The 72,089-nt window shown below is 36.0% G+C and overlaps 2 protein-coding genes across 2 annotated transcripts; one reads left to right on the top strand and one right to left on the bottom strand.

Moving 5' to 3' along the window:
• Positions 1 to 16,702: 16,702 nt before the first annotated feature.
• Positions 16,703 to 22,824, top strand: Itm2a (integral membrane protein 2A). Its single transcript, XM_042668254.1, has 6 exons — positions 16,703 to 16,959; positions 20,304 to 20,435; positions 20,712 to 20,909; positions 21,137 to 21,247; positions 21,772 to 21,922; positions 22,068 to 22,824. Exons 1-6 carry the CDS (start codon positions 16,849 to 16,851, stop codon positions 22,154 to 22,156), a joined length of 792 nt encoding a protein of 263 aa, XP_042524188.1. The 5' UTR covers positions 16,703 to 16,848; the 3' UTR covers positions 22,157 to 22,824.
• An 11,204-nt stretch (positions 22,825 to 34,028) lies between these two features.
• Positions 34,029 to 35,540, bottom strand: LOC122097685 (dynein axonemal assembly factor 11-like). The gene is given in 3 exon segments (XM_042668291.1): positions 34,029 to 34,339; positions 34,341 to 35,015; positions 35,290 to 35,540. Coding segments are annotated over 3 exon segments (1,107 nt in total). The 5' UTR covers positions 35,532 to 35,540; the 3' UTR covers positions 34,029 to 34,149.
• Between the last annotated feature and the right edge of the window lie 36,549 nt (positions 35,541 to 72,089).

The raw sequence follows: 72,089 nt of genomic DNA, 5'->3' as shown, positions 1-72,089 counted from the left end.
GTAATTTTCACTTTGTAACAGAGATAATGTTTCCAAAATTTTCTTAAAACGGATTTGACTCATGACAAAAAATTGAACATCTAACTTCAAAATTACCTGGCTAAAAGATATTAACAATGTAATAACCAAGGATGCCTCATTTCCCAAATCAAAACAAAAACCAAGATCTTATAATGAGGTAGAATATTTGTAATCTGTTTAATATAGATCATATCAATTGTATTAGAATATCAAGAATGGTAGCAAAAGGAAAAATGCTCATGAAGCTTTAATAATTAATTTTAAAAAGCATGCTACTTATGTGGAATTATATATGTGAAGTAGAATATAAAGGCAACAGTTTTAGGACAACACTGATCCCTTTTACTTCTTTTCTTATTTAGCAAACTTGTGAAGTAAGAGTTTTCTTTTTCCTATTTTCCAAATGAGAAAACTGAGATGCTAACTTCAAGGTCATATATTCTTAAATTACAATACACTACATAATAAAAACCTGTGCATTCAAACACCGTTTTGTTTTCAGTTTGGGAACCTGGGATTCTGAGTTAGCTTCCCTTCTCTGCCACCAACTCCCTTCTCAAGAGTTTCTAGGATAAGAAAACCCAAATATACAAGAAATAGGGCAGTTGAAGATTATTGACCAACTGAAAATTGTTAAAGGAATTCAAAGTGAAAGCAATCACTTGAGGCTTTGTGACTTGAAAAGGCTTTTCAAAAACTAAATAAAACTGGAAGGGAACTAGCAAGCAGAGCACAAGACAAAGGGTGGGGCAGGGGGCAGAGGAAAAAGCAATAGGTTAAGTGTTCCCAGGACAGTGCAGACATGGAATCAAAAGCATCACAACCAAAATGGAGACTAAAAACTGTGTTTCAGGAATAGTCAATAAACCTGTTTGACTGGAAGGAAGGATATGGTGAGAGAAGAATGAAAGTTAAAGCCTGACTAAGAAAGTTGAAGGCCAGAGGATTTGAATTTTATAGCAAAGTTGTTACATTTTCTTTCTAGAAGCAATTGAGAGCCATTGAGGATATTTTCTTTTTTTTTTCTGGTTCTTTAAAGCAAGTTGTGTTTCTAAAGAGTGATGATAGTCAAAGATGGACAAGAACAAGTGGAAAGAACACTCAAGAGGTTTTCAAAATATACCAAGGTTGAGCTGATAGGAGGCTGAAGTGACCGTGGAAGTCATGGAATGGAAAGGAACAGATGCAAGAGATCTTGTCTGAGAGGACTTGGCAGAATATGGTGACTGATTGGATACGGGGGTGAGGAAGAGGGAAGGCATTGTTTGATTTCCTAACACTCCTTCCCACAACTCTATACAAAGGCTGAATGCTCTTGGCTGCTACTTTCAGTACAGATGATTACGAATTGATTTTTTCCACTGTATTTTCTTCTTCCCAAATACTTCATAATGCTTTCTGAAACCCTCTAGGTACAGCAAAAAGCAGTCAATGTGCCAATTAAAAGATTATTAGTTCTAGTTCCCTATTAATGCCTATCAACTTGTAGCTAAACTCCAGCATATGCACCAACTAGAGTTTAGTATCAAAAGAGAGAAAAGTAAGCTATATCAAAGGAACATAGATTCATGGTGTCATATCCTAGGAGTTTTTTAAAATTTTTAAATAATATTTTATTTTGTTGTAAAGGTGATGTACAGAGGGGGTTAAAGTTACATGAGTAAGGTAATGAATACATTTCTTGTCAGTGTTACCCACTCCCTCGTTTTCTTCCACTTTCCTTCCTCCATGACTGTCCTCCCCCACAATTTGTAAAGTTAATTTCCAACATAGTATCTTTTGACTTTTGTTGTTCACTCTTTGTTCTTTGTCTCAGCATTTTGTTATTTCCCTTTCCTTCCCCAAATCAAGTAAACCTATACACAAGACAAAATCAACATTGCAGCATTATTTACCATAACTAAGATATGGAGCCAACCCAGGTGCCTCTCAGTAGATGAATGGATTAAGAAAATATGGTATACATATACAATGTAGTTGTATGCTTCCATTAGAAAGAATGACATCACCCCATTCATAAGAAGATTAGAAAGACTTGGAAAAGATTATATTAAGTGAAGTAAGCCAAACTCAAAGAAACATAGGCTTAATGGTTTCCCTCATTGGTAATAATTACTATATGTATAGGATAGTCTTAGCAGAGGATCACTAGAGATCAATAGCTATGTATATATGACCATAAAAAGTCATGCTAATCAAAATGAACTCCGAGATAAGGAAACGAGGGTTTTTTGTTTGTTTTAATGTACTATGTGGTTAATTTTTTCATTTTTTCCTTTGGCTTATCCTCTGTTGTTACTGTTTTTTATTTTGATATCCTATGAGGGTTTCTAATCACAGTTTGCTTCCTGAGGTTTTCCCAGTATTCCTTGTTTGGAAAATCTCATTTCTCATAGCAATATTTTCCTCCAGATTTTTCTCCTATTCAGAGTGTCAGTGACCATCTGCAAGGTAACTTGAGGGTGACAATTTTCTGAGCAAACAGTTTATGACTTGTGATGCATGAGGTCCTAGTTTCTACTAGCAACATTACCACATAAGATGTCAGTTTTGCATCAAATGTTCTGAAACTTTTATAGTCTTTCCATTTAATGAACTGAGGCCCCTTGTCTCAAAGCCTTTAAAAATACGACCAAAGGGTATTGAAAAAGTATGACATAATGATTTATAAAACCTCCTTCATGACTTAGGTGTGAAACCCAAAGCGTGTACACCAAAACATTTATTTTTTTGTGAAAATTGCTGCTGTAATTCAATAATATGTAGATATATAACTTTACATTAAAATATATAAGTGAAGTGATCAAATACTGTCCTTTTAGCAAAACTTTGGAACACATCCTCAGGCCAAAGTGGACATGATTAAGATATGATCACCATACTACTAGAATGTATTAACCTAAACAAGGAAAGAGCAGCTTCTGGGTGGAACAAGGGAGCAAAAGTGTGTGGAACAGTGTAGGAAGGATGCATGGATGGTGAATGGAGGGCATTCAGCAGGAGATGTGGAGGGGCAAAAATGCCAGATGTTTTCTAGTCATCATTAAAGACAGAATAATATTAGGTGGCCACTAGATGATGATGGGAGCACCTGTGCTTATTGTGACCCAGGGTAAATCATTGCAATATGACACTGGATTAGCCAGAAAGCCAGACTGCAGATTCCAATGGCTTTTCCTCACACCTGTTCATTTCTTGTCTCCAGCCAGCCTCTGAGCAACTTTTTAGTTTGTGTGTGTGTGTGTGTATGTGTGTGTGTGTGTTTGTATGTGTGTGTTTGCACAGCTATGGGTGTCAGTCATGTTGAACCAAATGCTGTTTAAAACAAAAAATCCTTTCATACAGATTATAGACTCTACTGGTCCTGAACTCCAAGGGAATAAACAAAGTAAAAAAAATCAATAACAAACTGTACCAAGAAAAAGTTCCTGAAATGAGACAGTGGTAATGAAAAAAAATTATGGAGCATTGACACAGCCAATGATTATTTTTTTCTTTGATTGTAAATACTCTGTGGAAGAAGAAATAGTTTATTTATACTAACGGCTTAGCCAGAGGGAGATACTCAACCCAGGAGGAGGCAAAGTGCAATAGAAAGAGCCCTATGTTGAGGCAGAGGAAGTAGGTACTTCCAGTCTGCTTTCTCTGTAATTGGGAACTTCAAGCAAGATACTCCTATGCTAAAAAAAAAAAAACCAGAAAGGGGCCGAGTCAAGCTTGTAAGGAATCTGCCAGCTGTGTCATGTTATGATTCTATGAGGTTCCCTTCTTTCTGTGTTTATTTTTAATACATAAAATTCTTCAAACATAGCTATTTTAGTAGTGCTTTTTCTGAGGAGACACGGGTACACTTGTAGCAATAATCTTGTCTTTTTGTAGATGTTTAGAAGTTTCTGAGCCTTCAGTTAAGGGTTTGGGGACGGAGCAACTTGGAGCCTATAGAACTTCTTATTTAAACTTTTCAAATAAAACTTCTTTCCTCTAAGTCCAAAATATATACTCACATGCCCATTTGAAGGAAATAATATTAATAAATATCAGGCAATCAGCTAGGAAAGGGAGGGTGTTACAGAAACAAAGCAAAAGCATCTATTGTCCTCTGTGTGTGTGTGTTTTACTTGGAATGGAACCCAGGGCCTCTCACATGCTAGATAAGCATTCTATCGCTGAGTTACTCACTTACCATTCATATTTTCTAGTGAAATGTATATATTAGAAAGGTTTCAACAATTCCTCATTGCTAAGAAAACACCCATTTTGTAGGTGGTAGAGCCGAAAACTTGAGACCAGGTTTTGCTCTGCTGATTCTTGCCATAACAGCAGAGCAGTGTATAACAACTAAGAGACATAGAACCATCTTATAAACATCATATATATATATATATATATATATATATATACATATATATGTATGTACACACAGACACACAGACACACACACACACACACACACACACACACACACACACACACAGAACAAACATCAAGTAAAAGTCACTCAAAAAGCAGGAAGATCCACAACCAGAACTCTCTTCATTGCCAAAGACAATGCAAACAGGCATGAAGAGAGATCTGAGGTCCTGTTGGGGTCCTTGGTGATTGAAAGGAACTTTATGCACCCCTGAAGAAAATCTACTTCACATAATCTCCAGGCAGAAAATGCACAAAGGAGGAAATAAGCCAAGGAGAAACAATCTGAAAAAGAAAAAATAACCACATGATTATTCCTTAGGTTATGTCTGGAGAGAGAAGGGGAAAAAGGGAAATTGGGATTTTATTATAGCTTCAGGAAAATTATTCCCTCCCCAAGAAAATCCATCTCATTTTAGAATAATGTCAGTTAATAATCAGGCCGTGTTAGATTATGTGTGTAGTGGTCTGTGCAATGATAGACATCTAAATAGAGGGAAAACCACAATGTTTCTGATAAAGTAGTATTTTTAAATGAGTCACAGGAAGTGGTGCTGTGGCTCAAGTAATAGAGTGATTGCCTGGAGCTGAAGAGTGCAGGGGCAGCGCCCAAGCCCAGAGTTCAAGTCCCACGGCCGACAAGAAAAAAAGAGTCACAAAGCAAAGGTAGATTTATTTTTCCACTTGATACAGAGGCTTCAAGATCAGAAGGAAAATGACATTGTTATGGTTTAGTGTGGCAAAACTTAATGAACTTAGTTCCTTAGTTCCTCGGTCCTTCTATTAAACAATATTCTACCAAGAGGTTGCTATAATTTCTCTGATTTTTTTCAGATCAATTTAGTAGCAAAAATCTGGTGAAATAGTAGGTCAGGCTTTTTTTCAGCCCTGTGATATTTCTGTAGGTATTAATCCCACTACATGTGAGGATTGAGGTTTAGTCTCATTCCCCTATTTTTATCAGTGGTACTAACTCTATCAGTACACTACATTATTGACTTTTGATGTACTACAAGCTGTAACATAAAAGCCAAGCAACCAGTTCCCAGTACTTAACCCAGTTGATGTTCAGATTGACCAATTGAGAGTTAACAAAAACAGATACTCCTCACAAATAGACTGGAGACTTCTCGGATTCTGATCTCAACTGTACTGCTTTTTATTTTGCTTTTTAAACTTGTTTCTTTAGTGGTACTATGGTTTTGAATTCAAGGGTTTTTACTTGCTAAGTAGCTGCATTATCACAACCTCACCACCCCACATTTTTTTAACTTGGTTCTTTAAACAGATTTTGCACTTTTTTGCCTCTCAAGCCTCAAACCACAACCCTCTTACCTTTGTCTCACTCATACCAGGGATTCAGGAACATACCACTTAACCATTACATGTGGTTTATTTTGCTGAGATAAGGCCTTGTTAACATTTTTGTATGCTAGCCTTGAACTTCACTCCTCCTGATTTCTACCTCTGGAATTGTAGGGCAATCACATGTCTACCTTTACTGCTTTAATCTTCTAGCATTCTATTTATGGGTCCTGATTTTCACTGTTTATCCTGAACTATCCCAAAATCCACCGTCTTAATCCAGCAAGTTTGTTCATCAAAAGGAAGAGGCCGAAAATATCACAAGGAACTTCTACTTTGATCAAGAAATAAGATATCACAATGGTAGTCTACCGCTGATCTTATAATAATAGTTCTTACTCTGGCTATCAGTTAAGTACTACCTTGCATAAAGACATGAAATTCATCCTCAAATGACAATATCAGCTTATAAAGAAGCCCTTAAATCTGAGCTCTCTGTCACCTTGGCTCCTATTAGCAGGTTCCAGACATTCACTTCCAAATTTATTAAATTATAAAAAGATCCTCTTTTAATACTAATATAGTTAAATGTCTACTCAAAGTGATCTTCCCCACTTTGACAACATTCATTTTGAATAGGAGTGCTTTTTTTGCTAGACTAGATGACAGTCTTAGGGACTTGGTCCCCTTTTCATTCAACCTGTTTTCCCACTTCTCTTAGAAGCCAAGGAGAGATGCCACACAAAGGGTAATTAATTTGAGCCAGTCATAAATGCAACCTTTCTCCTAGGCTAAAGAACTAAATACAAGCAGAAGCTGTTATCAATGTTATTTGTAGAGTTGAAATGGTAGCAACAGTCTTGGTAGCTTCTAAACTTAAAAGCTAAATTGAAGATTTTGTGTTTTTAATCCTGGCTGTTATAAATAAAGCACAATTTCTGCTCAGAAGGAGGGGCGCCTCAGAAAACAAAACAAAGTAGAAAAAACTAGATAAAAAATTTGTACTGATAAAACCTTTTTTATAAAACAAGGAAATACTTTTTTAAAAATGATGTAATGCAGAATCCAGTAAGATTTCCCATAATTCAATTGTTGAACTCTGAAAGCGGAATGCTCAGTAGTTTGTGACTTCGTTAACTGTAAACCTGAAAATTTGTTTGGATTTTTTTCCCTGAGGCCAAGCACAACTATATTTCCTCATTCCTTTATGTGAGAACCTGTATTTATCATAGCAGTACTTACAAGCAAGGAAGTACTAATGACCTAAAAAATGAAGAACAAAAACAATTTTATCTCAATTGAAACAAGTGCTGCTATCACAATGAGAAATGTTCCTATACAAAATAAAGAGAATCAAAACTAAGAGGATTTCTAGATGTTTCTCTTCGTCAAAGAAGAGAAACATCTAGAAAATTTTTAATAATTTATAATATATAAAGTATATATATTGCATATATATAAATTTGTAATAATTTATTGATAAATGCAATGCTACATAGGATTTCATTGTAGATAATTACCTTCTTTCTTTCCTTCCTTCCTTGTGTTCCTTATTTATTTTCTTTCCTTCTTTCTTTTCTTACTTTCCTTACTTCTTCCATCCCTTTCTCTCCCTCCCTCCTTCCTTCCTTCCCTCCCTTCATTCCATTCCTTTTTGTTTGCAAGCAAGAATTCAAGAGACAATTTTTTGGCCATCATTCCCCTCTTTTGTATTTATAGGAAGCCAAGTTTTGTTCATTCCATGGAAACTATTTTTTCTCAGACTCAAAAGTATGAATGAATAGGCAAAGTGTATGTATGAATTCCATTTCCTGAACCAATGATTGATATATGAAAGAATGTATAATGCTCTTTAGGTCAAGGAAATAACCAGGAAAATTCTGCTATGAAAATGCTAGGTAAGATCCCAGAATCAATTCTTATAAGCATTAGTCTAGGTTATTTAAACACAGAGAGACAGGGAACACTGATGGAACCTTCCACATGTAATTGGTTTCTCTCTGGATAAATCCAGCAAAGCTGAAGTTGTCTCTTTATTGAAACCAAGGAACATGTGCTTGACCACTAGGCTATGTGAAGCTATGCTGTGTTGAAAAGTAACATGTCCTGATGACCACGTGTGAGATTTCTCTTAGGAAACTTTCTCATGGTGTGGTTTAGAAATTTTTATGGTGTTCGGATTGGTTTACATGAAATCCTTTAGTGAGACAGAGGTCTCAAATGGCAAGCACTAGAGGTCATATTTTCAGACTGCTACTGATGATACGTGATACTGGTGGTGAAAGGCAGGGGACACCTGTTATACCCAGAAACAGTGTGGTGTGGTGGACAGAATACCAAACTTGGAGCTAAGGGATCAGTGTTCCAGCCCACATTCTGTCATATCCAACTTGTATGACTGTCGGCAAGTCTGAACTCCTGGGAACCCCAAGATTTTGGTTTTAGTTTATTCTGTCAAATCAAGTTGATGAACTTTGCCCAAATGAATGTAGAATTTTTATACAATCAATAAAATGAGGCTTGCAAAATTAATCTGATTCTATACACATGCAAGTTATTGTGATTCAATTGCAGAAGACTTTAAAAATCTTTAGGAAATACAGTATGCTTATTATTTCTGCATTTTCTGCCAAACAGAGCTGAAAACATAAAATAAGTTGCTGGATTAAAGGAGTAAAATAGCTAAATGCTATTCAGTTTCATACTTATTTTCCTTTTACCTGTCAGAGAGAAATAATTATCAATAACTAATAATTTAGGTTCAAGGCAACAATTTTGTTTGGGCTATTTTTTATAACAGGCAAAGAATTCAATGGTATTGACTATGAAGGAAGATACTACTTAAAATAGTGCCACCATACAAATATACTTCATTCTTTCTGGACAAAAGTGAGTCCTAGAATCTCTGTAATCATTGCAAGCAAAGGGTATTTAATTTATATCTCAAAATGATTTTACCCACTTAGTGCTGGTGGCTCATACCTGTGATCTTAGCTACTCAGGAGGCTGAGATCTGATGATTGATTTCAAAGACAGGAAAATTTGGGAGACTCATTCCAATTAACCCCAGAAAACTGGAAGTGGTGCTGTGCCTCAAAATGGTAGAGTGCTAGCATTGAGCAAAAGCCCTCAGGGACAGCACCTAGTCCCTGAGTTCAAACCCCAGTACCAAAAAAAAATAGTTTTCTCATCTTTAACCAGACAAGCAAAAACAACAAACTTAACAGGCACCTCTCCACATAAAAAACATAGAAACAAAGATGAAATTAATGAGAACTAAGAACAATATCAATGTTTTTGTCTAGTTTAAAGTGTCAGATGTGATAGAACATTTGTTATATATCATACACCATCAATACACAAAATATAATAGATGGGACTAGAGGCTGCCAGTAGTATGACTACTATAGAATAGAATAGAATCAAGACAAACTGCTTATTAACAGGATAGGAGGAAGCGCACACACACACACACACACACACACACACACACACAAGACAGAGAGAGACAGAGAGACAGAGACAGAGACAGAGAGATATATGTTGATAATAAATTGAGTGCTTAGTTAATTTGATGTGCTGAAGTGTGGACTTTAAAGGTCCCTATGTATTGAAGGCATAATATCCAGAGTGTTGCCCTATTGGGAGACTGTGACCTCTAGGAATTGAGGGTCTAGTCAAAGCAATTTGAATCATCAGTATATACTCATGAAGAGTATATACTTTTCTCTCCTTCTCTTTCTCTGTCTGCTTCCCTGAGACCATGAGGTGAACAGTATTCCTCTATTATATTCTCATGCTGTAACATATCATGCTACTGAAGGCCTGAAACAACATGGCCAAGACAGCATGGACTGAAATTTCTGAAGCCTTAAACAAAATAAAACTCTTTTCTCCAGATTGGTTATCTTAGGTATTTTGTTGCAGTACTGGAAAGCTAACTAATAAAGCAGGGTAATTTTTTGTCTTTGTTGAATTTCTTATATAAATGTATGAATAATTTTATCTTACCTTAGGATTATTAGGAAGAATTCTAGTTGCATAAAGGGCACAAATTTGGGATTTTAACGTTTTCCTCACAGAGTTGCCTTTGGAAGATATTGCTGTGTGGATGGCAGTGTCATAACTCTTCTCATAGTCTCCATACATTCATCCATTGGTTGCTGAATGGATTGATTTAGGGAAGTGACATGTCTGAATATGGATACATCTTTCTTTACTATGTATATTTTAGTGTTCAGTAGCAATTCCTAGTATCAGTTGATAATTGATTTATTCTCTACGTCTTCATAAATACATGAGCAAATAAGAAACCAATGCCAGCCATTAACCTGTCTCAACCCAATAGGAATGCTCAAAGGATGCTGGGTACAGGTGACTCACACACATAATCCTGGCTAGTCAGGAGGCTGAAATCTGAGAATTGTGGTTCAAAGCCAGCCCAGGCAGAAAGTGTATGAAACTCTTGTCTCCAATTAAGTATCACAAAAACTGGAAGTGGAGCTGTGGCTCAAGTGGTAGCGTGCTAGCTTTGAGCATGAAAGCTCATGGACAAGAGCAACATCAAAAGAATGTTAAAAAGGGTATGAGTTTCCAGCAGGATGATCTACTGTTCAGCTGCTTTAAAAGGTTTACAGAAGAAAAGTAACCATTTCAAAATCCAAGTAAATAGAAGGTCTTCTTAAAGGAATAGAAGTTCTTCTTCAAGGAATGACATCGGGGAGTAAAAGGAAAAATTATCATTATTTTCAATGAGCATCAGCACTGTGTAATACCACTTTCTATTATAATATACATTACTCAAAGCCTATTTATTTAGTAGCATCGTTTAAATTATAAAGTCCAGTGCTAAATGTGAGGAAAGAAGTCACTTGTTCTCTGTTAACTGCAACATAAACTGAACAAAATATTTTCCAAAGCATGTGGATAATATTCTTCTGTAGAATTTATTAGAAACTTAAGCTTCTTAAACAAAAACTTAAAATTCTGAGATGATTTCCTTAAAGTCAGGAAGTATAGTTGTTGTGTTGGTGAAAACAGCGCAGAAACTCCACACTAAGGATTTCTGCACTGAAACCTGCCTTTTGTACTACATAGAAACATGACAACCACACTAATGTGCAAGCAAAACTATGGTTGACCTAAAGTCTGGGTGAAGTGAGTCTCAGGCAGTATTCCAAAAATGATCTGCCTTGATTTCTTACGAATATCAAGAAAAATGGAAGTATGTACAATCCACCTGACTGCAAAGTTAGAACATTCCTTTATTATGACTTTTCTTCTGGCTTCCATGTTCCAAAGTTGCCATCATATTTGAAATTAACGTCAGAGAAAATATTAGCAAAACAAAAAGAACAAAGCTGCATTTCAAGAATAAAGTAAATCGTGTGACAAAACAATTCAGGGATTTGTATTATTTAAAGCTAAATTAAGAACATATATCTTGAACCATCAACAAAACTAAATAGGATTAAAAGTGTATTTAACTTAATAATTAATGAATATGCAAGTGTTTGTGCTTTCTTAGGATCAGAACTTAACTCTGAAGTCACAAAGACATCTTACTATCATTTGATGCTATCCTCTGAGAAAAAACAAAAATATTCACCATTCACAAAAGCATTCCTAGTTTTGAATTTGTTACTTGTATTACTCAGGACTAGAACTTTTGTAAAATTTCATCCAATATGACACACAGATGCTGAGTTAAACCTATATTTTAAAATCTCCCCAAGAGTAGTCCACAATGAGATAAGATTTTTTTACACAAGTTAGTGAATATTCATTGAAATATTTTTACTTGTTCAGAAGGAGAATAAGTGATTTTTATAAATTAGAGAATAACTTCCCACTAACTTAAAACAAGTCAAATAATTGTAAAATTATGATGGAATACATTCTGATTTTAAGGAAATGACAGAGAAAATCTTAAATGAAGTAGAAAAACCAGTATGCACTTTAGAAAGCAAATTTCCTCCATTACCTTCAGGGGGAAGGTCTTGTTCTGCTCCCAGGGTTTAGCTAAACATGAATGAAAATTGAGCATCTAGAAAATGGCCTGGCTCTTTAAAGATCTAAACCAAACTCCTGGAATTGTACCCTGAAACGGATGGCTGGCCAGCTTTGCTTTTAGTTTTGCCTGAGCTTCTCTGCTGACAGAAGCAACTACAGAATACAGAAGAAATGTGCTTTAGGAGAAGTAGCTTAGAGTTGTGGGTAGGCCAGGAAACTTTATAAAGGCTTCCAAGTGGAGTTAGTTCCGAATAAATCCTAAGCAGGAATCCTTGTGAGCAAGTGATTTGCCCTTCATTGCCTTATAGAATGTGTTATTTTTTCTACTTTTAGGCCAGATCTTTCCTTGATTTTTTCATTTCTTTTTTTTTTTTAAAGCTAGCGCTCTTACCACTTGAGCCACAGTGCCACTTTCAGCTTTTTTCTTTTTCTTTTTTGCTTATGTGGTGCTGAGGAATCGAACCCAAGGCCTCATGCATATGCACAAGGCAAGCGCTCTACCGCTGAGCCACCTTCCCAGCCCCTTCATTTCTTTTTTTAAAATAAGTTTTTATTTTGATTGAGTGATTACATAAATTTCACAAATTTCACAGTATTGTAGGATAGTGATACTTAAAGTCATAAACACATTATAACCTTCACAAGGCAAATTGTCATTATCTTGGTCTATAAAGTTTGTGAATTCGATAACCTTTAACAATACAACTATTTCTGCAGCGTTGGGTGATACGTACATTTCTTTCCTTTTGCTTGGTGTTAGCTGTTCCCTCTTCCCCATTTCTTTTAGTGGTATTAAGGTATGTAATATTTAGGAATATAAGCACTGAAATCAGACAGGATAAATTAGAATTTAACCTTGGTTAGTTATCTGCTTCTCAAAAAATCAGTTTTCTTGTTACTGAAAAGAAATATATGATAATACTTCCCACAGTTGTGGTAGAGTGAGTAACCTAATCAATTCAAAGCATTTAGCATAAAACTCTAGCTTTTTGTATGTTCAATAAATGCTCAGTTTTCGTATCAAGGGCACCACCACATTTTTTAGTCTGATTCCTAGTAATTCAAAAAGAAAACTATTTTCCTAGTTTGGCTCCTTTTTAAGACATTGCAGCAGTAGACATTTTAATCTGTGACTCCTATACATTCAGCCCACCCCGGTGAGCCCAGTTCCTCAGGAGGAGGAGTTCAGGAGGAACACAATTTAAGGTCAGCCTGGACAAAATGTTAGAAAGTTACAATTTCAATTAAAAATCCAGGCATAGCCAAGGGTGCCACTGGCTCACAACTTCATTGTAGTTACTCACAAGACTGAGATCTTAAGGATCACTGTTTGTAGTTACTCACAAGACTGAGATCTGAAGGATCACTGTTTGCCATGGCAGAAAAGTCCATGAAACTCTGTCTCTAAATAACCAGCAAAAAGCCAGATTGGAGGTATTGGTCAAGAAGACAAGTGGCAGCTGAGCAATTAAGAGGCCCTGAGTTCAAAACTCTAGTACTGGGAATAAGGAGTGGGGGAGCCAGGCATGGTGGCATATATCTGTGCTCCCAGCTAAATGGGAAGCCAACAGGATTATGATCTGAGACCAATCCCAAGTGAGACTCTTCATGAAAAATAAAGTGCAAAAGAACTAGGGGCATGGCTCAAGGGATAGTGTATCTGCTTAGCGAGCATGAGTTCCTGAGTTCAACTCCCAGTACTGCTGAAGAAAAGAGTATGCTGCTAAACTTTGGAAGTTATTCCTTTATTTTCAGTATCTCGATAATGGATGTGGTCTGTCATCTCTCATTTGGAATATGTAAGGATCCTTTGTAACTGGTTTCTCAGTATTTCTGTCAGAATTAGAGTGCTGTGTGAAGTCATCGTGGATAAGCTAGGGATTTAAATATTGAATCATAACACTGACTGTAGATGAAGAATTGCAGCATTTCTGTCCTCTAATGTATAAGTATAAAGTCACTCTTCCCACTACCAATTCTGAAGAATTAAAATGATGTCTAAATTTGCTCATATTCTTAAAGTGATACACAGTGCAAGGCACATACTACATCCTCAGTTAATATTTCCTGAATGAATAAATGCTCTAATGATGGAAATGGAATATTATAGATGTTCCTACCAGCTTTAGATTTTTGTGATTGAATTTTCGGTTATTTCAGATGATGATTCAAAGAGAGTTGACATTGTTGTCTGGCATCCAATTGCATGCCATGTTCTATTCAGCTCAAATTGTGATAATTTAGTCATCATCTGGCATTCAAGAACAGGGAAGTCATTTATAAACTTGAATGGTGTGCATTCAAACATGGTTAACAATGTGAGCTGCGATTGGCATGGCAGCCAGATCCCCCATGGTTTCCAAAGACAAGAAAGTGAGAGAAATTGAGTCTAAGAAACAAGAAGTTGTTGCTGGGAAGGAAAAAAATGCAAGAAAAAGCTTGGTCCAGAACCATTTTAGTAGGTGGAAATGTGTTCTTTACTGTTTTAATTCCATGAACAATGAAATTTAAAAGACACAAAGAGAGTGTCATTCCAGAAACACATATTAACTCAGCATATTGTTGCTACTCTGTCATACATATAATACAGATATGTCCTGTGTGTGCATATATGTGTGTGTGTTTGAACTTGAATAGCGATATATAGAGAGAAATCTGTCAACTTGACACCATATCTGTATTGCATGACTCCAATAACAGCAAATATGCTTAGTGAGTGTTGGTGGCATTCTGAGACAGGGACAAGGTGTTAATAAATAGGAAAGAGTTTAATTCTTCAAAAAAAAATGGAGGTTAGATGTGTATGTGACTATTCTTAGGAGGTTGGTCTTTTCCAAGATCTATATTCAGACACAGAGGGATTTTTCAGTTTTAGAAGCTGAAACAAGTTAAAGGATAAAAATCAGGTCATTTCTATGAGCTTGAAACATAACTATGTTATAGACAAAAATGAGAAATCCTCATGTAAGCAGCCATTTCACCCTCCCATCATTTTCCTAATATTTGTCAAGGTATTTCCTCCTGCACTCTCACTCGTGATTGTTACAGCATAACATAGAAGAAGAAAGTAAAGCCTGAGGAGATGAGATGAATTGCTTAATATGGCATATCCAGCAACTGATCATATACTTCTTTGGTTTCCATCAGACTGGGTCTATTCTTCTGGGAAGAAAATGGAAATAATGAAAAAAGTTATGTTCCTCCTGCCTGACTACATTTCAGTATGATATTAATTATGTATTCCTATCTGACACAGCCCCCCTTGCTTGGAGGTGAACTAGCTCTTCAATTATCCATGTGATAGGGATTACAGATCCTAGCCATCCTGTGATAAAGATGATAGCAAACAGAAGAAGGGAACTAGAAGCTGAGATTTCTTTTGCTTAAATGAAAGGTTGCCTGACTCTAGTTAAATGATGATAACCAGACTTGAACCAGAATAAGTGGAAGAGCATACAATGCCAATGTTTCTAAGCAAACTCAAGCATCCTGCTTTATAAGGTTCTGACTCTGGGTAAAGCACAGGCTTCTCACTGTTCCCCTCCATCCACCTTCTCATCTGTGGCCTATCTGAGAAAATGAAGGTTGTCTTCACAAAGCTCCCACAGTAGAGACAGGAGAGGGCTTCAGAGTAAAAGAAACCTCAGTGGGGGAAAAAACCCAAATTGGAATTTCTTGGACAGAGGAATAGGAACTCAGCATATTCAAGTCTGTTTAGTTAAGTAAATGAGGAATCCTCTAGCAAAATCTGTCTTGTGTCCTGTTGGGGTTTTGTTTTATGTTGTTGTGTTCATACACAACAGACCCTTCTGTTTTCTACAGCTGGGCTATTTATAAACTCTGCACAACTAAATCCCAATCATTAACTTCCACAGCTTAAGTTTCACTAGTGGAGTTCTCTGGGAGAACTGAGTGAAGAAACAGTTGAATTACACTAGGTGCCCATGTAAATGTTCCAAATAAGATTTTTAACTTTTAATCCTTTTGATGTTCTTCCCCCTCCCCCCAGCTGCATTAATATGTGACAGTATTTTGTATCTCCCTCCTCTGTAAGCAAATAGGTGCTCGTGCACGTGTGCACACACGCACACGCGTACACACACACACACACACACACACACACACACACACACAGCATTTCTGCCTTTATTTTTTCACCTGAAGGTTTCACGGATGGTCCCTGAACAGAGACAGGCTCTGAGTTCATAGTTAACTCTGGCTGCTCTGAGCAGGGAGAATGAATAGATCTGAATTCTTTCACTGGTTCTGGATTCTTTCACTGGTTCATTAGGAATGTGTTTTCTATCCTCTGCTGTATCTCATCATGTCTTATCTACAAAATGGGATGAGCAGAAAAGACAGAAGCCTCATCTTTTAGATGGAACATTTTCTTTTAGGTTATGAAAGGAAAAGGTATCAAGGCAAAGTGCAATGAAAGAAAAAAAAATGTTGAGAGTGAACCAAGTAACTATAAACTACTTTCTAAGTGTTCTTTAAATGGTGGGTATTATTATAAAGATGTAGAACAGTCATGGGACTGTGCTTTCCAGGGCCTGGGTGGGTGCAAGAGCTGAGGAAGCTTGGATTGGTGCCAAGTTACAATCCTGGGCCCCTGCAGGGGGCCAAGCACAAGTTTGGGAAAACAGTGTCAGAGTCAGGGGCTATTGTGGTCTGAATAGAGACAGAAAGACACGACATGCAGGCTTCCTTCCTTCCTGGCTCTTATCTGAGGGTGCAGAGAGTGGGTGGGGAGCATGCCTGGGGTGCAGGTGAGACACGTCTAGCCTGAGCAGGCTTCGGGCTCCACCCCACCCCCTACCCCGCCCTTCTTCCCCACTGGCAACTCCCCAACCCCAGCCCCTCCACTCCAGCACTTGGGCCCCTCCAGCTCCTCCCTTGGCACCTCCCTGGGCCCGCCCACGGTCTCCCACCCAGCTTAGGACTGCGTCATAAGTATCCCCAGACCTGGGCTTGCAGCAGCCTTAGGCAGACAGGGAGAAAGTAGGTATTGCTTAGGCAAGCGGGATCCCTTTCTCTTCCAACCTGCAGCCCAGGGCGCTGATTCGAGCCGCGCCTTACCGCGCTGCCCGAAGATTCACCATGGTCAAAATCGCCTTCAACACTCCCACGGCGGTGCAAAAGGAGGAGGCACGGCAGGACGTGGAGGCCCTCGTGAGCCGCACCGTCCGAGCTCAGATTCTCACCGGCAAGGTAGCTGTCCCCACGCTGCCTGTGACAATCTAGAAGTGGGGTGGGCGAAGGGGAGGAAACGGACAGGTGGGAAGACAAAAATGGTAGCTGGCTCTTAGTCCCTGGGTCCTGAGCTAACAAGTCTGTCCCGTTCCTTGGGTTTGTCCAGGGGTCCCGGGTCTGTCTACCTGCAGCAGTCCATTCCCCTCTCTCTCCCCTCGAGCTGTGTGCCTTGTTCTGTCAGTTCTAGTCCAAGCCACTTATTTCAGAGGGATTTTTGAGGCGATCCCTTGGGACTTGATGTCATCCTCTCCTGGGGGAGTGGATTGAGGGCTGGGGATCAAGAGACACTCAACTCTGTCCCCAGCTCAAGGGAAACCCGTCACCTCCACAGGGGCGGAGCAGACAAGCAGGGTGAGCAAGAGCAAGCGATCACTGTTCTTTCCTTTTGACGTGGGGGAAATTATAATAATCTATGTATTTCTAGGATCACTGATTGATAGAGGCAAAGTGAAATCTATATTTTCCGTTTCTCCCAGAAACTATGATGTCAAGCTTTAGCTAAAGAAGCTGTCAAAATTTTGCTTGATTTGAATTGTGTGTGTCCTCTTACTGCAAGAGTTTTTTTTTTCTTTCTTCCTTTAAATGTTTTCAGAGAGGTATTTTCTTTATAAAAACACTCCTGTAAAAAATAAATGTTGGGATATTCTTTCATTTTTTTAGTTCTTTTTGAATAATATCCAACTTCCTCCATATAAGGATCTGAAGCAGGTCCAATGTCATAATTTAAACTACTAACTTTGCCAGGAACTGGAGAAGTTTTGCCCCAAAATGTTAGACTTTATTCATGTAGTCCAAATTCTGTTTCCTTTAAGAATTTGCCATGTTTGCAACGTTGGTAAGCAACTTTTCACTACTTTCTAAAATTTCAGTTTTGAAAGGCATTTGTATTTTCTTCTGGATTTATGAAATCTGCAGTGTTGGAGCTTGAAGACCTGTCCTAACTTGCCCTGTTGTCTTTATAAAATTGTAGCTATTGTGTTCAAAGTACAGATTGAAAAGTGCTTTGTAGGAAATGAGAATCCATGTAGTGATAGTTGATTTTGCACACAATTTGAAAGGCTAAGACACTTATTCAGAAATTTTGTCATGGAAAGTTTCAATATTTAATTCAGCAATAAAACTATTTTTTGTGTAGTATACAGTTTAAAACTCAAAAGTAACATATGCTTGTCTTGTTGAGGGTTTGATTAAATGTCAAAATGTTAAATATAGTATTATGCGCCTTATAACTTTGTAAAGGAAACATAGCCAGATTTTTTGCTGGGGGGCTGGGAGAGGAGGTCTAATTAGATGCCAGAGTTAAATATAGTACACAGCAATCTCTCCCACCCCCTTTTTGTCTCACCATCAAAAACTTTATGACTTGTAGATAATTTTCATTAATATGCAAGTAATATTTCTGCCAGGGCTGTGGTGTGATGAGGATAAACAAAAGTGAACATTTCCACTTTGATGATATTTCTTTGGTAGGCTTTGCATAAACTTGCACAGTATCCTGACCTGGCCACTACAGGACACTCAAAGTACTTGAAACAGTACATTGTGATCTACTGATCAGTTATACCAGGAGAGATTGAACACTATAGAAGAATATGTCAGAGGTTGTGTATCGAAACTTAGAGATATTATTCAGAGTAAAATGTTTGGAATTCTGACAAATTTAAAGAAAACAAAAGATATTTCATCTAAGTAGTATTATCTTATGAAGTTGAGATACTCATATTTAGATCTCGCTAAGTAATAAACTCTAAATTACGGGAAAAAGAAATGAAATTGCAGTGTAAAATTTTTCCTCTCTTGTCTCAATAGAAAGAAAAGAAATTCATTCCTCTGAGAATTTCCAATTAAGCATTTTCATGTGTTACAGCAATCTATTTCATTTTTCTATACCTAAATTTAGTTATCTCAAATATGATTTTTGAGCCTCCAGCTCTAGATTATAGAAATTCCCACATAGCCTTTATGTCTTTGTAGTGTTAATCTTATATTTTTAAAATAAAAATAAGTATTTCTGAAAATTATTGGCACTCCAAAAAGACTTCAAGGTGTATAGTGCGTGAATGGTGGGAATTAAGTAATTTTAGTTAAGAAAATGTGAATCTCAAATTTTGACCTTTCAATAAAACTATTATGAAAAAAATTATCAAATAATTTCTTGTGTTTTCTTTTTCTACACTAACTTCAAATGCATATATTGTTTATGAAATTAAAGTTACTTCAGTTTCATAATCATTGTAACAGTTTCATGAAAGAGCAGTTGAAGAAAAACTAAAACAACTCTATATGCACAGCAACCTTAATGTTTCCCTTGGATTATAAGCATACAGATTTGCTGGATTATTTATTCTGCCCTTGAGTGGTAAAGTTGCATATTGTGAAATACAAAATGAGACTGGTACACTGTACATTTACCTGCCCTAGGAAGGGTGTGGTTCATCAATTACTTTTTTGCTTTGCATATTTCTCATTCTAATTCTTATGCAAGTTATTGTTTTAACAAAACTTGCAAGTCACTGTTACCCACATAGCCTTTATGTCTAGCAAATGTTATTCTTTAAAATCTAGTATTTTACCCCAGATTTGGAAACTATTATTTCATTCATGCAATGCAAAACTTTAGAATATTAGGTAAGATTAGAAAGTATCATATTTGTTGATAAAATTAAGAATATTAGGATATTTATCTCTGCTGCTTGTATTTTAATATTTTAATTTATAAAATAAAAGGAAATTATGCATACCTGCCTTACAAAAACCTTTTTTAAAATCTAGTTTTGACAAAACAGCTTTTTGAAAATTTGTAAACCAAAATACTAATTCTCCTTTAACTTGGCAAACAAGTGGATTTACAAACAAAATAATATTTTAATCACTATTTCCATGTATTTCAAATGTATAGTCTAAAGATCAGCTGCCCTGGGTCTATAATTAAGAATATTGGATCATGCATTCAAGTTTTATTAGCAAAGTAGATGTCATATTGTCTTAAAAATTTAAAAAAAAACAGAGCTCAGCATTTCGTAAGTGGATTCTTATTTTAGTATGATTCTAGAAGTGAAAAATGCCAACTAACACAGTATCTCTATTTGAGTTTGGAAATACCAGAGGGAGGTTCATACAGTTGGAGATCTTTTACATCTATTAAATATCAGGAATCATCCTGAAGTAATTTTAACTTAGGACAACTTTGTATATACTTTCTGAAATATCTTGAGTATCACAGCAAGTAAATTGTACACAAAAACAACTGTCTGAAAGTGCTATCTGTGTTTTGCTTTTTGACTTTGCTTTTTCACAAATAGGAACTCCGAGTTGCCACTCAGGAAAAAGAGAGCTCCTCAGGAAGATGCATGCTTACCCTCTTAGGCCTTTCATTCATCTTGGCAGGACTAATTGTTGGCGGAGCCTGCATTTACAAGTACTTCATGCCCAAGGTAATAGCAATTATGATTCAGATACTTTAAATTACTAATTGCTAAACATTTTGTATCAATTTAAACATTTGTGTGAAGGTCAGCATAGAAATGAAGACTTAAGGGAAGTTTTATAATTAACTGTCAGTCCATAAAATTGATTACTATTCATGCTGATAACTATAATCAATAAGCCTCAGAGCCCACCATACAGTAAATTGATATGAGTGTACAACATGATTCAAATGTCATAGTTCTGAGCATGAGAAGATTTTTATTTCCCTTTTTATCTTTTAGAGCACTATTTACCGTGGAGAGATGTGCTTCTTTGATTCTGAGGACCCTGTTAATTCCCTTCGTGGAGGAGAGCCTTACTTTCTGCCTGTGACAGAGGAGGCTGATATTCGTGAGGATGACAACATTGCAATCATTGATGTACCTGTTCCCAGTTTCTCTGATAGTGACCCTGCAGCAATCATCCATGACTTTGAAAAGGTAAGTTTCTTATTCTTAGAAGCTATTTCAGAATGTTCTTTTGCCTAGTTCATTTACAAACCACAGATCCTTTCCTAAATTCACATCGTAGTTGTTGTTGTAGCAAAGCCTTTTCATTCTTTTCCTATTGAATTCATACTTAGTTCATTTTGGAATAAAAATGTTTTAATGGTACTTGAAAAAGTGATGCTGTCCATATTTTACCTAATATTTCCTCTTCCCAACAGGGAATGACTGCTTACCTGGACTTGCTTCTGGGGAACTGCTATCTGATGCCCCTCAATACCTCCATTGTTATGCCTCCAAAGAATCTGGTGGAGCTCTTTGGCAAACTGGCGGTATGTATTTAGGAAATCAAACTTTTCTAGAAGCGTTTCCAAGTAATATTTTTACTTCCCAAATCTACAAAATTAATGAATTGGGCCAAAACATTCCATTTCATTGAAATCATTTTTGAATAAAAATATATGCTATGGCTTAACATTGTTAAGAAAAATATGCTAGAAAGGCAAGCTTCTCATGTTCTCTCTCATAAATGGAATGTCAACCTGAACACAGAATAGTGATTAACAGACGTTGAGCAGGGTGTATGTGGGAAAATGTGCTGGATTTGATCAGGGCATGCTGTGTGCATATGTGCAAATATCATGCTGAATCCCATATATATTTATATATATACATATATATATATACATGCTAATAAAGTAACAAAATTATAATGTATGCTGCAAACCTAAAAATGCTCTAAAATGAAATCATTTTGATTGGTTTATTTTTTTTTAATTTAAAATGGATGTTATAAATGGAGATTCAAATATTGTGTTTAAGATTTCCTGATTTCAATACATTGTTCCATTTTCAGAGTGGCAAATATTTGCCTCACACTTACGTGGTTCGTGAAGACTTGGTTGCTGTGGAGGAAATTCGTGATGTTAGTAACCTTGGCATCTTTATTTACCAACTTTGCAACAACAGAAAGTCCTTCCGCCTTCGTCGCAGAGACCTCTTGTTGGGTAGGCAATGTTTTGCTTCATTCATCCTGTGTTATTGGGTCCAGGGAATACTATGAGAATAGAGGGCAGTAGAAAGGAGAGAGCAAGTCTAAATATCTTTTCACACACATGGAAAATTCAAAGCCATTTGTTTATTTCCTCACAGGTTTCAACAAACGTGCCATTGATAAGTGCTGGAAGATTAGACACTTCCCCAATGAATTCATTGTTGAGACCAAGATCTGTCAAGAGTGAAAAACAACAAAGTATCCTTAGTATTACAAAGTCAGAGATCTACAATATGACTTTGACATTCAAGTTAATAGGATACTCAAGATATTTACTCATGCATTTACTCTATTGCTTATACTGAAAAAGGAAAGAAAAAAGTACTAACCACTGCAAGCAATTGTCAAATTTTAGTTTTGTTGGCATTGCTTGCTGTTTGAAACCGAAATGAAATCATTATTACCTTTTTCTTTTGAATTTATAGGGTTTAGATTTCTGAAAACAGCGTGAATGTGTCAGCTAACATCTTGACGATCAATTTCATCTTGTTTTTATCCAAAGCAAGCTCTTCATATAATCATATATGAGAGCATGCTTTCAATTTAACATATTTAAAATTGTGTTTTGATGTTTTTGTGTAAAGCATGTCAGATCTCTTAACATTGTTTTATTTTGTTTCTCATTTTGTTCAGCTTTCCTGAAGTTAGAAATTACATCTTTGCATTTCTGTTAGGTGCTCTGTAATGAATCTGATTTATATGTGAACAATTTTTATGAGAAAAACATAATGATTCTTTCTCACTGATACCCATATTGTGAAATCCACAAAACTGTACAGGTGCTGAATGCTGTAAGGAGTTTTGGTTGTATGAATTCTACAACCCTATAATAAATTTTGACTGTATTCTACAATTGTTTTCTGTTTTAAATTGTAATACTTGAAGGATGCATGACGGATTCATTATTATGCATTTAACTTTGCATACCTACAACAAATCTAAAATTATGAGCTTAACTCTGCCTCCATTCCCACCTTCACATATTGATTATGTATTATTTCCTACTTTTGATATCTTATAAATTATTTTTTTATAATTATCCCATAATTTAATTTTCATGTCAATTCAACTACACAAATACACATTGAGAACCTTCAGCCCACATCAATTTAAAGCTTTTTGGTATTTTGCCTTTTTTCATAAAAAAATAAGCAATCATATATAGTTATAAAAGGCCACCTAAAGGCTAACTTCAGATAAGATGTTGATGGCTTTTTAAAACTTCATATACTATGACACACTGTATATCAAATCATGTTGACAGAAATGGTTAAATGAAAAAAAGTAAGTTGCAATTGCTGTAGTATAAAATTACATAACATTAGCAGCCCTTCAAGTACATACTTTCCTAAATTTCCACAACCAGAAAATATTTTAAAAAAGAAAACAATAACACTAAAAGCATAACTGAAAGATAACCTGTTGATATAATCAGTGTGTTTATATGTGACTCTCATTATCTATCCACTAACTCAAAACTCAGAATTTCTATCAATCAGAATATTGAGCAGTCATTTATCCAAGTCATATTCTGTGAGACGAGACATAACTCCATAAATAGTGCCACCTTTCCTTTCAATCGACTTGACCCCCCTCCAACCTGACCCGATTACTCATACTCTTATTTATAGTCATGCATTTTGCTTACTATTGGGGATATATACAGTTGTCAGACAAACACATGGGTAATGCCTCTATTGGGTATATATTCTCCTGGAGAGAGAGACTTCTCTTTAAACAATTACAAACTATCTTATAAAGAAAAAATAGGGAATATTTCTGAAGGACTATAAATAAGGAGCAATTCTTGACTCTTGATCTTACTGAGAAGGCAAAACTTGAGCTGAAAGATGAGTAATATAGTAAGGTGAATAAAGAAAGAGCATTTCAGGTAGAAGAATATGGGAGCTTACTTCCTTCCATAATGGCGAAAGGAGTGTGATTGCTTGAAAGTGGAAGAAAGAGAAGCTGGAGCATACTGAATGAAAAGGGCTATATGGGTAAGTATTACGAAAATAGGCAGCTCCAGACCATGTAAGGTCCTTTAGACTATATGAAAATATTATTTATTTATTTATTTATTTATTTTTATTTTTTTTGGGGGGGGGGTGTCCGGTCGTGGGGCCTGAACTCTGGGCCTGGGCACTGTCACTCAGTTCTTCAGCTCAAGGCTAGCTCTCTACCACTTGAGCCACAGCACCACTTCCGGCTTTTTTTCTTTTTGCTTATGTGGTGCTGGGGAATCAAACTCAAGGCCTCATGCATGCAAGGCAAGCGCTCTACCACTGAGCCACCTTCCCAGCACCAATATTTTGTTTTTATACTTAAACAATTGGAAATCATTGAAGAGTCTAAAGTTAGGTCACAAATTGAAGTAGAATTGTATTCATTAAAATTTGCTTTGACTATAACAAAGACATCAATTAGAAAGTCACAAAAGGGGAACACAAAGACCAGTGGGGAGGCCATCCTAGTAATAAGAAGAGAAAATAATAAATTGGACTAAGAAAAATGGAAATGATTGGGAAAAAGAAAGAGAAGAAGTAAAGATGTATTGGGATGTAGAATTGATAGAAAGTATTGGCTATGGATTGGCTATGTTGTGTGAGGAATATCAGATTTTGTTCCTGGTAACTCTCAATAACAAACTTGTGAGAAAAATAATATGAAGTGAACTGTAGATCTCAGAACTTAATCAGGGTAAATAAGGACAAGTTATGTTCAATGTATTCCTCAGTAGATTTACAGCAAATAGATTGCACCCCCACATTGGATAATGATGGGAAATTTATAAAGGAACAAATTGTAAGATATAGGAAGAGGAAATAAAATGCAGCACGTTTCTGTGAAGCTCGATGGAAAGAGCAACAGTGGTGAATCTTCATGATCTCTATCCTTGAAAATGACAGAATAATTTTCAGAATATGGAGACTACCATCATGGCAGGAACTGTTTGTTGCCTCGGGTAGAGAACACAGTCAATTTGTCCTTTAAGCCTGGTGCTGGTGGCTGTAATCTTAGCCTCTCAGGAGGCTGAGATCTGAGGATAGCAGTTCAAAGCCAGCCCAGGCAGGAAAGTCCGTGAGACTCTTATCTCCAATAAAACCACTAGAAAACCGGAAGTGGTGCTGTGGCTCAAGCAGTAGAGTGCTCGCCTTGAGCTGAAGAGTGCAGGGACAGCGTTCAAGCCCCACGACCGACAAAAATAAATAAATAAATAAATTGTCTTTTAATTTCCTACTGGTATTTTTCATTAGCCAAATTTGAAAAGTCAGAGGGAAAGTAATTACATTGATGTCATCCACAAAGGTCATTTGCTGGATATAAGTAGAATGGATGAATGGCTTTGCAGAGCCAGGCAAATAATAGCTATAATACTCTTTTCTCCTCAGAACATATTCTTGTTGCATACCCACGCAAAATGTTCATATATGCAACATTAGAAACGTAAAACTCTCCGTGGTGTACAATCTAATTGCATAGTAATACCAATTCCATATTTTTACCTGAAACAAAAATATTAACCACCATCATCACTCTTTATAAAAAATAGGCTAATGAAGTGAGTTGACAGTTTTTAGAAGAAATACAAAGAAAGAAAATACAAATCAAAACCACAGTAATATTGCATCTCATTCCAGTCAGAATGACCATTATATTTAAAAACATACAGATACTGGTGAGGATGTGGGCATAAAGGAGCATCCATATACTGTTGGTGGGAATGTAAACTAGCCCAACCATTATGTAAATCAGTATGGAAGTCCCTCAAAAAATTAGAAATTGACCTTGCACTATACTACTCTTGAGCATATATTCAAAATAAAATAAATCAATATACCAGAAAGATACCTGAATATCTATGTTTATTGCAGCTCTATTCACAATAGCTGAGCTATAAAATCAGCTGAGGTGCCCCATTACGAATGAAGGGAGATATATGTATATTATATGTATATATATAATGGAATATTACTAAACCATAAAGAGAAGTGAAATTATATCATTTGTATGGAACTAGAAAGCATCCAGTTGAATGAGATAATCCAAGCTCTGAAAACCAAAACAAATATTGGATGATCTCACTCATTAGTGCAATATAGATCTAAACTGATGTTAACACAGATCTAAAGTGATGTTGACGATGATAATGATAGTAATGGTAATGGATTATAAATGTAAAATAAATATAGAAGAAGGAACCAGTGAGAAATATACATCCTAAAAGCATAGTGAAAACCACAAAATCGTGTTTTTAAAAAGAAGGCGAAACCAGGCTAGTGCTTCCTGCCTGTAATCCTAGATACTCAGGAAGCCATCATCTGAGGACCACAGTTTGAAGCCAATACAGGCAGGAAAACTGAGGAACTCTGTCTCCAATTAACTAGCAAGAAAGTCAGATTGGAGGTATAACTCAAATGGTAAATTGCCATTAGTGAAAAAGGAAGCTAACTGAGCATGGAATATTAAATTAAAATATTGTGCCTCACAAAATAATAAAATAATTTTAAAGAGGAAAGAAAGGAAAAAGAGAAATGGGAACATGAAGAGGTGAATATATACAAAGCATACTATGCACATATGTGCATATATCAAAATAAACTTTATATTACAAATGTATACCAATTCAAAACAAAAGGCAATAGGGTGAGAGAAGAGAAACAGAAACAAAGTAAATCATATACGCATCACTCTATGATTTCTTTTAGCTCTTATATGTCCTATGGTGATAAGCATGATTTTCTCAGTTCACAACCAGTTTCTTATCTTTCTTTGCCCTATGCAACATCATTCTTTTTTTTTTTATTTCTTCCTGGGGTTTGAATTCAGGGCCAGGGCACAGTCCTTGAGCTTCTTTTGCTCAAGGCTAGCACTCTACTACTTGAGCTACAGTGCCACTTCACCTTTTTCTGTCTATGTGGTTTGAGGAATCAAACCCAGGGCTTTGTGCATGCTATGCAAACACTCTACCACTAAGCCACATTTCCAGCCCCCTCCCCCATGCAACAACTTGAATACTCTTTTGTCCTACTTTAATAATCCAAACCTCTACAACTTCAAGATCTCAGTTTAAGTAGGCCTATATTTGATAATATTTTCATTAATTATGGCTATTTAGAAAGATAGTAAAAGAGCCACATCAGTGAATACTGTGGGTTTCAGTAGCAGTGTTAATTTTTAGGGACAACCCAAGTTTCCTTGATAATCAGAATAAGTAATCCCAGCCAGCACACTCATTCTTTGCCTTTTAGTTTGTGAGAAGCCCTAATTGCCTAAGGATAAGGCTCAATTTCTAGTTTAGTGGAACCAGGACTCTTTTTCCTGGGTAGAAGTGATTTATCTTGAACAGTAGACTTCCAAACTTACCCAAAGATTGTAGGAACAGGAAGTTAAAATGTCTTCATTTTATTGTTAGATTTCATAATAATAATAATAAATATCAATAATAACAAAATTTTACTTGTGGGTATGGCTGGCTTCAAACTGTAGTCTCCAGATCTTAACCTCCTGAGTAGCAAGGATTACAGGCACGAGCCATGGGTGCCTGGCTAAAAAACTGTGGATGACATCAGTGACGGAAATGGGAGGAATTTGCTACTCAAATGGCTCCATCTTCACTACCAGGAGCTGTGTTTATTTGCTTCAATGAAGGATGATATCCAGAATTGAAACTGGAATTAGCCTCATGCCCTGATTTAGTTTTCAATAATCCAGCCATTTCCAAAACACATTTGACTTTTTCCCACAACTAAATAAAATTTAATGCCAATATAGGAGGAAATAGCAGTTTTGAGTTGCTGAGATATTTTATGATAGTAATACTACTTCTGCATTTACTTCCTTCTTGGCTCCCTGATCTGACAGAGAGGGAGGAAAATTACAATAATATTTCTCATGACACTTCCATATATCTTGAGATTTTTCTTTTGCATTCAGCCATCCTGGCAAACATATTTGAATCTTTTTGGACCTAGTTTGGATGAATAATAAAAGTATACAACTCTCGCTCCATTTCATGTTAATTCAGACAAAGTGTCCAGAGTTTTTCAAGGAAATGTATCCAATTCTTTGAACATCCTTGGGCATAAGCACTTAGTATGAAACAAAAAGTTCCACTGTGGTCAAGTCAAATTTCTGTTAGACTTTCAAGTTTTCTACTTAACTGCATTAAACATCATCTTAGTAGACTATTTCACGCCTAATGATGCCATGGTAAATTGGCCATTACCAAAGAATCTCAAAAGACATTCGGCCTGATCAAGTATTTTGTTATGTCTTTTTTGTTCTGATCCTTAGAATGCACTCTTATGTATGCTCCCATATTTCTAATGACACTTACAGTCAATAACCACTATATTTTGACTTCAGAAGATCATATAAACTTTTTTTCATCAGAAGCAAAAGGTCTATATATTACAGGGCTATATTGGAGTATAACCCAGTCCATTTGTACTCTCAGAAAAGAATACCACAGGGGCTGGGAAGGTGGCTCAGTGGTAGAGTGCTTGCCTTGCATGCCTGAGGCCCTGGGTTTGATTCCTCAGCACCACATAGGCAGAAAAAGACAGAAGTGGCACTGTAGCTCAAATTATAGAGTGCTAACCTTGAGCTGAAGAGCTGAAGAACAGTGCCCAGGCCCAGAGTTCAAGCTCCGTGACTGACAAAAAAAAAAAAAAAAAAGAGGAAAAGAAAAGAATATCACAGATGGTAACATTCAAGAACATAAGTATATTTCTTCCAGTTTTGGAATATGATATGTCCAAGACCAAGGCACTAGCAGGTTTGGTGTCTAGTTAGGGACCAATCTTCACTTCCAAGATGGTTCCTTATTGCCATGTCTTCCGAAGGGCACGAATGCCATGTCTTCACATGGAGGAACAAAACCATCCTCACAAGTCCTCTTAAGGCGGTGAATACTTTTCCCTAGAGGCTCTACCCTAGTGATCTAGTAACTGCTTAAAAACTTCTTGTTTTAATACTACCACTTTGATGACTGGAGAACATTCAAACCATAGCTATTCTAATGGAAGAGTATGAAGAAAAATGTGTATATGTTTAAACATTAATGACAGGGGACCACCTGAGAGGCACAGATTGAAGACAGAAGAGAGATGCATTAGTAGGTATGATGTTCTCAAGAAAGTGGTAAGGAAGGAGATCTTTCTTTCTTTTTCTTTTTTCTTTTTGGTGCCATCCTAGGGCTTCAACTTAGGGCTTAAGTGCTGCCCCTGAGCTTTTTTTACTCAAGGCTAACCCTCTAGCATTTGAACCAAAGATCCACTTCCAGCTACTTTACTAGGTTATTGGCCATAAGAGTCTTACAGACTTTTCTGCCTGGGCTGGCTTTGGACTGCAATCCTAATATCACAGCTCCCAGAGTAGCTAGGATTACAGGTTTGAGCCTTTGGCACCCGGCTGCCAAAATATCTTATTGGCATGTGTGAGAATGTCAGTGAAATTCATTTTTGTACAATGAATACACAACAACACACCAATAAAAATACCAATACTGGTATTGGGCTTGAATTTAGGGCCTGGATACTTTCCCTTAGTTTTTCGCTCAAGGCTAGTCCTCTATCCCTTGAGCCCCAGTTGTGTTGCAGACAACAATGGCGTGGGGCACTCATGGTATAGCCCCTGTATTGCAGTATGATTTTTGCCTAGGTGCTATTGGTGCTAGTTCTGCTACCAGCAAGGGTCTTTAGGCTAAGTACCTTACAGTCTAAGAGCCTAAACCATTTGTGCTCACCCCAATCAGTGATGGGGCCTGGATACTATGTGGGGAGAGGCAGTGGTGACAAGAAAGCACCCCTCACATGGCAAGACAAGGGATAGGTGTAGGGCAACAACAGAAACTACATAGATGGGGTAGCAGCAGGAACTACGTTTATCATTTCTGTAAATATCAATGTATGACAAAGAGAAGGACTGTAGCTGGTACCAGGTAATGTTTTTCTTGGCATTCTTACCAAGTGCATCTAGGAGTGCAAAGTGGAGCCAGGGCTTTATCTTCTCCCCTACCCCTAGATCTCTTTTAGCATGCACTTAAGTGTGGGGAAATTAGTAAAGCCACAGATTCCCTTATGGGTCCTACAGTGACCCTGTACAGGAAGGGAAGCAGGGAGAACCACAAGGTTCTATCCTTATCCTGTCAGAATCTGGATGTCACTCAGCAGGAAAGGCTGGTGGAAACCGTAGAAGCTGCAGGGGGGGGGGGGGCATCAGCAGCCATTTTGTACCTCTTTGATGCTTTGTTGGTACTGCCTTGTCCAGGAGCAGTAATTCACATGGATTCTGATGAAGTTGCAGTTAGTTTCCCTCTGTGCCCATAGCGGTACATCAATCAGGACGCCCAAAAGTGTTCAAGGTCTCCTCAGTGTATGCACTGTATTAATAGCAAGTGCCTGAACACAGTGCAGATGGAGAAACGTGGATGGCTACCTTCATTCTTTGCAATGTGGTAAATGCATCATAGGCTGCTGAGCTCTTTCTGAGAAGGCAATTGCCTTCATCTTTTATTTTTTCTGGATTATGATATCCATTCCCTACATTCAGGACATTTATAGGTCACAGTCATCATATTGGGTTAAATTAGGTTCATAAAGCTTTTACTTCCAAGCAGGTACAACAGAATGTCTATGAAGTCCCAAAGAGGTGGGCATGTAGAGATTTCTGAATGGGAGATCTCAGACAATAACTCACTTCTCAAGAATGCTCCAGGCTTCCATACTTTAGGTGTTCACTAAAGAGATATACTGAAGAGACAATGTGAGATCTTTTTTCCAAAGCAAAGCTATGGAAATTTTAGGTTATCTATCTAAGTGGGTTACAATTCTTATGGGTTATAAGTCTTATTTTTATGAAATTGTCCAGAAGCAAGGACTGCCAGATCCTACATTGTTAAGGCTTGCTGTGGCTGCTTTTCACTTTTTTATTTTGTGTGCCAGTATTGGAGTTTGAACTCAGGGCCTGGATGCTCTCTCTGAGCTTTTCTGCTCAAAGCTAGTGCTCTGCCAAGCCACTCACAGCTGTACTTACAGGCTTTTTTGTTAGTTAATTGGCAAAAGGAGTCTCATAGAGTTCTCTGTCTGGTCTGGCTTCCAACTACACTGCTCAAATCTCAGCCTCCTGAATAGCTAGGATTATAGACATGAGCCACCAGAGCCCAAACTGCCATGCATTCTTATATCCTGCAAAGGAAAGACTCCCTTTCTCTTGTCTGTATATCTAGGTTGAAACATGCCATGGTAGTTTGTTTTTTTTTTCTTTTTCTTTTTCTTTTTTTTTCTTTTTTTTTGGTCGGTCGTGGGGCTTGAACTCTGGGCTGGGCCTGGGCGCTGTCCCTGCGCTCTTCAGCTCAAGGCGAGTGCTCTACCGCTTGAGCCATAGCGCCACTTCCGGTTTTCTAGTGGTTTTATTAGAGATAAGTCTCATGGACTTTCCTTCCCCGGCTGGCTTTGAACCGTGATCCTCAGATCTCAGCCTCCTGAGTAGCTAGGATTATAGGCGTGAGCCACCGGCGCTCAGCTTGTTTTTTTTTTATTATACAGTTGTTGTAGGTCTCTCAAACTTACAAACTTCTAGTCTATCTTGATAATATTTTCTCTGTCATGGATCTTCATCATCATCCTTTTAAAATCTATTTATTTTATCTCCTTACCCCTACTTAATGGAGACTGTGATCCACTTATATTAGAATTATCCCTGATAGAGATATTATTATTAGTTTTGTGGTTGTCTTAATAATATTTTATGCTTTTTTCTTATCCATATATATTTATATTGTAAAAATACTGTACTGAGGGTTACAGTTATATGAGTAGGGAAATGAATACATTACTTATCAAGCATTGTTACTTCCTCCTTTGTTTTTCCTCTACTATCCCTTCCTTCCCAACATCCCCAATTCCTTCCTCCCCTCCCTGAAATTGTAAAGTTTATTTTCAACATAGTGTCATACATCTCACTGTTACAATGGGTCAACCTGTATCTTTATTTCAGTATTTTGTTATATCCCTTCCCCTCCCCAAATTATAAAAATGTATATACAAGATTCAGGACACCAGAATCAGATACACTGAAAACAGGAGTTATACCTTGGTAGAAGAACATACAAAAGAAGCAAAAGAATCACATAGTGCAATATAAGTATGTTAAAAACAATAGCAAGAAAGAAAAAAAGCATTTGTGTCCCTATCTTGGGGTTCCTTTCACTTAACATCATCTTATATGGTCATATGTACATAGCTTTTGATCCTTTCTGCTTGCACTAGACTTATACTAGTTGTTGCAAATAAGGGAAACCGTGGGACCTACATTTCTTTGGGCCTGGCTTACTTCACTTAGAATAATTTTTTCTAAGTCTTTCAATTTCCTAACAATTGGGACAATGTCATTCTTTCTGATGGAGGCATAGAATTCCAATAGATAGATAGATAGATAGATAGATGGATAGATAGATAGATAGATGATAGATAGATAGACACACAGATAGATATCACATTTTCTTGATCCATTCATCTACTGAGGAGCATCTGTCAATGTTGTCTTGATTTTCATTTCTTTTATAGCTAGAGACGATAAGCATTTCTTCATATGTCTAATGGCCATTCTTATTTCCTCTTCAGCGAAGTTTCTCTTTAAGTCTTTAGCCCACTTATTTATTGGGCAGTTGTTTCTTTGAGGATTTGTTGTTGGGATTTAATTTTTTGATTTCTGAGTACATTTTCGATATAAGACCATTGTCCATTTTATGGCTAGTGAAGATCTTCTCCCAGTCCATGGGCTTTCTATTGATCTTGATAGCTATGTCCTTTGCCATGCAGAAGCCCTGATGTTTTATGCAATCCCATTTGTCCAACTTTTTCTGATTTGTTGTGTTTCTGGGTTTCTATTTAGAAAATTTCGGCCTGTGCCAAGGAGCCCTATAGTTTCTCCTATTCCTTTCTTTAATGTTTTCAGGGTGTCTGCTTTTGTTTCAAGGTCTTTGGTCCATTTGGAGTTGATTCTGGTGCAGGGTGATAAATACGGATGTAGCTTTATTTTTCTACAGGTGTTTAACCAATTTTGCCAGCACCATTTGCTGAAAAGGCTGTCTTTCTTCCATTCTATTTCTTTAGTTCCCTTGTCAAACATTAGGTGGCTATAGGTCTGTGGGCTCATTTCTGGGTCTTCAGTTCTATTCCATTGATCCTCATGTCTGTTCTTGTGACAGTACCAAGCTGTTTTTATTACTAGGACTTTGCAGTAGAGTTTGAAATCTGTTATTTATATTCCTCCAGCACTGTTGTTTCTGCTAAGGATAGTTTTTGCTACTTGGGGTCTTTTATTGTTCCATATGAATTTTTGGATTGCTTCTTCTATTTCATTGAAGAATGAGGTTGGGATATTGATAGGTATCACATTGAATTTGTAGATAGCCTTTGGCAGTATTGCCATTTTCATGATGTTAATCCTCCCAATCCAGGAGCATGGGAGGTTTGTCCACTTCCTTAGTTCTGCTTTAATTTCCTTTTTCACATTTTTAAAGTTTTCGTCATAGAGTTCCTTCACTTCTTTAGTTAACTCCTAGGTATTTTATACCCACAAAAGCATATCATCTGCAAAGAGGGAGAGTTTTACTTCATCTTTCCCAATTTGGATCCCATTTATGTTTGCATCTTGTCTTATTTCCCTAGCTAGGCATTCTACTAACATTTTGTACTTTCTAACTATATACTTTTTTTGGCTGATCCCGGGGTTTGAACTCAGTGTCTTGATTTCTGTGCTTGTTCTGTGCTTGTGAGTCACGGCTCTAGCTCTATTTTTTTCTGGTGATTTTGGAGATAGAGTTTTGTGTATTTGGGAGTTCCTTGTAGTGTTTCAGAATTTTCTTAGTTCTTGATCACATTTTTCTTTGATTTTCCTTTTGCTACTTAGACATGATCCTTTTAAGTCAATGATTACCTTGTTTGCCTTCTCAATCTTCTGTTTATTCTGTTTAGTGATTTTTTTATTTTTAAGGTGTACACTTTAATTTCAAACTCAAGATAATTACTATACAAAGTAGGACTTTGTACAATAAAGTATTAATAATAATAGATAATTCTGTGTTTGTTACATAAATATTATATGCTTATTCTTCACATTGATAAATGTGGGGCCTAATGGATCACAACCATGGCAATGTAGCCTGTGATTTCAAATCAGTGGAGGCACTTCAGGGTTATCTTCAAAGTCTGGATGTTCCCCACCAGGTGTAATTTTGGGTTCATATCTCAACCTTCTGGATGCATGCTGATTTTCTTGAACTATGGTAGTTATATCAGGGCATGAATGTTTGCTTGGATCAACTTCTAGTTTCTCAGTTTGCTTGCTTAAGTTTGTTCTCAGTTTCTTTCAGTAAGGTTTTCACATATTTGTATGCTCGTCTACCATCTGTGATCACTTCTTTCACTTTGGGCATGCAGATCACCAGATGTCCCATTGTCTGAGACTTTTTAGTAGGGATATTGTCAGGCTTGACTTCTACTGGAAGGATGAGCTGAAATGGCTTCCCTCTAACCACTATTTGGACATAAGTTGACTGCACATCAACCTCGATTAAAGAGGCATCCATATACCTAGAGATGGGCAGGTCCAGAATGATTTGGTTATGTTTTTCATCATCTTTCAAAGAAAAGTCAAGCTTGGGTGCATTGACATTTAAGGCCTTCCCATCCTCAGTGACCAAAATCTGGGGCAGTTTCACTGCCTTCCTTTTGTCACTTAATTTCTCTTGGGCTTTCCATTGTTTTTCTACATATCTAAGAGTTTCCAATCTAGATTCAGGTGTAAACACAGGTGGTTTATTCCAGAATGCTAGGTCTTCTTTACTTTCATCTGATTTCTTAGTGTTTTGTTGCCCTTCTTCCATTTCTGGTGCCTGGACATAGCCTTCGCTCTCAGTAGAAGATGGGAGAGCAGGAGGGATGTCTGTGTCCCAATGCCTATCAAAACCAGGGCTGCATCTTTGTTTGTTGTCTTCCTTTTCAGGATCTTCCTCGTTTCCTCTATTCCTCTTCTTTCTTTTTTTAAAGTATTTTTTTATTGTGAAAATACCATACAGATGGGTTAAAATTACATGAGCAAGGTAATGAGTACATTTCTTATCAAGCATCGTTGCCTCTTCCTTTGTTTCCCCTTCCCATCCCTTCCCATCTCCCTCTACCCCACCCCCTGACTCCCACCATGCCAAAGTGGTAAAGTTCGTTTTTCGACATAACCTCTTGTACATCTCATTGTTGCAATGGGTCCACCTTCCCCTCCACAAATTATACCTACATCAAATACGGTGAAAACAGATTGGCTTTTTTGAAGGAGTAAGCCTGGTTCTGCTCTCTGATTTGCTGTTCAATTGCTGGATAGTCCTGAAATGCCAGAATCCTTTCTGAATACTCTATTTCTTGACCATCCAACCACTTTAGCTGCTGTAGGGTGGCCACCACGAACTGTGAGTAGCCATCGAAATCAGCACAGGGATTCCCCATGCAGAAGAGGTCCTTCAGGTGGATATTGTGCTTCAGGGTTTTAATGCTGCTCATATCCCCAATGAAATTTTCTTAGTTACTTTTAGTCTGCTCTAGAACTTTTATGCAATCTTTTTTATAGCTTTTGTCTTTTGTTGGCTAGTGTCCTCATTTTCCTTACACATTGAATTCCTTTAGTGTTTTTTTTTTTTTACTTTAATGTTCTGTTAGCTTTGTTAAGTGTACTTAAGATAGATGTTTTTGCTTTGTTTTGAGTAGTATTGGGATTTGAACTAAAAGCATTGTGATTGTTAAGCAATGATCTATCACTTGAGCATAGATTCTCTGTTTTTTTTTTTCAGTAGGCAATTTTTCAGATAGGGTCTCATAGAGTTTGTCCAGGCTGGCCTCAAACTACAATCGCTTAAATCTCTGCTTCACAATAACTGAAATTATAATGTGTTCCACTGAGCACAACCTAAGACCACTGTTTTAAAGTTTTTTCCTAAGTTCTGTGACTTTACTTCCTTAGGGTTAATGCTTGTCAACTTATAGTATTATCTTGTGCTATGTTTTCCTAGTTTTGTACGCATCATGATTTTTTTTGAAAATTGAGTTTTAATAATTATAATATGGTACATATTAAAATAAAATTCTTTCCCTTCTCAAGATTTGATTTTTTTTATCATTAAAGGATGTTATGGACTATTTGTTTAGACTACAAAAATATTTTTGGAAAGACTATTTCCTCCCATGTGTTATTACCAAAGTCTCTGTTCTTTTAGCTTATTTTCAACTAACGTTTTGACAGAGATTTCCTGGATTGCCAGGAGCTCTCTGTATCTGAGGATATTCTCTGTCCTTTGACACTCTTAAAATGTATCTAGATTTTCTCTGAGCCCAGCAATCAACCCAATTAGAAAGTATAACATGTTCTAAGGTCTTGTGTGAATGAGAATGTGTGTCCTGGGCATGTGCATGTTTCACTAAGCTGTTGTGTACATGGTTACTTGAGGGAGTCCTAATTTCCCCAATATTTTCTCCCCAGGGTTTTCTATTGACTTCATCCATAATCTTTGACTCTAAGTAGCTGTGAGTCTGTAGTTGCTTTACAACTTTTACATACACAGCCTGCTTATATCCCATCTGACTTTCAAGTTAGGAGAAAGATAAATGAGTGCTTTCCTGGAGCCTTTCTGGAATCCCTTAGATGGTGAGGGCACATATTCAGTCTGCTCTGCTCCCCTTGTTTTGAGACATTACAACTTGTCTTACAGACTTTAAGATGAACAAAAAATAACAAAACTTTACTCAAAAACTGAATCTGATGGAGTAAGGATTTATAAAATCCTGAAGAATTGGAGTTTGATACCTGATAATAGGTGATAAATGACAATAAATACTGAAGTGTAAACAGAATGGGACAATATGGTCACAAAATAGAATATAAATGTTAGGGTATTGTTTTTTGGTCCATCATGGGGTTTGAACTCTGGGCCTGACTGCTGTCCTCAGCTTTTCAGCTCAAGGGTAGCGCTCTACCACTTGAGCCACAGCGCCACTTCTGGCTTTCTGGTGGTTTATTGGAGATAAGTGTCTCATGGACTTTCCTGCCCCAGCTGGCTTTGAACCTCGATCCTCAGATCTCAGCCTCCTAAGCAGCGAGGATTGTAGGTGTGAGCCACCAGCATCTAGCTGTTAATGTATTTTTGAAACAGAGACGTTAAAGATGGGAACATAAATATTTTGATTCCGGTGCTCTACATTTTTCTAATTTGGGGAGGGGAAGGGAAATAACAAAATGCTGAAATTAGAATACAGGTTGACCCATTGTAACAATGAGATACACAAGACACTATGTTGAAAACGTACTTCACAGCTTGGGTGGGGAAGGAGGAGGTTGGGATGAGGGGAGGAAAGGAATGGTCTGGGAAAAAAACAAAGGAGGGGGTAACAATGTCAATAGGAAGTGTACTCATTACCTTACTCATGTAACTGTAACCACTTTGTACAGTATCTTTACAATAAAAATATATTGAAAATATTTTAATTATCTTTAAGTAATTGTACAAAGGAGTTACCATTTAACAAAGCAGTTTATTAAAAATGGCAATCGTAATCCCATATCCTAATTCATCCTATGGGCTTAAACAAAGCCAGGAATTAGCTGCAGTATGTGCTAAAGGAAAAATTAAGGCGAGGTAATTATTTTATTTGAACTTGAGACTGCTCAGTAGAAACTGTACCTTCCATGTTATTGTTTAATGAGGAAATATAACTTTGTGTGTGTATTTTAATTGTTTTAGTTTTGCAAATGAAGTAGGTTAAATGAAAGAAATAAATTTTTTTTAATTATTGAAACTTGGAGATTAAATTATGTACTCTACTTATTTTCATAGTTCATGAATTATTCATATAAACACATGAATTCAATGTTTATCTTACTCTCTTTTATGTGTACCCATAATAAATGATAAGATATAACTTTTTCAAGCATAAGTAAAACATTCACTAGCACTTATTATCATAAGATCCCAAAGAAAGTGTTTAATTAAAGATATTTTGTAGTCTATAATAAACTTGTATTAAAAACTAGAAACTAAAGTCATTTAAAAATCTTGTGTTAAGCCCAACACTGGTGGCTCACTCCTATAATCCAAAGTACTCAGGAAGCTGATACCTGAGGATCACGGTACAAAGCCAGCCTGGGCAGGAAAGTCTGTGAAACTCTTATCTCCAATTAAGCACCAAAAAAGTCACAAGTTGAGCTTTGATCAAGTATTAGAGCATTAGCTTCAAGCAAAAAAGCTCAGGGACAACATCTAGGCCCTGAGTTCAAGCCCAGGACTGTGCACACACACATGTGAGTGTTCACACACACACACACACACACAAAATTTTGTGTTATTATTACATCAAAGCAAAAGTTAAAACTGTAATCATAAGATAAACAATAAGAACACCACTGTGTTCTCAAGACAAGAGGAAAAAAGCAAAGTCACATTAACATAAAGTAAACAAACTCAAAGGATTATAACAAAATACAAAGGCATGCCAAGTAATATACAAAGGTGGAAATAATTTTTAAAAAGCAAAACAAAGATTAAGAAGATTTATAATAAGAAATCAGGTGGTAATTTCAAGAGCTGATTAGTTGAAAACACTCAATAAAGTATACAACTATTTGAGAAATCAAATGGCAATAAAAGTAAAAGAAAGTAAGAGAATAAAAGAGCAAATTTGCACAGACACAAAAAAAGAAAAATAGAATCACAACTACAGGGGAGATTGTAAAAATTAATTTGAAATAGTGTACATAGAGCTATGCTAACAAAATATAAAATATTGATGAAATAAACAATTTCTGAGGAAATGCAAAAATTAAAGTTAATGAAAAGCTTTAATAGTATATAACAGGCATGAAAAAAATCTGAAAAATATGATCAAAACTACAACCTTAGCTAACATTAGCAAGAAAGTGGTAAAACTCATGTATTAATATAGTAGTGGTATAAATGCAAATTGCAAATACAAATAATCTTTCCAAGAGATTGTAAAAGTTTTATAAATGTTTATATGTATATGTATATATATATATATAAAATGTTATGGTTGTTGTTGGTCATGGGGCTTGAACTCTGGGCCTCAGTGCTGTCCCTCAGCTCTTCAGCTCAAGGCTAGTGCTCTACCACTTGAGCTACCAAGCCACTTCCAGTTTTCTGGTGGTTTATTGGAGATAAGAGTTTCGCAGATTTTCCTGCCTGGGCTGGCTTTGAACTATGATCCTCAGATCTCAGCCTCCTGACCAGCTAAGATTACAGGCATGAGCCACTGGTGCCCGGCTAATGTTTATATTCTTTAACCTAGTAATACCACTTCTGGGAAGATAATAGAGCAAGTTATAAAAGATTTTAGGGAGGGCTGGGAATGTGGCTCAGTGGTAGAGCGCTTGCCTTGCATGCATGAGGCCCTGAGTTCAATTCCTCAGCACCACATAAGCAGAAAAAAAAAAGCCAAAAGTGGCGCTGTGGCTCAAGTGGTAGAGCTCTAGCCTTGAGGTGAAGAGCTGAGGGACAGCGCCCAGGCCCAGAGTTCAGGCCCACAACTGGACCCCCCCCCAAAAAAAAAGATTTTAGGGAAAAGAAATTATAGTCTATGTTTTCTATATGAGAAAGATTGTTATTTACTATGAGGGAAAACGAAAGGAAGTATCAGATCATCTACAACTTCATCACTACAGGAAGATAACTTAAATCAAGTAAAACTTGAAGCAGAATAAAGAACTCAAGCAATGACTAAATAGAAAAGTTGTAAAACCATAAAAATTTGTAACCATAAAAAGTTAATGTTTAAATATGAATATGATTATGAAACTTCATGTCAATGTCACAAATAAGTCTCAAATGACACATGACATAAAAGTAGAAAGATGATACATCTTCATCATATAAAGTCTATCAAAAGATTCTATTTTTTCTTTGAATCTGATATAAAAATTGTATTTTCAAATACCCACTACAAGAGTAAGACTAGAATGACTTTCATTTGCTACAAAATAATAAGTACACCAGCCTTTTGTGACTCATACATTTATGAGGTATGAGGCTGAGATCTGAGGATAGAAGTTGAACTCCAGACTAGGTAGAAAAATCTGTGAGATTTGGATCTCCAGTTAACTACCAAAAAGCCAGAAGTAGAGCTGTGGCTCAAGTGGTAGAGCACTTGCAATGAGCAAAAATAAATTCAAGGATAGAACCCAGGGCCTGAGTTCAAGCTCAAGGACCAGTAGAAAAATAGTTTCTATAAACAACATGTAAGAAAAAGAAAACAACCTACATTCTAGATTTTGCTCAAATTCCTCAAAGCATCAGCTCCATGGCATTGAATATAAATTCTCATTATTTTATTAGGAATCTAGTTAGGAAATATCAGTCTTGGGATTTTATGAATCTTACAGTGGGACACATGGGATAATAGAGATTATAGAAAAAGATTTTGAGTAGTCATTTTAGAGGAAAATTAAGAACCCTCCTGGCCCTTTTATTTCAGCCACATGGAAGGAAAAAACATAAGAAAAATGACTCCACTAATAAATGTGACTTTTTAATATAAAATGTCTTGGAAAAGGACAAGATTTATATTTCCACCATTTGGGGAGGATCAAGGAGGAATGTGGGAAGGGAGTGGTATTCTCTCTTCCTTTCTGATTTAAAACTTTGAAAAAAGTGTGTATTTGGAAGGAGCTAGACTTGGGAAACTGCTTTTTTATACCTGGCAAGTTTCCCGTGAAATTTTCATGTTCATCAGGGAGCATGTGTTACTGCTTTTGTACTCTGAGTAGAAATTGAATATTAAAGGAAATTGCTATTTTTGTTTAAAAACAATGTTCAAGTTTGTAAGAGTAACTTTAAAATCTACAGTAAACTTGCATTTCTATAAATAAAAGTAAAAAATATGAACTTCCTCTCCACTTGCTCATTCTACCATTGCATTTTCTTTTTTAAAATTGAATTTCTCAATGTAGATATATTTAAAAGTAAAATTGAACAAATTAAATAAGATTGAGGAAATAGAATTTAAGAAACTCAAATGTTTTCTGTTTATAGACATTTCAACTTGGCAAGTTCCTGGGCAAAATAGCATGATCAATTTCCTATCTATCTATCTATCTTTCTGACACCGGAATAAAATGCATCTGATTACCAGAACTGACATTTGAAAGTTAAGGTGCCATTCTCTGTCTCTGCATCAAACCCTATCTTATCCTTAGTATTTTTTAGTACAAAATAAAACTAATCAGAAAGAATGGCATTGCCCCATTTGTAAGGAAATAGAAAGACTTGGAAAAATTATATTAAGTGAAGTAAGCCAGGCCCAAAGAAACATAGGTCCCATGGTTTCCCTTATTTGCAATTACTAGTATATGTCTGAGACAAGCAGAAAAGGTCAGATAAGTTGATGTTAGGTGAAATGAACCCCAAGATAAGGACTCAAATGGTTTTTCTTTCTTGCTATTGTTTCTAAGATATTTATAAGATATTTCTTTGTTGCTTTGTATGTCCCTCACCTATGATATATATAACCCCTGTTTTCACAGTATTAGATGTTGGTATAATTTGTGGAGGGGAAGGACAAAAACAAATTGTTTAAATAGGGATACAGGTGGATCCATTGCAACAATGACATTATGTCGAAAAATGAACTTTACAACTTTGGCAGGGGAGGGGGGAATGGAAGGCGGGGAGTAGAAAAATAAAATAAACTAAATAAAAATATTGCAAAAAACTAAAACAAAAAAAGAAAGTTGGGGTGCATAATTATGCCTTTATTTGTATGGAGCTTTTTTTTCTTGCACTAGTAGAAATTTTTCCATAAAAGTGTTTTTAAGATATTAATTAAAGGGGCTGGGAAGGTGGCTCAGTGGTAGAGTGCCTTGCATGCATGAGGCCCTGGGTTCAATTTCTCAGCACCACATAAGCAAAAAGAAAAAAGCCAGAAGTGGCGCTGTGGCTCAAGTGGCAGAGCAGTAGCCTTGAGCTGAAGAGCTGAGGGACAGCACCCAGGCCCAGATTTCAGGCCCCACGACCGGACCCCCCCCCAAAAAAAGATATTAATTAAACTGAAAAATAGATCTGACTATAAGGAATGCACTAATTAAGTTTTTGTTAGGTAAATTACATAGGAATTTCTTTCTCTTTCTTTTCTTTCTCTCTTTCTTTTTTCCTTCCTTCCTTCCCTCTTTCCTCCCTTCCTTCCTTCCTTCCTTCCTTCTGTCCTCCCTCCCTCCCTCCCTCCCTCTCTCTCTCTCTCTCTCTTTCTTCTTTCTTTCTTTCTTTTGTTCTTTCTTTCTTTCATCTTGTGGCTTGAACTCTCGGCCTGGGCATTGCCCCTGAGCTGCTTTTGCTCAAGAATAGTACACTACCACTTGAGCCACATGCCACTTCCAACATTTTTGGTAGTTTATTGAAGATGAAATTCTCATAAACTTTCCTGCTTGGGTTGGCTTCTAACTGAGGATCCTCAGCTCTCTGCCTCCAGAGTACCTAGGATTTCAGGCATGAGCTACTGGCTCCCAGAAGAAATTTCATTTTTACTTTTCGAGTCCTGTGGTCTTTATTTTGCTTTTGAAGTTTATTTTATTTCTTCTTAGTTTATTTTAGTTTTAAATTATTTTACTTTACATTTTTGTGTGTGTGAGTTCTTGGTCTTGAACTAAGTTTCTAGGTGCTGTCCCTGAGCTTTTGTGCTCAAGGTTCCACTTCTGAATTTTTGGTGACTAATTGGAGATAGGAGTCTCATGGACTTTCCTGCTTGGGCTGGCTTCAAAATAAGATTTTAATATCTCAGCCTCCTGAATAGCTAGGATTGCAGGTGTGAGTCACTAGCACCTGGCTTATTTTACTTTTTAATTTATTGTATTAAGTTACATTAGTTATAGGAGGGGAATAGTGTTTATCATATGCAATAGTATTGTGGATATAAAATTAAATGTGGTCATTGAGTATACTAATTTTAGATGTCAAAATAATTTTTTCATTATGATTTTATGCCACTATTTTAATTTCTACATTACTATTTTATGTAAACCAAAGCATCTGTAACAGTGAAACCATAGACTAGTAGAAGAAATTATAGGTTATTGTTCATCTGACCTTGACATTGAAAAATACCATTTTACATAAAAAGCTGTGTGTGTTGTTGAGATGTGAAAAGAAATGATAGATATACAAATTTAACTAGTGCTTGATATAATAACAATATATTTGAAATGACCCTATGTAAATATGTAGTTAAAATAGAAAGCAAACAACATTCTGGCTAAGTATATACAAAATATTTTGCATACAAATGAATAATATACTAATATACAGCTCTTATAATTATCTATGAGGTCAAGCCCAACGGATCATTATGTGAACACACAAGACCTAGAAAAGCATGTCCAACTGAATTGCTTGTGGCAGTAAATGACTTTGTTCTTTGCTTGTTATACATTTCTCCTGAATGTTAACTTAAAGCTTCCTTTAAAGCCCTGAAAAAATACCTTTATGAAAAGAAACATTAAGGACAGCACTGAAAGTCAAATTTTTCATGTTGAAATCTTTCAGTTATGAATAAGAGCTAGTAAGCTACTAACTGAGCCAATAAAGTAGCCACAGAAATGGAAAAACCTAATAGAGCTAGTATGTTTAGTGAGGTACAGACTAGAAGAGAAAGTAAATATCAAACTATCGGTATCTTTTAGTCCATTAAAATCCTTAAGCCTAGTATTTGTTTCCCAATATGCCTTCAATGTCACTGTGTAACAGAAATGCAAAAACTTCAGAAGAAAGAATTCTGTGAGTATACTTAATGTTAAACTGTAAAGAACTTCTTTACAAAGTTCTTCTGTAGTCTGTCATTTACCTAATTTAGATATAAACATCCTGGTTTGTACTGAAAAAAGTTATATCTGCATAATATATCCCTTCAAGATTTAATTCTTACTATGTATGATATATATACATATATGCTATTTGGATTGTTAATATTAACTTATCAATATTACTGTACATTGCTGAGTGAGAAAAGAATTCTATAATTAAAAAGCATATGAGCAGTCTTCTGTTTTTGCATGCCTTCACAAAGTCTAGAGAACAAAATGGAAAATTTATAAGAAGATTTTTTTTTTGTAGAGGATATTATGGCTTCTTTCTTTTCTGTCTCCTCTTTCTTCTCCTTTTTCCCTTGTCCTTCTTCCTTCCTCTCCTATCTACATTAACAAAATTTTAGAGTTTTGTAGAATGAAAAAAAATAAGAAAAACTAAAACTGAATTAGTGTAACAAAAGAAATATATTTTACTTAGACATTTGAGTTTATTAGCAGAGGATGACTAATCTTACATTTTTCTTTTCTCAAATCATTTCTTACAACTTATTAGATCTGGAGTATTTTTTTTTCTTGTCATGGGGCTTGAACTCTGGGCCTGGGCACTGAACCTCAGCTCTTCAGCTCAAGGCTAGCACTCTACCACTTAAGCCACAGAGCCACTTCTGCTTATGTGGTGCTGAAGAATCGAACCCAGGGCCTCATGCAAGCAATGCAGGCACTCTACCACTGAGCCACCTTCCCAGCCCCTGGAGTATATATTGAAAGTCTCCAATATTAAGTTCTGCAGGTTTATAATCTACACAAAGGGATAATATTTTCTTTTTCTCTTATCTTCAAACGTGTGTCCATATTAAATACACATGTATGTACATGTGAGTGTTTAACAGTACCATCATTTTTGTACATTTTTCCAGTGCATTGTTACCTTTTGATTGCATGGTTTCCATACTCTCCTCTTCTCAGGTATATCAGAACACACCTGAAAACTTAAAACTTTGACTCAATTTACATTAGAGTTTGAATCATCTTGGAAAGTCAACATTTAATAAGTATTTTCTGGCCTGGTGCTGGTGGCTCATGCCTGTAATCCTAGCTACTCATGAGGCTTAGATCTGAGAATCGCAGTTCAAAGCCAGCCCAGGCAGAAAAGCCCCTGAGATTCTTATCTCCAATTAATCACCAGAAAACGAACTAGAGCTGTGACTCAAAGTGGTAGAGCACTGACCTGAAGCAAAAAAGCCCAGGGAAAGAACCCAAGCCCTGAGTTCAAGCTCGACCAACAACAGCAACGAAAGGATAAGTATTTTCCAAAATTTACTGATTTGTTTTTTTGTTTTTTGTTTTTGTTTTCGTTTTTTTGGGTCCGGTCATGGGGCCTGAACTCTGGGCCTGGGCGCTGTCCCTCAGCTCTTCAGCTCAAGGCTAGAGCTCTACCACTTGAGCCACAGCGCCACTTCCGGCTTTTTGTCTTTTTGCTTATGTGGTGCTGGGGAATCGAACCCGGGGCCTCAGGTATGCAAGGCAAGCGCTCTACCACTGAGCCACCTTCTCAGCCCTACTGATTTGTTTTATACATTTAAATACTTTTGTATTATAGATCTCATTGTTTAACTGTAACAAAGGAAATTGGTGTGCTACAACTTGACCTGTATTTCATGCAGTCTTTGAGTAATTATCTGTTGTTTCCTAATAATATAACATATTTTCAGAAAATTAATTCAGTTCCAGTAGAAACAGTAAAATGTTACAAATAACCAAAGCCAAAAAAAATTGGTCACCTATCTAACAAGCTTGAGAACTATGTTGAAATCCCAGTACAAACAAGATAACAAATCATTGAAATTTTATATTTGTGATTGTGTCTCTAGTGCCTTGTACTTAGAAGGGTTTCAATAATTTTGTATGAATGAATGTGAATGGATGAACAGGTAATATATTTCATGCCATTATCATTTTGACCAAATCGTTGTTCTTCCCTCTAATAATATTTTCAACCTCTTATTATTCCATTTTTTCCTTATTTCACTGTGGCCAAGATTCTTAAAAGTTTGGGCCTTTGTCCCCTTCTATGATATATTTATTTTCTACCTTCCCTTTCATGACAAACCTAAACCTTTATTATTCTTCAGATTCTAAATGTCATTTATTCAGAGAGGATCTTCTTGATTACCCATTCCATGAGCCTTTTGGTTATTTTTTTTACCAGGACACTTTTTTTCTAAAGCTAGTTACTATAGTTTCCAAAATATTTTTCAACTGTTATTTTCTATCACTTGACTATACGTCCTTAAGAGCAAGATTCTTAGTTTATTTCTGTATCATCATTGTTGAGAACAGTATGTACAGTATCTAACTTCTAACAAATGTTCAAACAATATTCCAAAAATAAATATGAGAATGATTGGGAGTGGGGAATGAGGACAATCTCTGGCTCAAAATTAATGTTTCATAGACATTAACCTCATATGCCTTAGGCATTCTTTTCTTAAGGCCATTTTATACCTCCATAAATGAGTACATGGTTCCTTCCTGGTTTCTTGCTTCTATTTATTATTTTCCTACTATGATTAAGAAATCACAGAATAGAAGGTAGGACAGTAGGCTACAGGAAATTTCTGATCATTGAACTTTGAGAATGCGTTTTTAATCCTGAAGCAATGAAGAGAGGTGCTAAAGAAAATATCAAGGAAATTATTTAAATCATCCAAGAAAAAGAAACAGTCACTGATTTAGGATGACTGGAAGGCAAGATTTCTGAAAGTCAGAGGAGGAAGGACGTAAGTGCATGGCATGGAGGCAGTCCTGCTGCTGGGGTAGACTACACAGAAGATTCATTATTGAGGGAAGAAGTGATGACTGCCAAATAGGTCTCCTAAGACTCAGACTCTACCATATGAATGTCAAACATACAAGCATTTGGTTATTAATAATCATAACTGATCCAATTAAAAATTCTACCTGTGTTAGACTTTCTCATACATATTATAACATGGAATCTCTGAACACTTTTGTAGCATTTTAAGGACAGAGGATAGAATCATAGCCAAGATACAAGGATCAGTTTGTCACAAGTAGGGCTGAGGCATAGGAAGGAGGCCTGAGTTACATTTTGCATCAAATGCCGTTATAAATAAATATTTTAGCATTAATTTTTAATTTTATGCTTTGTACTCTCTGATTGAAGCTATCCTAGAAATCCTAGTTGATCTTGCCAAACTTTTGATGAATGATTCTATTGGCTCCAGTGCAAAATCCAGCCAGGAGGTGGCTCTTTCAGCAAATACAAACAGCTTTCAAGAAGTGAACACTGCTCTTCTATGGTAACTTTACTGCTTGCTTTTATGAAAAGGTTTTATATAAAGTAAATATATATTAAAAAGCACCAGTTAATCTATTGTAAATTTTAAAGCCAGCTAGCAATGAACACTAGATCACAGAAATGATGCCAATCTAATAAAGGCAGGCAGAAACTACTTACTTTGGTTAGTTGAGGTTTCTGCTTAGCTAGGAAGTTTTGTTTCTCTGTATGATACACAGTTCAATCCTAGAAGCCCAAATAAAAAGAGATCTCAGGACTTTGGGGTTAATCATGGAAGGTACTATTGCTCTGAGAAAGCTTGGAAGAAGTCAAATATGCCTCTCTATTCCAAACATAAAGTCCTAATAAGGAAGAAAATGAGAATTCAAACAGGGCAATAATCAGAGAACATCAAGAAACAAGTAATATTAAAATGAATTTAAAAGTTTTATAATCATATATTGTAGAACCAGTCTCATTATACTGGAGAAGAATGGATTGAAATACTTTATGGAGACTGTGAAAATGGAACAATGAAGTTTATCAAGATTGGTCTGGAGAAAGAGAAGGAAGAATGAGCAAGAATAATAGAAAGGGTGAGTTTGACTAAATTATAATGTATACATATATAGACAGGTCAAAATGGGATACCTTTGTGCATATTATTTTATTGCTGATAAAAGAATGTGAAAGAAAAAGATTATAAAATTAAAAACAGGAAAGTTTTCTTAGAAAATAGAGCTCCAGTTCCTCAAAAGTCTAAATAGAACCACCCATGATCCAGCAATCCTACTCCCGGGCATTTACCCAAACAAGCACAAACAAGGCCACACTAAAGCCACTAGCACAACTATGTTCTTTTTTGTCATAGCTAAGACAAGGAACCAATCCAGATGTCCCTCAATAGATGAATGGATCAAGAAAATGTCGTATACAGATACAATGGAACAGAAAGAATGACATTGCCCTGGAAAAAAAAATCATATTAAGTGAAACATACGTTCCATGCTTTTCCTAATTTCTAATAATTAATATATGTCTAGGATAATCCTAGTGGAAGATCTCAAAGGCTCAATAGCTATGTGCATAAAATCATATAAAATGATGTTTGTCAAAATGAGCTCCAAGAAACAGAACCAAGAGATTTTTCTTTGTTGTTGTGTTTAATGCACTATGTGAAGTTATTTATTTTTTTCTTTCATTTTTCCCCCTTTGGTTTGTTCCCTGTTATCACTGTTTTTGATTTTGGTACCCTGTGTCTTGTATATATGTTTTTGATTTGGGAAAGGGGAACAACAAAAAGGTGAGACAAAAGAAAAAGATTGAAACAATGCAACAGCGATACTCAAAAGACACTGTTGGAAATGAACTTTACAACTTGGGGAGAATGAGGGAGGGAAAGTGGGAGAAAAGCGAGGGAGAGAGTAACAATATTCGACAAGAAAAATCCTCATTACCTTACATATGAAACAGTAACCTCCTCTGTATATCACCTTTACAATAAAATTAAATATTAAAAAAGAGTATAAAGCTCCAATTTAAACTAAATATTTAAAGATGGATTCTTTCTTTGTGTACTTGCCATCAATCTTGCTTGTTTTCTTCAGGTGATATAGAATATTATTGTAGTTTTGATCTGCATTTCATTTACGGCTAAGTATATTGAACATTTCTTAAGGTGTTTGTTAGCCATTTGCATTTCTTCTGAGAATTGTCAGTTTAATTCACTTGACAATGTATTAACTGGATTTTTTTATCTTTAGCTGTTTATTTTTGAATCCTAAGTAAATTCTGCATATTAATCCTTCATCTGTTAAAAGATCAAGATTCTCTCTCAACCAGTGTTTATTTCTTGGTTCTGGTAATTATTTCTTTTGCTATGCAAAAACATTTTAATTTGATATAGTCTCTTCCAATGTATTGTCTATGCTTTCTTATAATTAATTTAAGCTTTCACGTCCTCCTTTGGAATTTTTGATCCATTTGGAGTTGATTTTTTTTACAAGGCAAAAGGTAGGAGTTTGATTATGACCTTCTACATGTTGATAATCAATCATTAAAGAAGTTGTCTTTTTCCCCTGTATGTTTTGACTCATTGCCAAAAATTAGTTGAATATCATTAGTTTTATTTCTTGGGCTTCCATTCTCTTCCATTGGTCTTCAGGTCTGTTTTTGTACCAGACCATGCTGTGTTTGTTACTATGGCTCTGCAGTATAATTCAAAGGCAGTACTGTGATTTCTTCCACTGTTGCTTCTTTTATTCGGAATTGTTTATGATACTGGGAATCTTTTTTACTTCCTAATCAATTTTTAGTTTGATTTTTCTGATTGTGTGATGAAAGACATTGGGATGTTAATAGGTATTTAATTGAATCTGTATATCCCTATTAGCATTATTTCCATTTTCATGATATTAATTTGACCAATCCGTAAGTGTGGGAAGCCCTTCCATCTTCTGATATTTTCAATTTCTTTCTTCAAATTTTTATAGCTCACATTGTAGAGGTATTTCACTTCCTTGGTTAAGTTAATATCTAGGTATTTTATTGTTTGCACAGCTACTTTGAATATAATTTCTTAGCCTTTTCATTATTGTTATATAGAAAATCTCTTCTACCCCATTTCTTTGGAGATGGAAAGACTTGGAAAAAGTTATATTAAGTGAAGTAAGCCAGGCCCAAAAAACATAGGTCCCCTGGTTTCCTTTATCTGCAATAACTAGTATATGTCTAAGACACAGAAAAGTTCAAAAGCTATGTACATAATAACCATATAAGATGATGCTAAGTGAAATGAACCCCAAGATAGGGACACAAGAGGTTTTATCTTTCTTGCTGTTTTTTAATGTACTTATAATGTGTGATTTTGTTGTTTCTCTGGTATGTTCTTCCACAATCCCTGTTTTCACTATATTTGATTCCAGTGCCCTGCATCTTGTGTATACATTTGTCTAATTTGGGGAGGGGAAAGGAAATAACAAAATGCTGAAATAAGGATACAGGTTGATGTAACAATGAGATGTACAAGTCACTATGTTGAAAATGAAATTTACAATTTTGGGGGGGAGGGAGAGGTTGGGGAGGAGGGAAGGGATGGTAGGGGAAAAACAAAGGAGGGGTAACAATGCTGGATAAGAAATGTACTGATTACCTTACTCATGTAACTGTAACCTCTCTATGTAGTATCTTTACAATAAAAATATATATTGAAAAATAAAACTAGTATTAAATTAAAATAGCTCTTAATTTTTGTGCTGGTATTATATCCTGCTACATTTCCAAACATGTTTATCAGATCTGGAAGTTGTTATTTTTAAATGGAATCAGTAGAATCTGTTAACTATAGGACAATCTGCAAATAGGGTTAATTTGACTTCTTTCCCTGTTTGAATCCTTTTCATTACTTTCTCCTGTCATTGCTTTGACTACCAATTCCAGTACCATATTAAGTAAGAGTGAGAGGAGTGGACACCTTTTCTCATTTCTGATGTTAAGTGAAAGATTTAAATGATTCTCTATTTAATATGATGTTGGCTGTAGGCTTGTCATATACAAGAATTATCAACTAGTGCAACCACTGTAGAAATTAGTATGGAGTTGAATCCAAAACTACAAATACATCTACTTTATCACCCTACTATACCACTCTCAGACATATATCTAAAGAAGTCTACAATAAATATACAAATATATATATATAAATAAATTTACAAAAAGATACCTGAATATCTAATACTATTGCAGTGCTGTTCATAATAGCCAGGCTGTGAAATCCACTGATGTGCTCATAGGAATGGATAAAGAAAATATAGTACATATGGACCACAGAATATTACACAGCCATAAAGAAACTGAAATAATGTCATTTGCATGAAAATGAATAGAAAAAAGAATATCACATTGAACAAGATAAACCAAGCTCAAAAAGCCAAACTGTATGTTTTTGCTCATTTGTAGAAGTTAGAACTAAATAATGTCATATTCATGATATATACATTTTAATGTATATATACAATATATTATATACATACATGTGTATATGTATATATATCTGTGTGTACATAAAATATTTACATATGTTTATACATGTATATACACAGATAGAAAACATGATTCTAACTATTGGACTATATAAGATCATCGGGAGGAAAGGAGAAGGTAGAAGAGTAGAGGTGAGTAATTTCAAAATACAGCACAACTATGTACCAACTCTCTAGCTGGGTGGCATATGCAATCTCAGTGATAGCTATTGATCAATAGGGGATTACATGTGTGGAATGAGAAAGTAATAGGATTATCCTGAATAAACAGGAACATCTGAAATACCATAGTGAAATCCCTTAGTAACATTAATCCACAATAAAATATAAATGACAAGAAAGTAAAACAGGCTCTGTTGGAGGGGTGGATATCAGTAGGAGAGGGTAGCATGAAAGGAGAGGGATAATGAAGGTGAATATGTTAGACATCATTTATCTGTATGTATGAAAACTAGAGTCTTTAAAAATAGCTTTTAGAAAGGGGAGAGAATAGGAAGAGAGACAGAGGGGCTAACTTTGATTTGTGTATATTGTATGAATATGTAGGAATGTCACAATGAAATTCTCCTTGTACAAGTACTGTATGTTAATGAAATTCTCCTTGTACAAGTACTGTATGTTAATGAACTACAATAACATAAAAAGTATGGAATTTTTAGGATTGTAATAGCAGATATAAAAATTGAAAGGACAGAAATTGTCATGGAAAATAAAAATTCAGTAAAGGACTCCTTGAGCAGGTAAGATCTGTAGTAAGCTTTGAAAATAACGAAGATAGTAATAGTATGCATGACTAGAAAGGTCAGAAGACGTTTTGTTAGAAAGCTTCCTTGAACAACATTTGTGAAGAAAAGTAGCATGACTGGGTGAGAAACAAATAAAACAGAAATCATTAGAACTTTTTCAAAAATAACATCTGTCTCCAAAATAGAGAATGAAAAGGTAATCTTAAAGTGAAGAATATAAGCCTTTCTTGCTAAAAGGCATAGTTTAATGGCATGTGTTTGTATTAAAGTTTCTTCATGACTTATTTAAATATTTCTAGAGGAAAGCTATCATTTCTAACTTTCATAAGATTTTCTTTTTCTCTTTTCTTTTTTGGCAGTACTGAGACTTGAATTCAGAGCCTTCTACTCAAGGTTGGTACTCTATCAGTTGAACCATGCCTCTAGCCCTGATTTTTTGTAAGTAATGGGGCTTCAACTCAGGGCCTGGGAGCTGTCCCTGAGCTCTTTTTGCTCAAGGCTAGCGCTTTACCACCTTGAGCCACAGCACCACTTCCGGTTTTCTGGTGGTTAATTGGAGAGAAGAAACTCATGGACTTTGCTGCTCAGGTTGGCTTCAATCCACCATCCTCAGATCTCAGCCTCTGAGTAGTGAGGATTTTAGACGGTACTGGGCTAGCCACTACTTTTTGCCAGCTGGTTTCTAGATAGGATCTGTGAAGCTTTTCTGCCTGAGAGTGGAAGGATCAAGGATCTGCTTTTGCTGATTATTTTGGAGATGGAATCTGACAGATTCTTCTGCCTGGGCTGACCTTGACCTTCGATCTTTCTATGCTTAACCTCTGAATTAACTAGCATTATAGGTGTGAGTCATTAGTGTCAGTATGCATAAGATTTTCTTAAGCAGACTGTGACTTACATTCAATTTCAAAAATACCTTTTCTGTTCTAGAACAATTCTCAAATTTCAAAATGGAACTTAGTAAGAAAAAGCAAATTATATCTCATGGATTGTAGCCATATTTTTTCATAGTACCTGAGTCTTCCATAAGCCAGATATGATTTTTGCATGGTTTCAAGGATAAAGTGATGAGACGAGAAATTCCAAAGTCCAAGGGCAGTTCAGAGAGGAAAAAAATTACTTACCCCTGTTGGGTGAGAGGGCAGAAGAGGGCGCCACAGGCTTTAGGAGCATTTTGTAGAGCTAGTGCTAGCCCTTTAAGTAGCATGGTAGTCAGAAGGATGAAACAACATTATTATTGTTTAAAAATAATTATTGGGTGTTCCTGTGTAGGCTGTTACAGGAAATGTTTCTTCAGAAGATAGAAATAACTATGTTCAAAATGAATTTCATTAACATTTAAGTTTTCTGAGAACCTAAGGTGTCAGAAGATCACATGTTGACAAAGTAGGGTGCGATTCCAGGATTCCCAGGTTCTCTCTCTCTCTCTCTCTCTCTCTCTCTCTCTCTCTCTCTCTCTCTCTCTCTCTCTCTTTCTCTCATTCTGTTCTGTATTTTCTAAAAACAATACGACTAAATCTAGTAACAATTTATATATAATATATATATGCGGTAATACATCAAGGAATTGTTTCAATCAGATGGGGAGTTACTGAAGTCTTTATGGACAAAATGGCATTTTATCTGGGAATTAAAAAAGAATTTAGTAAGAATTGAGTGGGAGAGTATATAAGTGCATGATTCACAATATGTTCTTAATTATTCATTGCTTCTAAAACAATTTGGTATCTGTGGAACAAGGCTTTTTCTCAAGGAATAACAATCAAGTAAACAAGCAATATATTTTTAGCACTTATTAACATAAGTCACCTGTCAGGCCAGGGTAGTATCAATAAAATAGATCCAGGGATATAAAATAGAGACTGATTACAGAAAATTTTACTGACATTTTCCTGGAAGAGAATATTCCTTTTGAATGTTCACAATCAAGGGCCATAATAGGATTTCTTGTTATATAACAAAAATGGCCAGTCTACATAACAAACAACCTAACTTAATGTATAGAATATTCTCTATCCCCCAAACATAAATTAGTATGTCAACAAAATTCCTAAAACCTAAAATTTATGTGATAGAACATCATTTGAACAGTATGTTTAGATCATTTTTCAATGGTTTATCATTTTTTTATTGTGAAAATAACTTACAGAGGGGTTACAATTACAAGGGCAAGGTACTGAGTACATTTCTTATCAAGCATTGTTGTCTCCTCCTTTGTTTCCCCTTCCAACCCCTTCCCAAAGAAGTTATCTTATATATGTGTTAGAAACAATTGTAAGAAAGAAAAACATTTGAATCCTTATCTTGGGGTTGATTTCGCCTAACATCAACTTATCTGACCATTTCTGCTTGTCTCAGACATATACTAGTAATTGCAAATAAGGGAAAGCATGGGACCTATGTTTCTTTGGGCCTGGCTTATTTCACTTAATATAATTTTTTCCAAGTCTTTCCATTTCCTAACAAATGGGGCAATGTCATTCTTTCTGATGGAGGCAAAGAATTCCATTGTGTATATATACCACATTTTCTTGATCCATTCACCTACTGAGGGGCATCTGGGTTGGTTCCATATCTTACCTATGGTAAATAATGCTGCAATAAACATACTTAGTATGGTCTTGCTTTTGATCATTTGGGTAAACGCCCAAAAGTGGGATTGCTGGTCTCATATCTAAAATGTACTTGGTACTCAAAAAATTAAATCCCCCAACAACAAATCCTCAAAGGAACAACTGCCCAATAAATAAATGGGCTAAAGACTTGAAGAGAAGCTTCTCTGAAGAGAAAAGAAGGATGGTCAATAGACACATGAAGAAATGCTCAACCTTGCTAGCCATAAAAGAAATGCAAATAAAAACAACATTGAGATACCACCTCACCCCAGTTAGAATGGCTATAGTCAAGAACTCTAATAACAACAGATGCTGGAGGAGATGTGGACAGAAGGGAACCTACTGCATTGTTGGTAGGAATGTAATCTTGTTCAACCACTTTGAAAAGTAGTATGGAGGTTGAGCTCCCTTATAACCCAGCAATCCCACTTTTGGGCATTTCAATGGTTTTCTATGTGCTTTTTCTGCCCCAGAAAGCCACATAAGAAAGTAACAAAGAACTGCTTAAATTTCATGATTCTGTAGCAAACAGGTATGTGGGGATGATTTTTACTGACCTTTGAACATACTAGTAGTTTTTCTCTCCATAGGAATCCATGTTTTCGTTAATTTACCATGAACTTTTAAATTTTCCATATTTTATAAATTTGTTTTTTGTTCCTTGATATGTAGATAATAATTTGCCAAGAAAGAAACCAGCTCAGTTGTATACTGAGCATTGACAAGCAATAGTTCTTCTTATTAAAATTTTGTAATCTGTCCTTGAAGGAAGGTTCTGGTGAAACAATTGATACTTTGAAAACATTTGCAAAATCTCAACCACACTATTCTGTCCTGTGGGTATCCTTGTTGCAATGGGTCATTTACAACTATTGGGGGTAATGGGAGGGCTAAGGAGGAGTGTGTGTAGGGGAAGGAAAGGATAGTGGGACAACAATAAGGGAAGGGGTAACAATGATACACAAGTAATGCATTCTTTGCCTTACTCATGTAACTGTAACCTCTCTGTACAGCATCTTTACAATAAAAAAAACCTCAACTACACAAAGTAAGGGTCATGAGCAATAGAAGAATTTTAGAAAAGCTAACTGTACAAGGGCTGTAAGCATGTTGAAAAGTACAAAGATAAATGAAGCCAGGTACATGAAAAGATAGACTAATATCAGATCTTGGTTAGGTTGAGTTACCTACATGTGAGCCAGTTTTAGATAGTTTGAAAGAATAAGGCCAAAATATGAAATGCTGGCTGTACAGAAGCTAAAATGAGATTGATAAATTTCGGAACTGAGTTTGCCTTAACTTTTTGAATGAAATACCACAAATTTTAGTTTAAAAACGGAACGAACACTGCTGGAGGAATATCAATACCAAATTTCAAACTCTACTATAAAGCCATAGTAATCAAAACAGCTTGGTACTGGCACAAGAACAGACCTCAGGACCAATGGAATAGAACTGAAAACCCAGAAATGAACCTACAGAACTATAGCCATCTAATCTTTGATAAGGGAGCTAAAAACAAATAGAATAGAAGAAAGACAGCCTCTTCAGTAAATGGTGCTGGCAAAATTGGTTAACTACTTGTAGAAAACTAAAGCTAGATCCTTATATATCACCCTGCACCAGAATCAACTCCAAATGGATCAAAGACCTTGGAGTCAAAGCAGACACTCTGAAAACATTACAGGATGGAATAGGAGAAACCCTAGGTCTCCTTGGCACTGGCCAAAATTTTCTTAATAGAGACCCGGAAACACAACAAATCAAAGATAGGTTGGACAAATGGGATTGCATGAAGTTGCAGAGCTTCTGCATGGCAAAGGACATAGCTAGCAAGATCAATAGAAAGCCCATAGATTGGGAGAAGATCTTCACTAGCCATACAATGGACAAGGGTCTCACATCTAAAATATACTTGGAACTCAAAAAATTAAATCCCCCAACAACAAATCCTCAAAGAAACAACTGCCCAATAAATAAGTGGGCTAATGACTTAAAGAGAAACTTCTCTGAAGAAGAAAGAAGGATGGCCAATAGACACATGAAGAAATGCTCAACCTCCCTAGCCATAAAAGAAATGCAAATCAAAACAACATTGAGATACCACCTCACCCCAGTTAGAATGACAAAAATCAAGAACTCTAATAACAACAGATGCTGGAGGGGATGTGGACAGAAGGGAACCTTACTTCATTGTTGGTGGGAGTGTAAACTTGTTCAACCACTTTGGAAAGTAGTATGGAGGTTCCTCAAAAGACTCCACATAGAGCTCCCCTATGACCCAGCAGTCCCACTTTTGGGCATTTACCCAAATGTTTACAAACAAGACCACACTAAAGCTACCAGCACAACTATGTTTATTACAGCATTATTTACCATAGCTAAGATCTGGAACCAACCCAGATGCCCCTCAGTAGATGAATGGATCAAGAAAATGTGGTATAAATACACAATGGAATTCTATGCCTCCATCAGAAAGAATGACATTGCTCCATTTGTTAGGAAATGGAAAGACTTGGAAAAAATTGTATTAAGTGAAGTAAGCCAAGCCCAAAGAAACATAGGTCCCATGATTTCCCTTATTTGCAATATCTAGTATATGTATGAGTCAAGCACAAAAGGTCAGATAAGGTGATGTTAGGAAAATGAACCCTAAGATATGTATTTTAAATGTTTTTTTTCTTTCATGCATTTGTTTCTAAAGCAATTATAAGATTATTTCTTTGTTGCTTTGTATGTCCTCCCCCACAGTATAACCCCTGCTTTCACTGTATTTGATGTCGGAATAATTTGTGGAGGGGAAGGGGAAAAACAAGTTGTTTAAATAAGGATACAGGTGGACCTGTTGCAACAATGAGAAGTACAAGTTGTCATGTCGAAAACGAACTTTACAACTTGGGGGGGGGGGGAGGATTGGTTCGGGGAGGAGGGAGGATGGGAAGAGATGGGAAGGGTAAACAAAGGAGGAGGCTACAATGCTTGATAAGAAATGTACTCACTATCTTGCCCATGTATTTGTAACCCCTCTGTACAGTATTTTCACAATGAAAAAATTAAAAAAAAGACACATTGATTTAAAAGTATTGCATAGCGCTGTAGGCATAAATGTTCTAAAGCAATAGATGGGTGTACAAAGTGAGACAGGGAAAGCTTATATACATGGAGAATGTGGAATTTAAGAATAAGGTTAGAGTCGTGGTTTGGATTCTGACCACAGTTTTAATGTGATCTTATCATGTTCCTCTGGCCCTTAGTATCTTTACTTGATCATTTAATATCATTGTACTAAATGGACTTCCAGGCACTTTTTAGTTCTGAAACCTTAGTTAAAGCCACAGGGAATGAATTACTGCAAATTTGCTAGGTTTTGATTACTCTTCACTTATAACTAACAGCAAATAATGATGCTAATTAATATTCATTTATTTAGAGCCTCTTGCTATCATTCTAATTATGCTGACTCTAAAGGAGGGTTATATTTGGTTTGGAAATATATGGTACTGCTTCTCTACTGCTCAAATCTAGAGATTAAGACAGAGAAAGTAGAAATGGCATGGTTCAATGAGGAGAGTGCTTGTCTAGTCAAAGTAAAATGATGAAGAAAGTATATAATTATACATACTAAGCACATTATTATACACACTAAGTGCATTATTGTACATGTTAAACAGTGATAAACAGATATGAAAATATCACGTGCAATGTAATAAAAGATAGGAAGAATGATTAGAATTTGAAAAACACAGATTTTGTGATTTTGTCAATGGTCACTAAAAGATGAACTAACTAAATGAGATTACTTTTCTATCCAGATCTTTAATTGCCTCCCTTTACTAAGTGCTTTGTGTTTTAGTCTACGCAGTGCTCATTTGTTCCCAGAGCATCAATTCTGTGTCAGTTATCTTCAGCAAAAACAAGTTGTTTCCTAGATGACAGGTTGTCTTACCACAGGGTTACATTGCTTTTCTTGGAAATCACTCCAGCACATCTATAAACAGCCACCATTTAAAAATTTTTATTGTAAAGGTGATGCATGGAGGGATTATAGTTGCATTATTCAAGTAATGAGTACTTTTCCTTTTGAACAGTACTTCCTCATTGTCTCCGAGTTTTTCCCTCCCAGCTTCTCTCCCCACTAAGTTATATAGTTCATTTCCAACATACTGTGTAGTGGGTTTCACTGCTGAATTAATTCACCCTTTGTCCCATCATTTCTGTGCTTCCCCTTTTCCTCCCAAATCAGATAAACTTATATACAAGACAAAGGGTAAAGAAATTAAAAAAAACAGCAACAGAAGGGAATTAACCAAAGAAAAAAGGAAAGAAGAAAAGAAAACAAGAACCACAAACAGCAAAATATAAAACCTCTTATATCCACTTTTTGGAGTTCATTTCGATAAGCATCATTTTATATGATCATGTGCACATAGACCTTGAGATTCTCTCCTAAGAATATCCTTCTTTGGTCTCACTGTGTGAATGTTTACATTGCAGTTTTTAAATGTTTTTATTGTAAAAATACTGTACAGAGGGGTTTCAGTTACATGAGTAAGGTAATGAGTACATTTCCTATCAAGCATTGTTACCTCCTCCTTTGTTTATCCCCTACCATCCCTTCCTTCCCCACCTCCACACCTACTCCCACCACTCTCCCAAGTTGTAAAGTTCATTTTCAACATAGGGTCTCATACATGTCATTGTTACAATGGGTCAACCGGTATCCTTATTTCGTCATTTTGTTATTTCCCTTCCCCTCCCCAAATTAGAAAAATGTATATATAAGATGGAGGGCACCAACATCAAATTCAGTGAAAATAGGGGTTATACCGTGGGGAAAGCACATCCAAAAGAAGCAAAAAATCACATAGTACATTTTAAATACATGAAAAACAATAGCAAGCAAGAAAAAAACAGTTGTGTCTGTATCTTGGGGTTCATTTCACTTAACATCATCTTATATGGTCCTAAGTACATAGACTTTGACGTCTTCTTCTTGTCCTAGTCTTATACTAGTTATTGCAAATTAGGGAAACCATGGGACCTATGTTTCTTTGGGCCTGGCTTACTTCAATTAATATAATTTTTTCCAAGTCTTTCCATTTCCTAACAAATGGGGCAATGTCGTTCTTTCTGATGGAGGCATAGAATTCCATTGTGTATATATACCGCATTTTCTTGATCCATTCATCTACTGAGGGGCATCTGGGTTGGTTCCATATCCTAGGTATGGTAAATAATGCTGCAGTAAACATAGTTCTGCTGGTAGCTTTAGTATAGCCTTGTTTGTTATCGGTTGGGTTACATTGCTGTTTAATTAATCATGTCTAGGTATAATTACTTGTCTTTTTACTGTCTATTGGGTTTACTTGTAGATTAATAGGCACATTCTAGTTATTATAAATGAAGGAAACCATGCAGCTATGTTTCTTTGAATCTGGCTTACTTCACTTAGAATTTTTTCCAAGTCTTTTTTTATTTTTTTATTTTTGATTTTTTGGGTCCGGTTGTAGGGCCTGAACTCTGGGCATGGACGTTGTCCCTCAGCTCTTCAGCTCAAGGCTAGTGCTCTACCACTTGAGCCACAGTGCCACTTCCAGCTTTTTTCTTTTTGTTTTATGTGGTGCTGAGGAATCGAACCCAGGGCCTCAGGCATACAAGGCGAGCGCTCTACCACTGAGCCACCTTCCCAGCCCGCAAGTCTTTTTTTTAAAATAAGTTTTTTATTGTGAAAATACCGTACAGAGGGTTATAGTTACATGAGCAAGGTAATGAGCACATTTCTTATCAAGCATTGTTGCCTCCTCCTTTGTTTTTCCCATACCATCCCTTCCCTCCCACCTCCTCAACTACACTCTCCTCCTGTTTCCTTCACCCCTGCCTAAATTGTAAAGTACATTTTTCAACATACATCTTGTACATCTCATTGTTGCAATGGATCAACCTGTATCCTGTATCCCTATTTAAATAATTTGTTTTTTCCCTTTCCCTCCCTAAATTTTACCAACATCAAATACAGTGAAAGCAGGGGTTTTACCCTGGGGGAGAGACATACAAAGCAACAAAAAATTCACATGTTATCTTATAAATATGTTAGAAACAATAGCAAGAAAGAAAATAAAACCTTTGTGTCCCTATCTTGAGGTTCATTTTTCTTAACATCACCTTATCTGACCTTTTCTGCTTGTCCCAGACATATACTAGTTATTGCAAATAAGGGAAACCATGGGACCTATGTTTTTTTGGGCCTGGCTTACTTCACTTAATATAAGTTTCTCCAAGTCTTTTCATTTCCAAACAAATGGGGCAATATCATTCTTTCTGATGGAGGCACAGAATTCCATTGTGTATATATACACACATGCATATATTTCTTCATCCATTCATCTACTGAGGGACATCTGGGTTGGTTCCATATCTTAGCTATGATAAATAATGCTGCAATAAACATAATTGTGCTGGTAGCTTTAGTATGGTCTTATTGTGATCATCCAAGTCTTTCTATTTCCTTATGAATGAAGCACTGTCATTCTTTCTAATATAAGCATAGAATTCTTTTTTGTCTATATATCACATTTTCTTGATCCATTCATCTACTGAGGGGTATCTGGATTGATTCAATATCTTGGCTATGGTAAACAATGCTGCCAAAATACATGGTAGTGCTGGTGACTTTAGTGTAATATGGTTTGTGGTCAATTAGATAGATGCCCAGAAGATTGCTGGGTCAGAGGGAATCTTAATGTTTAGTCTTTTGAGGAACCTCCATACTGTTTTCCAGAGTCATTGAACAAGTTTACATTCCCATCAACAGTGTAGTAATGTTCCCCTTTGGCCACATCCCTGCCAGCATCTGTTATTGTTAATTTTCTTGATAATGGCCAGTCTAACTGGGTTGAGATGGAATCTCAATGTTGTCTTGATTTGCATTTCTTTTATGGCCAGTGATGACAAACATCTCTTCATGTGTCTATTGGCCATTCTTATTTCTTCTTCAGAGACATCTCTCTTTAAGTTTTTAGCTCACTTATTAATTGGGTTATTGTTTCTTTTAGGATTTATTTTTGGGAGGCTTAATTTTTTGAACTCTTAGTATGTTTTAGATAGGAAGCCCTTGTCTGATACATAGCGAGTAAAAATCATCTCCCATTCTGTAGGCTTTCTATTTATCTTGCTAGCTATAGCCTTTGCCATATAGAAACTCTTCAGTTTGATGCAATCCCATTTATCTAGTCATTTGTTGATTTGTTGAGATTCTGTATCCTCATTTAGTAAGTTCCGATCTGCACCAAGGAGTCTTAGTGTATTACAGGAAGGGATTCAGGAAATACTAACAACCACCCTTTTTCAAAATGTGTCAGAACAGCAAGAGAGACAAGCACTTGCTGTTTATAAATATTCATCTAAAATGCTGTCTTCAACTGATGGTTAGGATCAGGCTCAAATGGCAATTTCAACTTTGGGGCTGAATAATGTTTTTGCAAAGTATAGTATGGATTCTTTATCATGTGAGTGGGTGCCAAGGAGGTATTTGAATATTTGCAACTCAGAAAAAAAAGACAAAGTTAAAGTCCTAAATGAAAAAAATGCTATGGTGACTCATTTTCTAGTGTCCTTCATAAGAAGTAATATACTAGGGTTAAGATTTTAAAAAGCCTATTGATACTCAGTTACATTTTGCTTCAATAGGGTAAATAGGACCCAGTAACATTTTTACCATACTATAATTTTTCAACTCATCACATTTGTCAAGGTTTTGTGTTTACTAGGTTTTTGGACAAGAAATTAATGAATATTTCTTATATGTAAATAGCATCTACAATTCTAAGTTCATAAATATAACAGAACCTAGGAACATAAGTCAGTAGATATTATTTTCATTTTAAAGAAGAGGAAATTGAAAGCTAGCAGGGGAGGTGCATCTGAGTTGTGTTATACAGTACCAGCAGAGCAGGAAACCCAATTGTAGTACCAAAGCATTCAAACTCAGGAAATTCGCAGTTTTATCTTTCTAGGTTGTCACTGGAAGTAGTAATCCTGACCTCTACTCTCAATTTCAAAGATACGGGAAGCAAACTCAGTTGTCTACTGTGCTAAGAAAACTCAGAAAGAAAAGTTTCAAAAAGTGGAAATGAATAATGTCAACCATTTTGAAAAGGTCAGAGATGATGAGGACTTGAGAAAATATCACTTTGTGTATTACTTTGGAAGTCATTAGTGCCTCTCATCTAGAAAATTTTCACTAGAAAATATAGAAAGCAGGTTTTAGGAAAGAGTAGGAGGCAAAGGTATGTATGAGAAAGGTAAAGGTCATTGGTAAAAGTTTGGGGCTGGAAAAAATATATCAAAAAATGGTGGTACTTTTTGAACCAGAGTTTTACAATGTTTAATGATATGCAAATATCTTTTACATTAAACATTGAAACAAAATGACAAGTACATAAGCAAAAAGGTCAACATAGATTGTACTTATCATTAATAGTAAATATAAATCTAAGAGTGTGCCTTTTGCATTTAACCATTACCTACAAAAACAAAAGCAATGAGCTATTAACACTTTAGAGTGACATGGGACCATATATCCCAATAGGTGTATTCACATTTTCCACTAGGATTGAATAGTGCCACCCATACTGTTGCCAGATTCTGGGGAAAATCTTTTCAGACTTCTTATGGTACCAATGTTTAAACTCTTCTGAATGTTCTAGCTATTTCCCCTCCTAAAAATTCTACTAGATGAGCAGGGCTTGGTGGCTCATGCCTGTAATCTTAGCTACTCAAGAGGCTGAGATCTGAGGATCAAGGTTCAAAAGCCAACTCACGCAAGAGGGTCCATGAGACTCTCCTCTCCAATAAACCACCAGAAAACTGCAAGTAGCACTGTGGCTTAAGTGGTAAAGCAGTAGCCTTGAGCACAAAAAAGGCTCAGGGACAGTGTCTAGGCCCAGAGTTCAAGCCCCATGACAGACAAAAAAAAAAGATTATACTAAATTAATCTGTTTACAATCTTCAGTGAAAACAAGCAACTCAGGACAAGAAATAGGTAAATGCAAATGTGACAAACTAATAATAGTCCAGAGACACAGTAGTCATTTCCAATACTTTGAATTAGTTTATAAATCAATAAAGGTGCATGTCCATACATATACATCCATATGCTATTATTTATTTATTTTTGTACAATATTCCCATGGCAGCCTTTCTCTGTAGTGCTTTGATAGGTACCTCAAAATAGCAACCTATTTATATGAGGATGCAGGGAAAGTCTGACTAACACTATTGGCAAATTATCAAGTTCTCCTCCAATCTCACACATTTCTCCTTCTTCTTGTATTTCCCTGACTTCTTTTTCAGGTTTAATCCCCAAGTTGAATTATAGTCTTTCAATGTCTGCCTATTCTCATTTTTCTCCTATGTATAATTGAAATGTGAATACATGGAATCCGTTAACTTGAAAGAAAACATCTCCATGGCCTGGGCAGTTGATCAGGTCATATTTCATCAGCCACAGTGGGTACTATCTGAGAATGTTAGGCATTCATGAGGAGCCCGACTTCAGTTTCGCTTGAGCTTTATAAATGGATCCTCCTGAGATTTCATGGCTTTGCTTCATTCAAAATATATATGTGTTTTACATGATGGGTAATCCCCAGATGCACCTGTTTTGTTGAAATTAATTTGCCCATTCAAACAACTCAATATTTCCTATGATTCTCAAACATTCAAACAAGTGTAAGCCATTAGTCCTTCATTTTAATATTTGCAATAATTCTTCCACATATCTCTATAGCTAATGATATATTTACATGATAATAAAGGCTTAAGATAACATTCCTATAAAGTTATCTTCAATCTTACATCATCTGCCATTCAAAGATCTCATGGTACCACATAAAGACACGTAGTAGTCACCTTCTTCTATATGATACTGCATATGGAAAATACTAAATTGCTCCATAAATACCTATATATCCACTTTCACATTTTACTTACGCTGGAGGTATAACTTTTTGTGATTGTCAGGTTCTTAAACTTGCTTACCTGGCATCATAACTATTAGATTCACAGTATTGATAAACACACTCACAACTGAACCCATAAGTAATGATAGCAAAATTGGCCTTGGAACAGAAATATTCCTTTGCCTGCTAAACTGAAGCTATGAATCCATTCCATTGATTTGAATGGGCCTATTGTCAGTCTCTATGTTTAACTAATATTTAGATCAAACCACCTGAAAAAAGTCCTTGCTAATCACTCCCTAAGTTCAATTCAAATATTATTAATGGATTAGAATAAGAAATGCCTCAGTTACTTCTCATTTAGCTTTGCAATCAAAGGGATGAATGGAAAATAATAATAGCAAAGCTTTAAATGACTTTATATATGTGCCTGAAGTTAAGATTAGCAGAATTTCCTGTTTTAGAGTGTTCTAGTTTATCTGTTATTTTACTGTGTTTAGTTCACATATTTTCAGCATCTATTCAGTGACAATATCTGGCCTTTCTGGAAGAGGAATCTAACAAAAGGTAACAATCTTTGTTTGTCAAAGCTTACACTTTCAAATGAAAAGATATTTCCACTTGTAGAGTCTCAACTACTTGGGAAAAAGGTTCCTTGAGCATAACAAAACAAATAAAAATTTAGTTACAGTCATATTTTTTTCCTGTCTATACCAAATGATAATTAACCAACTAAACACACACACTCAAGCAGAACTCTTACAGTTAAAACTTGGTTCTAGTTATTTACAACAGATGATGCCAAAATACTAGTTCTTTCCAAAAACCACAAAATAACGGGCAAGAGGCAATCAATCTTGGAAATTTGGTTGAAGTAGCGTTAACCAAAAATTATGCAGAACATCTCTTTTCTCTACTTAGAGAAGCAATCTAAGGTAAGATCTAGATAATGAACAGATTAGTTAAATTGCTAAAGCATGAGGAAGAGTCTGCTGAGTTCATTACAAAGAATTCATTCTCTCATTAAGTAGTAATTGCTTTTCAAGGCTCACAAAAACCTCCACCATCTCAATTCCTACCTATCTATCCACTAGAACTACAACTCACGAAAACATCTAGACACTTAGAAGAGGAAAATAGTCAGGGTGGGTCAGCACCCACTTTTTCCTACTGTTCTTTCCATTAGCTAGTTATGATGGTTAAAAGCATAAACTATGGTACCAGAATGTCTGATGTTAAACTCTGTTTCAAACCTTTAATGTTAGTGTGACTTTATCAAGTCAATCTATGCCTCTGTAGCTCAGTTTCTTTATCTGCTCAATATAATAGAACCTATGCTGGGCACGGGTGGCTTACATATGGGTTGAAATAAGTGATCATTATTTTTTAAGTCACAGAACTCCTTAGCATGTGCTTTTTGTGACATTTTGTTTAAGTCAAGATTTGTATTTTTGGTTACATTGAACAGCAAACATGCATCTTTTTTATTTGCTGTGTTCAATGAGATGTGCACAAATAGGCTTATTTTCTGTTTGGAGTATACTGTATTCATAGGCTTCATGTGGAAATGGTTGTACTCATGCAAGTGTATTTTCACAATTTTTTGGTAACTGTTACCAGTTTTTATTCTCTGTGGAAACAACCACTGTATTGATCATTTCATAGACCCTCAGCAGACAAATGATTTTAGATCTAATGTAACTCAATTCTTTTGATTGTTGTTGTTAAGTTCAAAATTGAACACAGTCTCATCGCTGTGCATTTCATGAAGTTATGTTTTTGGGTTTTTTTTTCATGCCTCCACAGACTCCTACACATCACTACCTTCTCCTGCAGATCCCCAGGGACCTATATCTACTTTTTTCTTATAAAGTTTGCAATTTCATTTTGCACTTATGAAACAGCCGAGTATCAGCCACTGTTTGCTCTATCCTAACCCCATCGCTGACAACCAAAGATAGAATCAAGTTGGTTTTCCTTTCTTCTTTCTTTTGCTTTGTTTTATATGGCTCACATTGTGTTGCTTTAGCTGTGAAACTCCAAAGGGTCTTTTAGGTAATGCCCCATTATGGACTTTTTTTTTGACCCCTCTCCATCCTGTTGCACACATAGAGGAAGGTAGATAAGTCATGCCTCTTAGACACATGGTAAAACAGTTCACAGCTGCTACAAGCAAGACCTGCCTTATTGTTCAAATGTGGTTAAGCTGGGAAACTGATGTGTGGGTGTCTATGGAAACAGTTGCTCAAGTGAGTATGAGATGAGACATAGAGAAACCAACTTGTAAAGTTGGTGTTCTAACTCCAGCCTCCTTTAACAGTGACAAATGATAAATTTTGAGGTGCTCAAATGGCAATTTTGATGAGGAAGGTCAACTTCAAATTGTCCTTTAACAAATTCAGCTACTCAGCCCACACTCTTTGCCTTGACTATTCTGGTTCTGAGTACTCAATGCTACAAGCTTGTTTCACTGCTTCAGAGTCTGGCAACATATCCACCTCACAAAGACAATCTCTTTTACATGTCTGGCCTGCAAACGTCCTTGAAGGTGTAAGAAGACTTCTCTAGTGTTCATGTTCATAAAATAGAATAGAAAGAGCACTAGTCTTGCAGTTAAGAATTTGTTTTCAAGTTGTGGTAAAATACAATCAGCACTAACTAGGGAGGTACCTCAGATTGAGAGGCAGACTGCCTGGGACCTTAATCTCAACTCTGAAATCTAGTAGTTGTGTAGACAAATATTTTAAACAAATTATTTAGCATCATTTTATCACAATATTTTCATCTATAAAATGACTATAATAAGAGGTCTTCTGTCTTACAAGGCCATGGAAGAATTTTCAAAACTGATACAGTACATACACCCAAGAGGCATACTAAAATTTCAATAGAGCTTGTGTTTCTGCTACCATACCACAACCACCACCATTATCTTCATCATCATTATTATCTATGTATAACTATCCAGAAAAAAAACAAATAACTTTGCTCCTTTTGGGACTATTCTATAAATTAACAGTGATAACTCTATGTTGAGAAAAAATCCTTCAAATTACTTACTCCAAGCAAACTTGATAGTCTTTAAACTCTACCTTAATTGAAGGATGACATGATTATCAGGTTATAGAAGTTAGCATATCAGTGCTTTTCCCCTTTCATAGGGTCATATCTGAAGCTGGGAACCCAATCACTTATTTCCCAGCTATTCATGAGCAAATTAATTTCAGTTCTCCCTTTTACTGGCATTTCTTCAATGACTCTTTCAGCTTACTAGATTCCAGAACTAACAGTGCCCTCAGATTAGCAGTTCAATTCTCCCAAAGCATGCAGCTCTAAGCTAGTGGGACTTTTTATACTTGTTATAAAATATTCTCAGAGAGAATTCTGTGGTAAATTTTTTGCCAAGTTCTTTGATTAAAAAAGATCTGATACTTTCTGAGAAATCTCTAATTTTAGAAAATTTGTAGAATCTCCTTAGTTTTCCTTTGTAGGTATTTCTTCATTAGTGCATTCACAGTGACTGTTTCAATGATCCTGAAATTAATCTTCAAATAGCTTTGTATGTGCTATGAGGTCATACTTGAAGACATTCATGTTTTCTTTCTCTTTGTTGCCCCCTTGACTAAACCAGAACAAGCTAGGTAGGTGTAGCTAGGTGACAATATTTAAGTGGAACTTCATGGCTCAAATCTCCTGAAAAATGTAACATTATCCCCAAAGGTGTAATTCTTTTGAGCAACTAATGAACTGTTTATCAAAATAAACATCAGGAAATGGAAACGTTTTTTGGAGTAGAGGGCACTGAGAGTAGGAGCACATGAATGGAAGGAGGAAAGGTGAGCAAATATTATCATTATATTCAGTGTATATTAAGTAAAAATTGAAACATGTAATTGAGTGTAGGGATGGGAGGGGGAAATGTGAAAACGACAGTCAAGGTACAATGTAGTCATAACCTAACTTACAGAATTTAAATATCTTTGTACAATTTAATAAAACTTAAAAAGTCACATATAATTTACATAATTATTTACAGAACTTTATATAAAGCTTTACTTTCAAAACTCTAGGAGTGGTTATCATTTCTTCTTATCTAACCCTTTGAAGCTTAACATAAGAAGAAGCTAATAGCCATATTCAACAATCTTTGAGAAAGCTCAAAGACTATGATGGAATTGTTGCTGTTTTGGTTTAATGCAGCTATACTCTTCTCCCAGAGGTCATTGCAACTATTCTCATTCAGAAAACAACATCCTCTAACAAGTCATGTTGGCAATCCTTCTGGGGATAGGTTATTCTCCAGCTTCCAATATGATACTTCATTTGCCTCTTGAGAGTATGTCTGACTCAGGGAAAACAAAATTATACTTTCCATGTAGACAACTCGAGAAAAAGGAAGAATAATGAATGAGGTAAATTAATTTTCTTACTCCTCATATGCACATACACATAATTTAGGATTATTTGTTATCTATTTGTTTTTAAAATGACAAAATTTGCACTAATAGCTAAGAAAATGAACTCACTTTTTAAAAAAATTTATTTTATTGTAAAGGTGATGTACAGAGGGATTACAGTTATGTAAGTAAGGTAATGAGTACATTCCTTTTTAAATGTTTTATTGTGAAAATACTGTACTGAGGTGGTACAGTTATAAGTACAAGGTAATGCGTACATTTCTTATCAAGCATTTTTGTCTCCTCCTTTGTTTTTCCCCTACCATCCCTCCTCTCCCTCTTCCTCAACTACACTACCCTCCCCCCCCACCCTCCACCCCTCCTCAATTGTAAAGTTCATTTTTCAACATAGTGTCTTGTACATCTCATTGTTGCAATGGGTCAACCTATATCCTGTATCCAGATTTAAACTATTTTTTTCCTTCCCTCCCTAAATTATACTAACATCAAATACAGTGAAAACAGAGATTATACCATGGAGGAGGGACATACAAAGCAACAAAAAAATCACATGGTATCTTATAAATACATTAGAAACAACAGCAAGAAAGAAAAAAACCACTTGTGCCCCTATCTTGGGGTTCATTTCTCTTAACATCATCTTATATGGTCATATGTACATAGCTTTTGACCTTTTCTACTTGTCCTAGACATATACAAGTTATTGCAAATAAGGCAAACTATGGGACCTATGTTTCTTTGGGCCTGGCTTACTTCACTTAATATAATTTTTTCCAAGTCTTTCTATATCCTAACAAATGGGGCAATGTCATTCTTTCCAATGGAGGCACAGAATTCATATATATATATATATATATATATATATATATGTATATATATATATATATATATATATCACATTTTCCTGATCCATTCATCTACTGCGGGCCATCTGGGTTGGTTCCATATCTTAGCTATGGTAAATAATGCTGCAATAAACATAGTTGTGCTGGTAGCTTTAGTATGGTTTTGTTTTTGAGCATTTGGGTAAATGCCCAAAAGTGGGATTGCTGGGTCATAAGGGAGCTCTATGTGGAGTCTTTGAGGAACCTTCATACTACTTTCCAAAGTGACCAAAATTTTCTTAATAGAGACCCAGAAACATAAATCAAAGAAAGGTTGGACAAATGGGATTGCATGAAGCTATAGAGCTTCTGCATGGCAAAGGACATAGCTAGCAAGATCAATAGAAAGCCCACGGATTGGGAGAAGATCTTCACTAGCCATACAATGGACAAGGGTCTCATATCTAAGATATATTTGTACTCAAAAAATTAAATACCCCAACAACAAATCCTCAAATAAACAACTGCCCAATAAATAAGTGGGCTAAAGACTTAAAGAGAAACTTCTCTGAAGAGGAAATAAGAATGGCCAAAAGACACATGAAGAAATGCTCAGGACTGGGAAGGTGGCTCAGTGGTAGAGAGCTTGCCTTGCATGCCTGAGGCCCTGGGTTCTATTCCTCAGCACCACATAAGCAAAAAGAAAAAAGCCAGAAGTGGCGCTGTGGCTCAAGTGGTAGAGCGGTAGCCTTGAGCTGAAGAGCTGAGGGACAGCACCCAGGCCCAGAGTTCAGGCTCCACAACTGGACCTCACCCCCCAAAAAGAAAGAAATGCTCAACCTCTCTAGCCATAAAAGAAATGCAAATCAAAACAACATTGAGATACCACCTCACCCCAGTTAGAATGGCTATAATCAAGAGCTCTAATAACAACAGGTGCTGGAGGGGCTCTGGTCAGAAGGGAACCCTACTGCATTGTAGGTGGGAGTGTAAACTTGTTCAACCACTTTAGAAAGTAGTATGAACTCACTATTACTATGAACTGATATGTTTTCTCAAAATTCTTATTTTTATCAATTGCTTTTTTTCTTTACTTTTTTTGTTTTATTTTATTTGTAAAAATGCTGTACAGAGGGGTTACAGTTACATGAGTAAGATGAGAACATTTCTTTTTTTTTAAATAAAGTCAGAATTCTTAAATTTAAGCTCGAGCCTCCAATGTGATTGGATTTGGTGGTGGAATTTTTGAGAAGTTTTTCAGTCAAACAAGAGAAAGAAGTTAGTGTCCCCAGTGATGGTATTATTGCTTTTATAAGATCAGAAAGAGACCAAGACTTTCTCTCTACTGTGTGACTTTATGCTAAAAGAAAACAAGGGCCTTTTCTTTCTGTACAATATGAGGAAAAAACACAATTGTTTGAAAACCAAGAAGAGTCTTACTAGACATTAAATCTTCCAAATTTATCTCTAGCTTCCAAAATGGTGGGAGGTTAATGATTGCTATTTAGGCTAGATGGCCCAAATGGACTAATTCAACTTTGGATGTTGATTTTGATGCCTTTCACACACACACACACACATGCACATATGGACTCACAAACATACACATATACACACACATCTCTCAAGAATAAGAAAAGTTTTATGTAGGTGATTTTACAGAGACAAAAAGAACTATAGTTCAGACTAGTTTGGATATCATTTAAGTCCATATATCCAAGAGTTAATGAACTAAGTTAAGAACTAAGTTAAGGTAGGAAAAAACTCTACGTCAAATCTCATTGCTTTCTTTAGCTATTTAAGTTATATATGGAAATGGGAGCCCCTCATAAATTAAGACATAGAGTGAAGAAAGACAGAGATAGATACATATGAAGATAGAGGGAGGAGAGCCATCAAATATAAGGTTCTTCAGAAGACTTCACATAGAGCTCCCCTATGACCCAGCAATCCCACTTTTGGGCATTTACCCAAATGTTCACAAACAAGACCATACTAAAGCTATCAGCACAACTATGTTTATTGCAGCATTATTTACCATAGCTAAGATATGGAACCAACCCAGATGCCCCTCAGTAGATGAATGGATCAAGAAAATGTGGTATATATACACAATGGAATTCTATGCTTCCATCAGAAAGAATGACATTGCCCCACTTGTTAGGAAATGGAAAGACTTGGAAAAAATTATATTAAGTGAAGTAAGCCAAGCCCAAAGAAACATAGGTCCCATGGTTTCCCTTATTTGTAATAACTAGTATATTCTGAGACAAACAGAAAAGGTAAAAAAAAAAACTATGTACATATGACAATATAAAATGATGCTAAGTGAAATGAACCCCAAGATAAGGACGAGTTTTTA

This window comes from Dipodomys spectabilis, unplaced genomic scaffold (genome assembly GCF_019054845.1).
Source record: "Dipodomys spectabilis isolate Male_0828 unplaced genomic scaffold, ASM1905484v1 ptg000424l, whole genome shotgun sequence".
In the NCBI taxonomy this organism is placed as follows: domain Eukaryota; kingdom Metazoa; phylum Chordata; class Mammalia; order Rodentia; family Heteromyidae; genus Dipodomys; species Dipodomys spectabilis.
This window is presented reverse-complemented; position numbering and strand designations above follow the sequence as displayed.

What these genes read in the sequence shown, in the direction of transcription:
- Itm2a (XM_042668254.1), top strand. Translation starts at nt 16,849, where the DNA reads ATGGTCAAAATCGCCTTCAACACTCCCACGGCGGTGCAAAAGGAGGAG. An exon ending in AGCTCTTTGGCAAACTGGCG is followed by an intron (nt 21,248 to 21,771) that starts GTATGTATTTAG and finishes TTCCATTTTCAG; the next exon opens with AGTGGCAAATATTTGCCTCA. An exon ending in TCGCAGAGACCTCTTGTTGG is followed by an intron (nt 21,923 to 22,067) that starts GTAGGCAATGTT and finishes ATTTCCTCACAG; the next exon opens with GTTTCAACAAACGTGCCATT.